This window comes from Sapajus apella, unplaced genomic scaffold (assembly GCF_009761245.1).
Source record: "Sapajus apella isolate SASKATOON/1434 unplaced genomic scaffold, GSC_monkey_1.0 scaffold2, whole genome shotgun sequence".
Taxonomy (NCBI): Eukaryota; Metazoa; Chordata; class Mammalia; order Primates; family Cebidae; genus Sapajus; species Sapajus apella.
In genome coordinates, this window is record NW_022436942.1 from 55,423,996 (window position 1) to 55,496,084 (window position 72,089).

General features: G+C 35.4%; 1 protein-coding gene and 1 pseudogene across 4 annotated transcripts; one reads left to right on the plus strand and one right to left on the minus strand.

Annotated features, from left to right (window-relative positions):
* Window positions 1-1,995: 1,995 nt before the first annotated feature.
* LOC116565152 lies at window positions 1,996-4,434 on the minus strand (annotated as a pseudogene).
* A 3,677-nt stretch (window positions 4,435-8,111) lies between these two features.
* On the plus strand, window positions 8,112-54,404 carry NEDD1 (NEDD1 gamma-tubulin ring complex targeting factor). Of its 4 annotated transcripts, none has more exons than XM_032298653.1 (15): window positions 8,112-8,223; window positions 10,681-10,824; window positions 13,768-13,862; window positions 17,665-17,781; window positions 20,110-20,250; window positions 35,424-35,653; window positions 37,225-37,426; window positions 37,806-38,001; window positions 40,954-41,082; window positions 43,119-43,166; window positions 44,102-44,304; window positions 45,484-45,640; window positions 46,533-46,689; window positions 52,113-52,179; window positions 52,625-54,404. In XM_032298653.1, exons 2-15 carry the CDS (start codon window positions 10,689-10,691, stop codon window positions 52,727-52,729), a joined length of 1,983 nt encoding a protein of 660 aa, XP_032154544.1. In that variant the 5' UTR covers window positions 8,112-8,223; window positions 10,681-10,688; the 3' UTR covers window positions 52,730-54,404. The 4 variants fall into 4 exon arrangements, with proteins under 4 accessions (XP_032154544.1, XP_032154542.1, XP_032154533.1 ...); XM_032298651.1 differs by lacking the exon at window positions 8,112-8,223 and adding an exon at window positions 8,264-8,445; XM_032298642.1 differs by lacking the exon at window positions 8,112-8,223 and adding an exon at window positions 8,332-8,455.
* The last annotated feature ends 17,685 nt before the right edge of the window (window positions 54,405-72,089 follow it).

Here is a 72,089-nt window from a genome sequence, read left to right on the forward strand (position 1 = left end):
GGGATATTTTACATATCCCCCCAAGGTTGTCCATGGAAAAGCATCTTTCAAGAGGTGATATTTGAGCACAAACCTGAACAAAATGCCAGAGGGAGCCATATGAACGTTCAAGGGAAGAATATGCAAGGAAGAACCATGCGGGTCAGCAGGTTTCCTAAGCAATGGGTAGCAGAGGCTGTGGGAAAGAGGGAAGGGGAAAGGGATGCAGGTGTTCATATAACAGGACCTCTAACGGTACCTGTAAACCCTGATTTCTTGAGTGTATATCATCTTGCTTCCTCTTGAAGCCAACTCTAGTACTAATTCCTTCCTCCACCATTACTCCCCAGCCTCTGATAAATATCATAGCATTGGCAACTTCGTATCACTAGTATTACCTTGATATAATCTGAGCTTCTCCAAGATAGGGATGCTGTTCATCTTGGCCACTGCGATACTCAGCACAGTGTGTTAGGAGCCGGTTCACAAATGTGTGTTGATAGAACAATAATGACAAACAACAGGACATGATTAAGGTAGAACTGATGTCTAGGGGAGGGGTAAGTGGTTGGTGATAAGTAGGGTCAAGGGATTGCTTTGTTAAAAAACAACTTTAGGCCGGGCGTGGTGGCTCAAGCCTGTAATCCCAGCACTTTGGGAGGCCGAGGCGGGTGGATCACGAGGTCAAGAGATAGAGACCATCCTGGTCAACATGGTGAAACCCCGTCTCTACTAAAAATACAAAAAAATTAGCTGGGCACAGTGGTGCGTGCCTGTAATCCCAGCTACTCAGGAGGCTGAGGCAGGAGAATTGCCTGAACCCAGGCGGCGGAGGTTGCGGTGAGCCGAGATTGTGCCATTGCACTCCAGCCTGGGTAACATGAGTGAAACTCCGTCTCAAAAAACAAAAAACAAACAAAAAAAAACAACTTTATATTTTAAAGCCCTGTAGTTTTACATATTTCTCTTTGACATCTTTTGGTATTCATCTTCTATCTCTCTGAATAATAACTTAATTCGTGATTTTTTTTTTATTTTTAGGATTTACCTATTGACTTTCCATTATAGAAGATGAAGAATCAGTTCTCTCTGTACCCTCCTCTACCCCAACTACACACATATACACACTACCCATAACCCTACCAACCCATTATAGCTGTATCATGATTTTGGTTAAATTAACATTGCATGTTCACATTTTAATAACTATGTAAATAGTATTCATACCAGGTTATGTGACATATTATGGTTGTTATTACCACTTTTCCTTTCTTGTACAACTTTTTATTTCCCTGGTGGTGGTTTTTATTATTATTATTATTATTTGTCCCTTGGTTAATTGGTTGGTTTTCTAGTTTTCTGTGTCTAGTCATGAATTAATCTCCTAATCTACTCTTTCTGTAAGACTTCTGTAACCTCTTCTCAATACAATTTGACACGAGGGGTGTGTGTGTGTGTGTGTGTGTGTGTGTGTGTGTGTGTGTGTTACCCTTCCTGATGATAGCACTACTGGAATCTTTTGACCTGCTACCTGCCCTGCCTGGTTGCTCTTTGGGCCCAGTGCTCTCCTGTCATCCTGGCATTTTTCTTCACCTTTCTGAGGCTGGATGTCCTGTCTTCCTCTGTTTGGGTTTACTCCTTTATTTTGGTGTATCAATTCCTCAAGTAGCTTCTTTGCTTCTTTTCATTAGAGATGTGATGTCACCATGTTGCCCAGGCTGATCTCAAACTCCTGGGCTCCAGCAGTTCCCCCACCTCAGCCTTCAGAGCAGTGGGGAGTACAGGTATGAGCCACCGCTTCCGGCCTCAAGTAGCTCCTTGATAAGGTGCGCGGGAGGAAAATTTGTTGAGACTTTATGTGTTTGAAAATGTTTTTATTCCTCCTTGACACTTGAATTATAAGACAGCTAGATAATTTTAGAGTAGTAATCATTTTTGCTCAGAAATATGTATATTTTTCTACCATCTTGTAAATTCTAGTGTTACTGTTAAGAATGGAAGTCATTCTTTTTTTTCCTCATTAAACTTTGTTTTAATGGGTCTCAAAATTCTGTGACAGCTTTTTAGTCAAGTTGTTTCTATTAAAAAGTACTGATTTTAAAAACGAATGACTTAAAACTGCCACACGCAAAAAAATAGAAGAAAACAACAAAAACAACAAAAACACAGAAACCCAAACATGGTCCACAAAACATTCTCCTTTCCTTCTGAAGGTTTTGCAATGCATTGTTACCATCAACCAGTCTTTTACTATTAAATTTAAATGGCCAAATGAAACAAACAGTTCTGACACTGTTCTTCCACCACTGATTAAGACTAAATAATATTCATTAGGCTTCTGAGGTTTCTGGGCAGACTTGATGACCTTGCCAGCTCCAGCAGTCTTCTTGTCCACTGTTTTGATGACATCCACAGCAACTGTCTGTCTCATCTCACAAACAGCAAAACGACCCAGAGGAGGATAGTCCAAGACGTTCTCAACACACGTGGGTTTGCCAGGAACCATATCAACAATGGCAACATCATCAGACTTCAAGAATTTAGGGCTATCTTCCAGCTTATTACTGTAACAGCAATCAATCTTTCCCTTCAGCTCAGCAAACTTGCAAGCAATGTGAACTGTGTGACAGTTCAGTAGAGGGGCATGGTCAGCACCAGTATGGCCTAGAAGGTTCAGGATAATCACCTGAGCAATGAAGCCAGCTGTCGCCATTGGCGGGTCATTTTTCCTGTCACTAGCAACTCTGCCACAACAAACATCTTTGAGAGACACATTCTTCACATTGAAGCCCACATTGTCTCCAGGAAGAGCTTCAATCAAACCTTCATGGTACATTTCTTTTTTTCTTTTTTCTTTTATTGAGATGGAGTCTTGCTCTGTCACCCAGGCTGGAGTGCAGTGGTGTGATCTCGGCTCACTGCAACCTCCACTTCCCGGGTTTAAGTGATCTTCCCACTTCAGCCTCCCAAGTAGCTGGGATTACAGGCATGCATCACCATGTCTGGATAATTTTTGTATTTTTAGTAGAGACAGGATTTCACCATGTTGGCCACGCTGGTCTCAAACTTCTGGCCTCATGTGATCTGCCTGTCTCTGCCTCCCAAGTGCTGGGATAGCAGGCATGAGTCACCACGCCCAGCCCATGGTACATTTCAACAGACTTTACTTCAGTTATAATATTGACCGGAGCAAAGGTGACCTGCATATTGGGTTTGAGAACAGCAGTCTCCACTTGGCCCAGAAGTACAGTACCACTACCATCAGTTTTGTAGACATCCTGGAGAGGCAGACACAGGGGCTTTTTAGTTACATGAGTTGGTGGTATGATGCAGTCCAGAGTTTCTAGCAGCGTGTTTCCACTGGAGCCATCTTTATGGGTGACTTTCCATCCCTTGAACCAAGGCATGTTAGCATGTGGCTCCAGCATGATGTCACTATTCCAACCAGAAATGGCACAAATGCTACTGTGTCTAGGTTGTAGCCAATTTGCTTAATATAAGTGCTGTCGTTCTTAGCAATTTCCTCTTCTGGCCGTAGGGTGGCTCAGTGAAATTCATTTTGTTAACACCAACAATTGGTTGCTTCATACCCAGTGTATAAGCTAGAACACCATGCTCATGGGTTTGCCCATTCTTGGAGATGCCACCTTCAAATTCGCCAACATCAGCAGCGACGATCAGAACAGCAGAGTTAGCCTGAGATATGCTGGACTCATGTTTATGATAAAATCTCTGTGTTCTGAGACATCAAATTTCCATGGGGAGATATCAATGGTCATACCACGTTCAAGCTCAGCTTTCATTTTATCCAAGACCCAGACATGGGAAGGAACACTTTTCCATCTCAGCAGCTTCCTTCTCAGATTTTTTGATGTTTTTTTCTGTTGCTGCCACCACATTTGTTGATCAGATGACCAGTGGTGGTAGATTTGGCAAATCTTTGTGTCCAATGATGACGATGTTAATATGAGTCTTTTCCTTTCCCATTTTAGCCTTTAGGAGTGGTTTTCATGACACCTGTATTCTGGCAGGAAACCCATTGTGAAAAAGCCATTCTGATTCTTGAAACTTGTTTAGTAACTTTTTTTTTTTTTTTAAGACTATTTAAGGCCTTTCAAGCCAGGGTTCTTAAATTCAACAGTTATGTATTTTGTTGTGTTTTCTTTTTCTCTTACAAGTGAAGACCCATCACTATAATTAGGAACTCTGTTCCTGAGATCTTTTTAAAAATAAAGTTATTGGTGCATAATATACGAACAACAAATTACATTATTTAAACCCGATATCTTAATAATATTGAATCATTTAACTCATGAATATGATATAGCTCTTCATTATTTAGGTCTTTAACTTCTCTCAGCAATGTTTTGCAGTTTTCAATGTACAATTATTGAACATATTTTAGTACATTTATGTGTAAATATTTCATACTTTTAGATATTGTTGGAAATGAAATTGTAATTTTTACTTTTCTGATTGTTTATTGCTAATACATAAAATTCTATTTTTGTATATTGATCTTGCATAGGCATTATTGAATTCACACAGCTCTAGTTTTTTTTCTGGATTCCTTATGATTTTACAGTACACAGTCATTCTCTTTGCAATAAAGAGAGTTTTACTTCTTCCCTTCTATTCTGTATAGTTGTTTTCTTCTTCTCCTCTCCCTCCTCCTTCTTCTTTTTCCTCTTCCTATTTTCTTTTCTCTTTCTTTTCTTCTTCTTGTCTTATTGCACTGCCAATGGCCTCTAGAAGAATGTTGAATAGCAGTACTAGTAAGACTGGGTATTCTTGTGCTAATCTTAGGAGAAGACATTCAGTCTTTCATCATTAACTAAGGTGCTCTCTGTAGGCTTTTTGTAGAGGACCTTGAACTACTTGAGGATGTTTCCTTCCTTTTGTTTTTTCAGTTTGTCAAGCATTTTAAATCATGGATGTTAAAATTTTTAAAAATGTGTTTGTTTCATCTGTTGATATAATTATATGGGCTTTCTCCCTTATTTTGTTAATTTTGTGAATTATGTTAATTGATTTTTGAGTGTTAAACCAATCTTGTCTTTCTGGAATAAATCTCACTTGATCATCATTCTTTTTATAAATTACTGGATTTAATGTGTGTGTGTGTGTGTGTGTGTGTATAATTTTGTCTCCATACATAAGGGCTATGAGTTATGGTTATTTCTTCCAATGTCTTTTTCTGGTTTAGTTTTAGAGTAATACTGCCCCTAAAAAATGGGTTTAGCAAATATTCTCTCTTGTTCTGTTTTCCTAAAATGTTGTATTATTTCTTCATGTGTTTTATAGAATTCATCAATAAAGCCATCTGATCCTGGGGTTCCTTTGTAAGATGGCTTTCTCAATTTTGAATTCAATTTCTATGGTACATATTGATACTCATATTATCTATTTCTTCTTGTGTCAGTTTTAATATTTGTCTTTCAAGGTATTCATTTATTTTAGTTGTGACCAAATTTATTGACATGGAGTTGTTTATTCCATTCCCTTATCTTTGCAAATGTCCTTTGGATTTATATTGATGGTTTCTCTTTCAATTTTGTATTGCTAATTTGTGTTTTCTCTTTCTTATTGATAAGTCTAGCTAGAGATTTATCAATTTTATTAATCATTTCAAAAATCAGCTTTTGGTTTCATTGATTTTTCTCTGTTCATCTTTTTTCAATTTCATTGTTCGGTACTCTAATCTTTATTTTGTGTTTAATTTGTTCTCTTTCTAAGTTTCTTAAGAGAGAGCATAGATCAATGATTTTGGACCTTTTTTTTTTTCATAATATAAATATTTTAACCTATTATTTTCCCCTAAGAACTGCTTTAGCTGTCTCCATGAATTTTTACTGTTGCATTTTACTTATCAATCAGTTCAAATATTTTCTATTATTATTAATATTTGTGATTTGATTTCTTCCTTCACCTATGGGTTGTTGGAATTAAGATAGTTTTATTTCATGTTTGGGTCTTTTCTAGATGTGTTGTTTTATATTTATATTTAAGACTGTTGTGATCAGAGAGCATGCTCTGTAAGATTTATTCTGTTAAAAATCTATTGACTTGTTTTATAGCCCAATATATACTCCATCTTTATGTGTATTTGAAAAGAATGTTTATCCTGAAGTAGTTGGCTATAGTGTTCAAAAAATGTCAGTTAAAATAGTTGAGAGTGTACAGATTTTCCACAACTTTTCTAATTTTTTTCCTTATCTGGACGTTCTATGAATTATTGAGAAAATTCTGTCAATTTCCCCAATAATGACTAAGGGTATGCCTTTTTCCCCCTTTAGTTTTGATATTTATTCTTCTTATACTTCAAAATTATCCTCTGTTCACATAAACATTTAAAATTGATATGGCTTTTGGTTTCACTTACCCTTTTATCATTATGAAATATTTCTCTTTCTCTCTAGAAATATTATCTCGATGGCTACTTTTGGAAAGCTTTATATATTTATGTAATTCATATATTAGCAAATCTTCCAACATTTGGCATTTATTGTTTGTTAGACTATTATGCAGAACTGAGGAAACAGTATTTACATCAGCACAGAGGCAGGAACAAAAATGACAGGACTGTTCCAGGTCCAGTAAGATTTGATGAGGCTGTAGCATCAGTGGAGGACAGAGGAGTGGAGGTTTCCATTTGGCCCTTTACACTGTATTTTGGCTCTTGACTATACAGCATAATGGTGTGGGACAGTCTGTGCAGTCTTATGGTCCCAGGTTTAACTTCTGACTTTACCATTTTTTAACCTTGTGACCTTGGGCAAGTTACTTAACCTCCATTTCCTCATACGTAAAGTGGGGACAAATAATAGCATATCCTTCATGTGTTTTTAGAAAGATTAAATTATATATGTATTGCATACATACACATTATATCTATACATACAAATACAATGCTTAGTATTCAATAAATACTAGATAGACATATTTTCATATTATATCATGTATGTATATATTATATTACATGTATTATTATATATATTTTTTCATATAGTCTAGTCTCAATTTTCCTGCTGGCTTCAATTTTCAGAGATTTAATTAATTGTCCTTTTTGTTTGAAGCTTTCTGTTTTCCATTTGCTCCCATTCACCCTGCCCCCACTCCCTTACTCTACTTTCTTAGTTCCCAACTTTCTGGGCCTCCTCCCTGCCCAAGCTGGATTTTATAACCTCAATAACTGCCGACTCTACCATTAAGGCAGTTGCTGCTTGCTATCTTCCTCCTTTTGCCATTTCCCATGAACCTCAATAACTTGGCTACGATTTCAATTTCTGCTCTGAAAAAAATGCACTTATTAGAACTTTCCAATTATCTGCAATATGAATACAGATAGCTGGGGCCTAGTTGAGAAACACACCTCATGTAGTTGTGATGAAACAATAACACTGCAGAAGAAATGCCCTAGAATTATGATAAATATTCTCAGCAAAAATTGTCAGTAGGGCTAGAAAAGGCCCTTTGGAAGGGGCATTTGAAAACTCGGCTCAGCAACTTCCTTTTCCACCTTGAAGCATCCCCTTCAAAAGAATTCCCAACCAGAGGATGTTTGATGTTCTTGACCTCGCAGCATGATGAGAAAGAAAGATCATAGGTTTTGAAGTCGGTTAGTGCAGACGCTTACTGTTCGGGTTATTTCTCAGTCTGAGTGCATTTCCTGGCTGGTAAATTGCAGGTAGGCATCCTTTCCTAAATCCACATCTACAATAGTTTCCCTTATTATGGGTCTTCGTGCAACTTATACCTTTCATTATCATAGTTTCATTTTCCATTTAATTATCTAATAACGTCAGCCTCCTATAGTGGATTGTAAGCTCCACGAGGCCAAGCACCATGAGAATTCACTGTACTCCTGTGTCCCCAGGCTAAACACATCACTGTATACCCAAGAGTCTAGCATAGTGCCTGGCACACAGTAGAGAGCAAGTGAATGACAAAAGAGCAGCTGCCAGTGGCCAGAACTCCGTCGCTGGGGCGTAGAGAGAGCTGCCCTGGCCCGCTGTTCCTGCCCTGGCACTGGGATAACTTTCCCCGTGAAGCCCCAGCGTTGCCCCTGCCAGAGCCTCTATGCCCCTTTCCCGTCCGGCCAGGAGCCACAGCTGCAGGCAGCGCCTTGCTGCGTGACGTCACCCGGGGGCGGGACTTCCGGCCGCCGAAGTTTAACCGTCCAAGCGGGAGCCGGAAGCCCATTGCTGAACGGGCCGCGGCCCCCTGTTGTGTTGCCGCAGAGAGGTGAGGTTCCGGAGGTGCTGGGATCTGCGGGGCGCCGCCCGCCGCGTCCGTGCACCTTCCGGATCCCAGGGGCCCCCGTGTCCCCCTCAGAGGGCGGGGCGGAGGTCCTTGGGCTTTGCGCGCCACGAGCAGTTGCCTGGCAGGGGCGAAGCGGCGCGCTAGGCGCGGAAGCGTCCCGGGAGCAGCGGGCCGAGGTCGCGCACCTCCCGAGAGGCGGCCCAGGTCAGCTGGGGTAAGGTTGGTGTTGGCCCTGGGGGATGTGCTGCCTCCGAAAAGTTTGCCTCGTTTCCACAAGTCCGTCTCTTTCTCTCTTTTTTTTTTGTAATTGTCAACCTCAAGTACTTCTCTTTTGCCATGTACTCGGATGCATTTTACAGGGTAGCCCCAATTGAGCGGTTGTCCTGCAAATAAAGTGCATTTTTGGTGACTGAAAGTTGGAGAACTTGCATTTCAGCTGAGTGGGGTAGCTGAATTGGTTCCCGTAGCCGCTGTCCCTAAACCCAGGCCGACGTTACCGCCTGTGTCCTGACTGCTCGCTTTCCATGGGACCCTCTTTGAGGGACTGATGTAAAGCCACTCCCTTAAATGTGCTCAGTTCTCAGAAGACCGAGGTAGTTGGGCAGATGGTCCTCTTCCCCGCTCCGCTTTAAGAGTGAAAAACAGTAAATCACTCGGTGAGTTTTGTCTCCTTCATTGGAGCAGATCGTTCGAATCCAGGTTTTCTGAGCCCTGGCCTGAGTGATCTCCCCACTACACCCCGCAGCTCAACAGGCCTGGTGTAGGATTCGGGTAGACACAGCTTGCAGTTGTGTTTACAAGGCTTAGAGATCGCTTTTCCAGCAATTCATTCATTCTTCCTTGACTTGTGAACCAAGAGGGCACGTGTTACACAGGTTTAAGGCACCAAATCCAAACACTATGTTAACATTTCAGCAGGTAACTTTAAAGTTAGTAGCACTGTATCGGATGAATGGAACATAAGGAAGCAAATGACTGAATCACATTAACATTTTGCCTCGAGAGTGAAAAGTTTCTATAATGATGCCTTTAACTTGTCCTCTGAAATGGTTTAAACTAGACATAAGTGTGATGTTCTGTTAATGACTCGGGGACCTATCTGTGACATCACTAATGCTGTGCAGTAGTCTTGTACTTTCCATACTAGGGCTATGTGGGAGGTATAATTCTGTGCCCTCTCCCTTTACCTTTCTCCCATGTATTTTTGATCATTTTTTTCCTCACCTATTGTTCATTAGTACCTGTCACTCTTTAAAGTGCCTGCCTAGAGCAATTTCCTTGCCTTCTGTTTTCTAAACTTCCTTGGTTTGTGAAATCACCTTATTAGAATTACGTGTTACAACTGTATACTCTGAATAAATGAGTGAAGACATTGTAGTTCAAGTATTGGTATAGGGACTTAGTGGCATCTTATTTGACCATATTGCTAATTTTACAGTTATTTGGGAAAACTGGTGTGACTAGATTCTGACCTGGACAAATGTTAGTTTATCATCATACATTTCTTAAAAAATTAGGAAGTTACTTATTAACAATTATTTGTTGAAAAGCTGTGGTGTGCCAGAAGTGTTTCAAGACTCTGGTATGGAGAGATAGACATTATTATGAAAACAAATAAAAATTTAAGATAGTGACCGGGCGTGGTGGCTCACGCCTGTGGTTCCAGCACTTCGGGAGGCTGATCACCTGAGGTCGGAAGTTCGAGACGAGCCTGACCAACATGGAGAAACCCCATCTCTGCTAAAAATACAAAATTAGCCGGATGTGGTGGTGCATGCCTGTAATCCCAGTTACTCGGGAGGCAGAGGCAGGAGAATCTCTTGAACCCAGGAGACGGAGGTTGTGGTGATCCGAGATCGCACGGAGCTAAGATCGTGCCATTGCCCTCCAAATTTCAGATAGTAGGAAGTGCTATGAAAAAAATGAAATCAGGTAGTGGGATGTAGGGTAACCTGGTAAGCCCCTTACCGGGTAAGGGGCTGCTTTAGCCGGGGTGGTCAGGAAAGGCCTTTCATAGGAGGAAACATTTGAGCTAAGACCTGAATGATGAGTAGGAGATGACAATGGGAATCTGGGGAAAACATTTTAGGCAAAGGGAGCAGCAAAATGAAGAGACACTGAGGTGAGAATAACCTTGCTTTTGTATGAGGCAGACAGAAGGCCAGTGAAAAGAGGAGAGTTACATGGGGCCCAGGACATGTAAGGCAGGCTAAGGAGGCTGGATTTCATTATAATTACCGTGAGCAGCCATTGGAAGGGTCAGCTAAGATAATGTGATCTGGCTTATGTTTTAGGAAGATCACTTCAACTACTTTGGTGAGTGCACTGTTTGGAACAAAAATGGCCGAGTTAGAGCCACTTGTTTTAGATTAGGTTTTGACCTTTTTTGAATATGTGTATTAAATGTTTTTAAAATACATTGTTTTAAACTATTTGTAGGCGCAGTCATGCAGGAAAACCTCAGATTTGCTTCATCAGGAGATGATATTAAAATATGGGATGCTTCATCTATGACATTGGTGGATAAATTCAACCCACACACGTCACCATGTGGAATCAGCTCAATATGTTGGAGCAGCAATAGTATCCTTTAAAAAACAAGCAAACAGACAAAAACCAAAATCACAAACCACTTATTAGGTTAAACAACCACTGTCAATGAAACTTTTTCTCATATTGTGCCTCATACTGAGATATATATTTTGCATTTCTATGAAGGATAGAAAACGTAAAATAGTAGTCTACAAAACAGTATATCATATGAATGCACTCTGATTTTATCTGTTGGGTTCATTTAAAAATTTAGTTACAAATCACTTCATTGGAAAACACTGCTATTAAAAAAAATGTGTACTATGACTACATCATAGAATTAGTTATCAAAAGTTTCTTATTGAACCAAATGGAATAAGGTGGGTAATTATGGAAATAATTCTAAAAGGTTTTGGAATGAGTTTTTGCATCTGCATTTGGGTATTTGTGAATCTGAACTGAAAATTAAAGACAGAACTTGAAGGCAGAAGCAAGTTGGGGAGGAGATAAAAAATTGTCCATTATCTCCATCTTACTGATGTACTCTCCATATTTCTCTCTCTCTCTCTCTCTCTCTCTCTCTCTCTCTCTCTGTGTGTGTGCGTGTGATGAAAATTACATTATTTCCTAAACAGACATAGTAAAATTATCTAGATTGAATTTTTCTAAGCTTTTTATGTTTCTTATTAACGCCTTCCCTGTCTTGGTGAGCTTCTCAATGTGAATACAATAAAATGAGGGAGTGACGACTGTAAACTAGGGTTTTTGAACTCCGCGCTATTGACATTTGGGGGCAGAAAATTTGTTTTGGGCCTTCCCTGTACATTGTACCATGTTGAGAAGGTTTGTTGGCCTTCTCCCATCAGGTACCAATAGCCTCTAGTTGTGACAACCAAAAAGGTTTCCAGAATTGCCTGAATCACTCCCAGTTGAGAAACACTGCTGTAACCATACTACTCTTATCACCTTTTATATGAAAATGTTTTATATAATTGGTGTGTTAGAAATTTTCTTTTGTGAAACTCCTACGCTATTTCTTAACGAATTAAATTTTAACATTTGTCTGATTTTTATCAACACCAAAGTACTAAATTCTACTTTCTGATGAAAAAAAGCTTTAAAATATGACTCAGGAACAAAAATATTGAAAGTTTTTTAGGAACCTAACTATTCTTGCATGTCTATAACAAAAAGGACACATTTTCTTACTGAATTAAATTTACCTCCTTATCATTCCTTGATTTTGTATTAAAGCAGTAAAATAAATTGCTTTGGTACTCTGTTAATCAAACTGATGGTAAAGTGAGTGCATTTTTGAAGGACTCTCCAGATGTGTAGTAGGGAAAATGTTTTAAAGAGAGTGACAAGTATATGAAGTTGCTGTTCTCTATTTTTAGATTTTCATTATCTTTAGAGCTTAATTTTCCCTCTTACTGTATAAGAGAAAAGTAGCAATTCGTAGTAAGATTATTTTTTGGTTGACTTTTGTTTCAAGGAGTTTTACTAGGAGTTGATATTTACTGATGTGCTACTTAACAGTCTAGCAACAAAACTGATGTGACTATGAAATAGTGTTGTATGACTTTTGGAAATTGGTCTTATAGTTTTCTTGTATGAGCAGATGTGCACTGAAAGCTTTCCTACAGTCTTATTCTTAATAAGGCTTTGATCACTTCCAGAGAGTTTAATTACTGAAAAACAAAAATTCCCAGCCTTAGCAACTTGGGGTCCACATAGCATAGATTTCAAGAATGGGGTTAATGTGAAGTGCCAGATAGATTACAGGTTTGTTTTTTTGTCCTTTAGCTTATGTTCCTCACTTTTTCATGATTTCTAAAACTACAAGAGAAATAAAAAAGTAACTAGATTAGCCACCCACATTGTATTTCAGTCCTTTTCTATATTCTAAGAAGAGTAGTGGTAAACAGAGGAAGAAGCCAAGGAAAGGGAAATGATTTTTCTCACTATTGTGATATCTAGGTAGAAATGATTTTGTTTGCATCATATATCATAATAAAATTACAACCTGTGCTCTGTCTACAAAATACTTGAAAGTTATCCAAAACATTCAAAAGTAAATGCAGTTAGGGATTCTGAGTGTCTAACCTTTCTCCATTGCTTTTACTCACAGATTTTAATTGCTAAAAAGCACAGATTTAAACTTCTGATATTTTAATTTGTTATGGCTCTCAAAATTAGGCTCTTACTCTTGGTTATATTGTTATGTTTAATTGTTTTAGTTTTAAAATACTTATTGTTTGTGTTTACTGATTGTTGTACTTATAATTCATGTAAAATAAGGTAAATACAATTTTAAATTAAGATTAAATTAAATTTTATATAAAAATTAAAACTCATTCATAACAAACAATTCCTATTTAACCATACATGTTTATTAAATATTTGTAAGTTACAATATTCATTCTTAATTTAAGAAGTATTAATTCTTAATTTAAGTAGTATTCATTCTTAATTTAAGATTAATTCTTTAAGATCAAAACATTCTATCACAAAAATTCATGTTCTGGGAAAAAAATCAGTCTTTTTTTTTTTTTTTTTAAATAGAAAAATAGGAGACTAGTATGGATGTTTGCTTCCTACTTTAGATTGGTACCAAGCACTGGGTTAGTATCTTGAACAATTTCTGCAGATGAAAAGGTTGATTGATATTTGCTGGTGCTGCTTTTATCATGCTCTCATTCTTGAAGGATAAAATTAGCCCTCCGGCCTACTCTTTGAAAACAGAGTAGTATTTCACATGGGTTAAATAGCTCTTGAGTGATAGTAGAGCCAGAAAGAAGGATAGCTCTTCCCTGCAGTAGTAACAAAGAATTAGTCTTAGTAATTATTAATAGTAACATGAGCCATTTTTGAAAGCTAATATATAAGCTGTACTCATTGTCTTCCTAGTGTGTTTGCTTTTATAATTGCAGTTCTTAGTCTAGTGCTATAGATGTTCATGGATTGTTTGATGCTCCATAACTCTTCATTTAGATAATTTTTTAGTAACAGCATCTTCTAGTGGCGACAAAATAGTTGTTTCAAGTTGCAAATGTCAACCTTTTCCACTTTTAGAGCTTGCTGAAGGGGTAAGTGATTTTTTTGTTTAAACTTTTAAAAATCTTAGTTTTGTTTGCCTGGCAATTGCTTATTTATTATGGTGCTTGTGACTAAATATAAAGGTGTTTAAAAGCATCATTTTTAACTTAAGCTCAAAATAATATGGTAATACTTAAAAACAAGATATGTATACTTATTGAAGCGAAGCGTTTTTAGGTAAAATAGTATTGAATATTAGGGGAACAACTGAAGACTTGAATTTGGTTAACTAGGCACTTCATTTCTCTATTTTCCTTCAGTTGGAGAGGATCCCTGTTGCTGCTCTGATGTCCCACATAGGTTACTAGGTTGACCTGAGCATATGAACTCTAATGACACAGACTGCTTTACTGATCTTGGGCTTAGGACCATCAGGAAAAGACCCAAAGCTGATGGTAGCCCTCTGCTTCAGATTCTGTCCACCTGTACTGAGGGGCCTGTTTGAGCTCCCCCACACTCTCCTTTCACAGGTTGGCTTTGTCATAATGAGTTTAGGTCCCAGGGCATTTAAATGGAGCTCTCATTGCATGTTGTTGCCTTATCCTTTTGTTTTATAAGTTAATCCCTCTGATTGAGGATAATGCTGGCTTCTTCATTTCCAGTCACATACTACTTGACAGCTGTTTCTTTTTTAAATAGGATAGGATTTAAATAAAAAAGTATGAGTAGTTGATAGCTTTTCTTTTTTTTTTTCATTTCAAAGTTTTTATAGCAGATTCTAAATTGTTATGAATCGTCATAATTTTACATACTGGGATAGGTAAGGTAGCCCAATTAGAAAACAGCCGGACAACTGAATAAAAGCTCAACTAATTTAAAGAGGACTCATGATTTTTATCAGTCCTCTCCTAAAGGTATCCGGTGGGATTGACCTGAACTTCAGTTCTAAACCACAGATGTTGGAGACTGAGACAGGGAGAACATCTGCTAACAGTAGAAATGGAGTTTGAGGCACTGTGTTTAACCTGTCTTAAGCAAAATCAAGGCACAGAATGTCCCTGGTTGATAAAAGGAAAACTCAAGTCTTCAAGAGCAGGCAAAACATCTTAGCCATCTTTGGATCTTTATATCCTGAGAAGTTCAAAAAACATTTGTTAATGTCAACATGAAAACAGTTTTGACTGCTACCTCTACCACTATATATACATTATGCCTTAGAATTAGTGAACCAGTATTTGGGAGCTTTTTTTGTTTGTTTGTTTAAGTATAAAAATAACAGATGGTATTCACAAGTGTGACAATAATTCTAAGAGTTTTGTGAATATTCCAAATTAGTTGCTATGATTCTTAGCCCTATTTCCCATAGTTAACAAATCATATCATAATGCTGATGGATAAAAGATTAGTTGAATTCAAATTTTGAATCCATTTTAATTTAGTTATAAAAATATTTGCAAACTGATTTTTTAGGTTTTACTAGTAATTTTTAAAGTAACATATTAATGTGCTAATAACCACTTTGTTAGTTCTAAGTCCCCTTACTTGTGTACTGTTTGAGGCATTAGACCTTTTTTACTTGAGAAAATGAGTTATGATTCTACTCATTTTAAAATTTTAGAGAACTTTTTCATATTTATTTTCTTTGATTTTATATTTTATCTGTTTATAGTAGAATTGTACCTTTTGCCTTGAATCTTGAGAGGTACAGGATTCCTGTAATGACTATACAATTTCCATTAATTATTTAAGTTCATTAGCTGCATTAATAATACTTTATCATAAAAAAGACAGGGTTAGCCAGCTCTAAACATAAGTTTTGTTCTGGGCCCTTAAGCATAGTTATAGTTGGGGATGATTAGAATCCCAATATATTGATCCTCGATGGACACCTTTTCTATTTTCTTTAAAGGCTGTTTTGATAGTACTTAGCAAACTGTCCTAATTTGCAGTAACAACCAGATTCTAAATCTTACTAGTCTCCTTCAACCAAAGTCAATTCCTAGAATGGGATCTGCAGGAGAATTACAGCAACTATACTGAAACATTGATGTTGTGTGCATCGTGCTATTTTTATATTAGTTGATACTCTTGGTCAAAATTTCAGAGCTAGAAGAAACCTTAGGGACTGTAGTCGGGGGAGGGAAGGGACTATCTGCACCCTTTAAAGAATCTCTTTTGAGCAGAGGATATTTCTGAGAAGCATGGACTCTCAAGATAAGGACAGTAGATCTAGTCTTCACCTTTGGTTTCTCAAATGCAGAAACACAGGCTCAGAAAGGTGAGATGATTTGCCTAAACCTACATAACTTGCCTTTTAACTTTTAATGAAGTCATAAAATGTCCCCTTTGGATTTGAAGAATCCAAGGATGCACTGTGGAAGTTACAACTAATGTAACTTCATAGTGCATCTGAAGGTTACATAGGAAAAAAAATGCAACATTGTGTTTTGTGTAGCATAGTTACTGATGGCACCACCAGATTGGTGGCACTCAAAGATACTCATTGAGAACTTGACAACCTCTGTATTTTAGCCATTTATTCTATAAATATAGAGCATGGATATGGGCTTTGTGCTAGTGAAACTGACATTCTGGCAGGGGACAGGCAGTAAACCAGTAAACAAAAAATACCCAGATATTGATAAGTTATCATGCAGAAAACTAAAATAAGATACTGTGATAGCAAGTTAGATTAGGTAGCCAGTGGAGGTCCCCTGAAGTGGTGACACTTAAGTTGGTATTTATTGGCCGGAAAGTCTTCCAACCAAGGTTCAGAGAATTTAGCTTTCTAGCCAAGGAGAATAGCTGTGTAGAAGCCTTGGGGCAAACATAGGGTTGTAAGTTTAAGGAATGGAAGGTCAGTATGGCTGGAGAATTAATTAGTGGATGAGGAAGAAAATGGTAAAAGATGAGATAAGGCCAGTTAAATAGGACTTCAAAAGCCAGGTAAATGGTTTTATTCTTGGTGTTATTGGAATCGATTGAAGATTTTTAAACAGGAAGGAGACATAATCTGATTTACATTTTTAAAGCCCACCCTACTTATGAAGGATGGAATATAGGAAAGCAGGAGTGGGAACAGGGAAACCAGTTAGGAAGCTGCTGTCATGGTTTGGCAAGGTTTGGGTTATTGTTAGTAGTAGTGATAGATAAAGGGGAGCCATGTGGGATTTATTTTTGGGTTGGAGTTAGACAGTTTACTGATAGATTGGAGGGGAGGGAGAACAAGAAATCTAGGGTTATTCCAGATTTTTATCTTGAGAAACTGGATGGTGTCTTTACAGAGATGGGGAACAATTGAGGTCAGGCTTTGATGACCTGATGTCTGAGACTTGGTCTTCTTAACAGGGAGATTTGTTGGGAGACTTAGGGCAAGTATCTTGACGTCTTTAAAAAAAAAACTTACCCCATCGGTAAAATGAGGGCTCTACACTTGGAAATTCTTTAAAGTCTCTTCTATTTTTAGCATTTTTTGAGCTGGGGATTGATTTTAATTTAGGATATTCTGTGCAAATACAAGAGCAGACTTTATCAAGGGGAGTTGGGATGGGCAAAAAAGCCCTGATGGGAGACCAGGACTGCTGGTGTTTTCTAAGCTTCCTGTATCTTCACTGGGTCTCCGGAAGTGAATACAAATCTGTCTGATTTCCTTGAAGCATTTTTGACCCCCTTAAAAGCTGTTGGATCCATGTGAAAGACAGTGATGGTGGCTCTTTAGTACAATATTAGCATGTTTATGGTATTTAATTTAGCAAATATTTATCACATGCTTACTAAGTGTTGGATGAGACCTGACAGTCAGCTCTGGGCTCTGTTCAATTAAGGTAACTTTTTTTTTCTTTTTTTAAATAGCAAAAGCAGACATGTGTCAGTTTAAATTCTACATCTATGTATTTGGTAAGCGGAGGCCTAAATAACACTGTTAATATTTGGGATTTAAAATCAAAAAGACTTCATCGATCTCTTAAGGTAAGCAATTTTAAAAAGTCTTCACAAAATAATGGATATCTTACAATGCATTTAGTCTACTTACTAAACTTTTATTTTTGAGCTTTTATGATAAAAATAAGGGGCTTCAGAATTGAACTAAGATTTGTTAGGGAAAATAAAGGTGCTATTTAGCCAAAAACTTGTGGTTTTTTTTTTTTTTTTTTTTGTCTTTTCCATGTATAGCATTAATGCATATGATCAATGTTTAAAGCTTTTTTCTTAATTTTTCTTTTAGTTCTGCTTTTGTTTGAATGAACCACTTCACTCATTTTTGTAAACTATGGTTTTTGGTCATCAGGGATCTTGTTTTAGGGCACACTGGAAAAAATGAGAGTTGTTTGGGGATGATAGTATTCAATTTAGTAATCAGAGTTGGGGAGGTCAGCTTCTTAGTTATGCAATATATTTGGCTGCTCTTGTGTGTGTGTGTGTGTGTGTGTGTGTGTGTGTGTGTTTGTATTTTTAACTTGGTAATGAAATATTTTATAAACTAATTTACTATTTTTAATTATTGTTTCTTTACTAATTAGCTTTTTGCAGTTTCAGAAAATAAATATTCAGCATAAGAAAGTCTGGTTATGATTTTTTTGAATTCTAGTTTTCATTATATTGTCTTTTTAATATTTAGAAGTTGATCTTAAAATTAATTTTTGTCTTTTAAAAATTTAATGTGAAAAATGTAATCATATCTGCATGTATACACAGAGGAACAACTTTCTTTAACCCATGTAAACTTCATTTGCCCCATCCTGCATGGCCATATTTGATTCATTTTTCTATCTTCAGCTTTCGCGATTTCTCTGGATGGTTTTCTCTTTCTTTGGTGTAAAATTCTTAGTGCTTAGCGCCTTCATTCATTCTGTTAATGAATATTTTAACTCATTGTGATAGTGGGAAATCTAATCTTTTACCTCTGGATCTCTTCTCTGCAGTCCTCTCCCTGGTGATTAACACAGTTTCTGGCACTTGATAGGTTCTTAGTAAATGTTTGCTTAATGACTTATTTTCCACAGTTGAAGTTAGGCAGAAACTTGCCTCTTTATAGAGTCACAGAAATTATATTGGACCCCATGTTCTTAATTTCCCAAATGGGAACAATACACAAAATGTCTGCTCTTCCTTTTTTCTTCTCATCAAACATTTTTTCCTCAGGATAGCAAGTGTTTCTTGGTTTTAGGAAAGGAATAAAAGGTAAAGAAATCTCTGAAAATACTTGACAGACTACTTGATAAAGTTGTAATGTAGGTGGACTGTCATAGCTATTATTCTTGCTATTACATAGATATACATAAATATAAATAAAAATATAATTTTAATATGAATAAAAATATAAATAATTACATAATTATTAGATATGAGGATTATTAGTTGGTATTATTAAGATATGGCATCAAACTGTTAAAAACTCTTCTCCCAGTTTTGATCACTTTTACCTGCTCCTGCTAGACATCTCTAATTTGATGTTGAAAAACATAGTCCTTGTGAACTCAGTTTGTTTAAAACCCAACAGTTTTATTCCTCAATGTGAATTCTCATTTGGATTTGAGAGGCAGCCTGGTATCATGGAAGGAACAGAGGCTTTGGAGTTTGACATGGAATTGAATCCTGGCTGTGTCACTTAGCAGTTACATGAGCTTGCACAGGTTTCTTAAGTTCTCCGTGTCTCCTGTACCTCATTTATAAAATGGGCAAAATGACCTTGACTCTCAGGCTTTTCTAAGCATTAAATAATATATGAAACTCTCAGCACTATTAGATACTCTGCAAATGGAAGCAGCTGCTGTTATCTCACACGTGCCTTGCTCATTTGTTTTTTCCACTCTTACGTTGTGTAACATCTGGTTTCTTTCCCCTTCCCATGATTTTTCTCTTTTCTTTAAGGTTGAACTCCAGCTTTATGTCTTCCATAAAGTTTCCTCTGTCAACTTCGTTCACAGTAGCTCTTTCTCTGTCCTCTGACACTTTGCCTCCATCATTTATTTAGCATATTTTCTGCCATTTTCATGTTAAAGCAGGAACTCAACAATAGTCAACTTGCAATACCTGTTATTTGTCAGAGGAGTGAATTCTTTAAGGTAGACATAATGCCATGTAGAAAATTACCTTTCCATAATGTCTCTCTCTTTTTCTTTTCAAGAGTACCTGGACCATTTTTATGGTTATGAAAAATAATTCTCTGTTTATTTGAGGAAAAGTTTAAAGCAAATATCAGATTGGCAAATACATAATATATGGTATTTACAGAAACATGAAAATGGGCTGTGGGGGTTATGGGGCAGTGTACTTACTTTCATTTCTCTCTTTCAGGATCATAAAGATGAAGTAACTTGTGTAACATACAATTGGAATGATTGCTACATTGCTTCTGGTTCTCTTAGTGGTGAAATTATTTTGCACAGTGTAACCACTAATTTATCTAGTACTCCTTTTGGCCATGGTAGTAACCAGGTACAGTATGAGTTTATTCAGAGTAAAGTTGGTAATACAGATTTTGAATTATATCTTACGTAAAGCTTTGAATGTAAGTTTTTACAATGCTTGATTGAAAAACTTACTGGTAGCTGTTTTATAATGGTAGTGTTTTAAAATACTCAGATAGTAAGCTAATTTATACTAGATTATGGTGCTTATATAAATTTGATTATGTAATCAAATAGTGACATCCTCCTAGATTATAACTATATACAGTATAATAAAATACAAAATAGTTGTTAATAGGTTAAATGTAAAAAATGGCTATCAATCTTTCTACAGCATTACTGTAGTAGCAGTGTGTTACATAGCTCTGACTTTGTCAGCTGCAAGACAGATACCCTCATAAATACTGTTTTGTGGACATGGAATGATTGTTTAGGCAGAGGGTAAATTTTGTATTTTTGTTTTTGTAGGTATATTATAAAATATCAAGGCTTATATATTTCAGGTTAATATAAGAATGTTTTAGGAAACTTTCTGAAAGGAAAGTAAGTCACTTTTTTTCCTTTATAAAAATATTTAAAAGAATACATTCAGTTTTTCAAGGAACCTAACTCTTGGTTAACTTTCCATAAAATTCTCCATAGAAATTTTCAATGAGGTGCAAGTTCTTTTAATTTTTACTTAATTTAATTGTAATCTCTTTGACTATAACTATTATCAGATAAAATAGGGGAGATCTTCACTTTTGGAAAGTAGTTTTTAAAATTATTATTTGAATAGTATTTCTTTAGTGCTTAAAAAATTTAGCACCATCCTGGTCAACATGGTGAAACCCCGTCTCTACTAAAAGTACAAAAAATTAGCTGGGCATGGTGGCGCGTGCCTGTAATCCCAGCTACTCAGGAGGCTGAGGCAGGAGAATTGCCTAAACCCAGGAGGCAGAGGTTGCGGTGAGCCGAGATCGCACCATTGCACTCCAGCCTGGGTAACATGAGTGAAACTCCGTCTCAAAAAAAAAAAAAAAAAATTTAGTACATATGAAAAGCATACAGGAAAATGTCTTTTTGAAGTTTCATATGTATTGGGGGAATAATACAGATATGTAAATGGTGTTATGAGTAAGTGATATAAAACAGTCTGATGGTGATTCAGAACAATTGAGAGAAGACTATCTGGGAATAAAATAGGGAAAATTGACAGGGTAGGGGAGTTTCACCTAGGTCTAAGGCTTATGGATTTTGTCTTACTATGACAATATAAACTGGCCTCTTTGCCAGTTACTTGATTCTAACTTGTATTAGGGTTAGCCTTTTTTGTTGTTTGGTTTTTTTTTTTTTGAGGTAGAGTCTAGCCGCCCAGGCTAGAGTGCAATGGCACAATCTTGGCACACTGCAACCACCATCTCTCAGGTTCAAGCGATTCTCCAATCAGCCTCCTGAGTAGCTGGGATTACAGGCACCTGCCATTGTGCCTGGCTAATTTTTATATTTTAGTAGAGATGGGGTTTCACCATGTTGGCCAGGCTGATCTTGAACTCCTCACCTCGGGTGATCTGCCCACCTTGGCCTGCCAAAGTGCTAGGATTACAGGCGTGAGCCACCCCACCAGGCCAGGGTTAGTCTTTTTTACATGTCCACATTATTGGTGGAATCATGGCTTGTTTCTTTGTCCTCAGTTTATTGTCTAGTTTCCTGCCTTATGTGGAGAAGATGCTTAATAAATATTTGAATGTATGAATATATTTAGAGATGACAAAGATTTTATTAGGTAAACATAAAGCTTTAGAAGAGGGATTTTTTTCTTTCTTTCTTAGAGACAGAGTCTCACTCTCACTCTGTGGCTTACATTGGCATGCAGGGAAATGATCGTGGCTCACTGCAGCCCCAACTCCTGGGCTCAAGTGGGAGCCTGGCTAAATTACTATTTTTTTTTAATATTAGAGACAGGGTCTCACTATGTTGTCCAGGCAGGTCTTTAACTCCTGGCCTCAAGTGATCCTCCTGCCTTGACCTCCCAGAGTGCTGGGATTATAGGCATAAGCCATTACACCCAGCTGGGAGAGGAAAGTTTTATATAGGGGAAATCACATTAACAAAAATAACAAGAAAGGAAAGTGCATGGGCTTTACATAAGGCCAATGTGAGAAAATATTGGGAAAGGGTAAATATGAATACAGTATTGACGTAAGACTGAATGTCACACAAAGTACTTCTGTTTTGGAAGGTATTCAGGGAAACTAATCAGAGTTTTAATTAGTTGAATGTCAGAAACGTAGAATCCTTGAACATTAAAAATAGCCTTTAGAGGTAATCTGCTTTCTGTATTTTATGGATGAAGGTAAATGATTTGCCCTAGGATTGCTCTTTAGAGTGTACAAATATTGTCATAAAAGCAGGAACTGATATTTTGTTTTGGTGATTTCTTTTTTTTTTGTTTGTTTGTTTTTTGTATTTTGATATTGGACTGACTTTTCAGTAACATAAAAATTAGACCAGATACTACTATGTATATTCTTATGCTCCAGTTTTTATTTTTATTGTATCTTGGTAGAGAGTTTTCTTATTAAAATTAGACATGAAGGACTATTCCTGAAAACATTAGGTTTGACTATACTTTTTGACCCAATTATGTTTAAAAGATTTAAATTTTTGAAAACAATTGAGGTGTAACTTAACATGTAATAAAGTGCAGTGTACATATCTTAAGTGTACAGCTTGTTGAATTTTTATGTATATAGCCATACATTAGCGCAACTACTAACAAAATCAAGATATAGAACATTGCCAGCACACCAGAGGACCTGCTTTTGCCTTTTCCGGTCACTACCTCATATATTATAAAAGGAATCATGTGGGCCAGATGTGGTGGCTCACACCTGTAATCTGAGCACTTTGGGAGGCTGAGGCAGGCAGATTGCATGAGCCCAAAAGTTCAAGACTAGTCTGGGCAACATGGCGAAACCTTGTCTCTATTAAAAATATAAAGAAATTTCCAGGTGTGGTGGTGCATGCCAGTAGTCCCAGCCCCTTGGGAGGCTGAGGCAAGATGATCACTTGAGACTGGGAGTTTGAGGCTGCAGTGAATTCTGATTGTGCCACTGCACTGCAGCCTGAGTGACAAAGTGAGACCATATCTCAGAAGGGAAAAAAAAGGAATCATGTGTCTGGTTTATTTTAGGCATCATTATGTTTGCTTTGTTGCATGGAATAGTAGTTCATACTGTATTAATACTGTTTAGTGTTTCCTTACATGAATTGGCCACCTTTTATCCATTCTGTTGTTGAAGAGCAATGAATTGTCTCCAGTTTTAGCTATTACAAGATAGCTACTGTGAATATTTTTGTATAAATCTTTTCTTATTTGAGACAGAGTCTCGCCCTGTCACCAGGCGCCAGGCTGGAGTGCAGTGGCGCGATTTTGGCTCACTGCAATCTCTGCCTCCCGGGTTCAAGCAATTCTCCTGCCTCAGCCTCCCGAGTAGCTGGGACAACAGGCGCATGCCACCATGCCCAACTAATTTTGTATTTTTAATAAAGACGGTTTCACTATGTTGGCCAGGATGGTCTCGATCTCTTGACCTCGTGATCTGCCCACCTCAGCCTCCCAAAGTGCTGGGATTACAAGCGTGAGCCACCGCGCCTGGCCTAAATCTTTTCTTTTAAAGATATGTTTTTATTTCTTTCAAGTAAATACATAGTAGTGGAATTGCTGGATTGTAGCATAGGCATATAGTTTTACTTTGTGAAAAGTTTTCTAAAGTGCTTGTGCCATTTTGCACTTCTATTGACAATTTTATGAGAGATCCAGTTGCTCCACATTTTTGCTAATAGTTGGCATTATCTGTCTTATTTTTGTCACTTTGATGGTTGTGTAGTGCTGTCTCATGGTGGTTTCAATTTGCGTTTGTCCGTGTTGAATGATGTTAAGCATATTTTTATATGTCGTCTTTTGTGAAGTGACTGTTCAGGTCTGTTGCCCATTTTTACATTGGGTTGTGTTTTTAAAATTTATTTATAGTTTCTTATGTATTTTAGGTAGATTCATTTTGGGATGTGCATGTTGTGTATATCTTTTTTCAGCCATGACTTGCCTTTTTACTCCTTAATAACTTTTGTGTGTGTGTGTTTAATGAACAGAAGTTCTTAAAATTTAAGGAAGTCAAGTCTCACATGTCAGTCTTGTCTTTTATGTTTGCTGCTTTTTGTGTTCTTTTGAAGAATCTTGCCTGCTTCAAGGTTTTGAAGATACTATTCTGTGTTTTCTTTTAGAAGCTTCGTTGTTTTGTCTTTCTTGTTTATGTTTTTTTATGACCCATTTCAAGTTAATTTTTGTGTATTTTGTGAGAGGGTTCTACATTCCTTATAGATACTAATTACATCAGCATTATTTATTACAAAGACCAACCTATCCCCAGTGAATTACAGTAATGCCTTCTTGCAAAACTGGCAACTGTATATGTTAGTTTCTAGTCATTCTATTTTGTTCCATTGGTCTAGTTTGAGTTACTAGTTTTGATTATTGTAGTTTTATGATAGGTCTTGATATTTTTAACTTTGCTTTGACTACTCTGGGCCTTTTGCATTTCCAGCTGAATTTTAGAATCAGCTTGCCTGTTTCTACCAAAAAATCTGCTTCATTTTGATTGAGATGATATTGGATCTCTGGACCAATTTAAGAAGAACTATTTTAACAATATTGATTCTTCCATGAACATGGTATATTTGTATTTTGATACAGTTGATATTTGTATTTTGTCCTTTTATCCAGAAATTCTGCTAAATTCACTTAATAGTTTTGACAGTCTTGATTCTTTTGAAAGAATGTGTAGATTTTTTTTTGCATTTACATTTTATACACTATCATGTCTGTCATCTGTGAATAATGTTTTTATTTCTTATTTCCTAATCTTTACATATTTTATTACTTTTTCTTTATTGCATTGATTGGGATCTCCAGTCCAGTGTTGAATAGAAGTGGTGATAGTGGACATCTTTATATTGTCCCCAAATTCAGGAAGAAGCAAGCATTCACTGTTTACTACCAAGCATGATATAGTAATTGTAAGGTTTGTTTTGTAGATATCCTTTATCTTATTAGGGTGCTGTATATTGTGGGCAAATTTTACTATTTATGTGGAAGTTTTACATCATTTAGCCTTTATAATTCATAGTTATCCATCCTAGATGAAAGTAGCAATAAGCAAGTAGATATATAGTTAACCAAACAAAATATTGAGTACTATGAAAGCAATAAGCTGCAGAATTCCAAGGGAACATAAAGGAGAAACACCTAAGCCATTTGGGAAAAATGGAAAAGCATTTTAAAGGAAATGATGTCTCAGTGGCAACCTGAGGAAAAGTCTGTTATTCAGACCTGTGGTGTTGGGGAGGGACCAGAAAAGGTGGTGAGAGGATTTGGAGAGCATTGTAAGCAGAGGTTATCACTGCATAGAATGCTTACCACCATTTATTGTGTTTCTGCACTCTGATCATTGCATTATATTACATTCTCTCATTTAATCTTTGCTACTAACTTGTGAGGTATATGTTCTGTTTTACAAATGAGAAAACAGATTCCAGGACTTTCAGATCATACAACTCAACTCTTCAGAAGTGGTAGGATTGTTTTCTTTTGTTTCTCTCGCCCAGGAGCAGCTGAATCTGTAAGGATTTGAGGATGAATAGCTTCTGGAAACTTTACACTATTTTCTTGTCTCTTTGTGCAGGAGTCCAACATGTCCTCATACTTCTTGCTCACACAAATATCTTTTAAAATTCTAGGTGATAGGTTGCTGTATTATTGATTTTCAAATGATTTTCATTGATTACTTTTCACAGGGAACTGAAATATATTTTCTAGTTTAGGAAAACAGTAATGCTCAAAGCTTATCTCTTATCTAAGATCAGATAAACTAGAACTTGAGATCTTCATGGGCCTGCTGCCTCCTGTTTGGGCATTCTGCATCTCTGTAGGATCTTTTGGTGTAGCTTTACATGGTAAGTCCCACATTTATTTGGAGATCACTAGGAGTAAAGCACGTTAGCTAGCTGAGTGAGCTTGAACAAGTTACTTAACTCTCAAGCTTCCTTTTCCTTATCTGTCAAGTGAGAATAATATACATTTTTTTTTTTTTTTTAAGACAGAGTCTTGCTCTGTCGCCAGGCGCCAGACTGGAGTGCAGTGGTGCAGTCTCGGCTCACTGCAACCTCCGCCTCCCGGGTTCAAGCACTTCTCCTGCCTCAGGCTCCCAGGTAGCTGGGACTACAGACGCCCGTCACCACGCCCAGCTAATTTTTATATTTTAGTAACAACGGGGTTTCACTATGTTGACCAGGACGATCTCTATCTCTTGACCTTGTGATCTGCCCGCCTCGGCCTCTCAACGTGCTGGGATTACAAGCGTGAACCACTGCACCAGGCCGAGAATAATATACTTTTTTTTTTTTTTGAGACGGAGTTTCGCTCTTGTTACCCAGGCTGGAGTGCAATGGCGCGATCTCGGCTCACCGCAACCTCTGCCTCCTGGGTTCAGGCAATTCTCCTGCCTCAACCTCCCGAGTAGCTGGGATTACAGGCACGCGCCACCATGCCCAGCTAATGTTTTTTGTATTTTTAGTAGAGACGGGGTTTCACCATGTTGACCAGGATGGCCTCGATCTCTTGACCTCGTGATCCACCCGCCTCGGCCTCCCAAAGTGCTGGGATTACAGGCTTGAGCCACCGCGCCAGGCCGAGAATAATATACTTTTAAGGAGATTTTTTTGTTGTTGTTGTTGGCTAAATGAGATTATGAGTGTCTTTATCACATTGCCTACCATTTGGTAAGAGGTCAATGAATGTTAGCCGCTATTGTGAGCTTTTAATGAATACCAATCCATTAAAATACCTTTAGTGATTTACTTTTCTAAAATGGTTTGAACATATTTAGATTTAATACGTTCCCTCCAAACCAAGTTGCAACTTGACCCCAGTAATCATATTATGTGTTTTAGACTGATTTAAAAATGAGAGCATTAAAGATGGTGAAAAATTTGACTAGAGTCTGTTGTTTTTTTCCCCCTTTCCCTGGAACAAATGGTTACGTTTGTTTTGTATACCATTTTGGCCTCCATTGGTAAGGATGCAGTCTCTGTTTTCTTAGGAAGATAGTCTTCATGATTTTACTACTTATTTTTCCCTTTTATGGGCAGCATAATGTAAATCTTTGGAATGTCTTTCTTTTTTTCAAATTATTATTTTTTCTATAAGCAGTAATGGCTGTTTTATCTGGTTGTGGCCAAAAACATTGAATTGCTACTTAAACATTCATTAAGAAAACTTTTATTAAGATTTCTCAAAATTCAGTTCAGTTTAAAAATATTGTGGCCAGGCATAGTGGTTCATGCCTATAATCCCAGCACTTTGGGAAACTAAGGCAGGTAAATCACTTGAGTACAGGAGACCAGCCTGAGCAACAAGGTTATACCCCATCTCTACAAAAAATACAAAAGTTAGCTAGGTGAGGTGGTACATACCTGTAGTCCTAGCTACTGGGGAGGCTGAGGCAAGAGGATGGATTGAGTTTGGGAGGTCGAGGCTGCAGTGAGCCATGATCATGCTGCTGCACTCCAGCCTGGGCAACAGAGCAAGACCCTGTATCCAAAAGAAAAAAGAAAGTGTGTGTGTGTATGTGTGTGTTTATAATATGTGTAATATTCATTTAAGTTTAAACAATGTTCATAGAAATTTCAAATCTGTCAAAAAGTTGACATAATTGAATTCAAACAGTCTGTTACTTAAGCCCAAATTCTGTGTTGATCAGTTTTACTTATTGAGAAAAATGGTAGATGGGGCACATTTATGATTAAATTAAATTTTTTTCTATTTTTGTTTCTATGAACAATCAAGAATTTGAAATCTTTAAAAATTATCAAATTGTGTCTTAGTGAAAGTGACAGTAATGTGGAATCTCACAGAATCTGCATCATGCTGAATTTTATATTAGAAATAAGATTTTCTGAATATATTTAGAGTCCAACTTCGAAATGTCTGAGCTGAATTAAAGTTATTAGCTTTATGGCAATCACATTGTCTTTCTACAGGGGGAAAAAGAGCTTTGCTGCTTCTGCAGAACTGCTGGACTGACAGACTGCTTAGGTTATAATTGCATGTCACTATTTGGCAAGTTCAGCATCTTAAGCTCACAAATAGGTTAAGTTGTCTTACCTTTCTCAAACTGCAGCCTTTTCCAAAGCAATTACAAATGTCAATCTATTGTATGGATTCCTTAGATTAAAAAATGATTATTAAATGTAGGTTTTCTGTGATATTTTAAGTTTAACATATTTCAGTGTATGTTAAATCCATTTACTTTTCCTAAATGAAATGTTTTATGTGTAGATTTTGTAAGTATTAATAGTCTGCTTGAGTACAGAGACGTGGTGGTAAATGTAAATATTAATAACATTTTTAGAAATAACACCTTTCTCAAGAATGACACTAATTCTAAATTGGTTTATTTCATTGACTGGTTATGTTTATACCAGAATTGTAGCACTCAAAAAGTTTGACTACAAAGATATTTTATCTAGAAGTTGTCTTTTTTATGTTATATAGGAGCATTGGCATAAAATGTTTATATGATAACATTTCTTTGATTCTCTATATATTTCTGTAGTATTTGTATACACTTGAGTAACCTGTGTATTATGTTCTTGAGCAGTTTTATAATTGACTTGTAGGCATATAATAAATAGATAATCTGTATATTTCTTCTTAAAAATTAACTTTTTTCCTTCTATTTTTCTCTTCCAAATTTTATTTAATGGAAAGCTATTTGAAAGATATTTTCTTATAGTGTTTCTTAGTATAGCTCTGTCTTCCATCCATATAGTTATACTCATTCTGTTTGTCCAATCTTGTTTTCTGCATGTTCTCATTAGTGATCTACCCTGGGTATCCTGATATTATTAGTCTTTATAACCATAATTTTTAATGACTGCGTGCATTTCATTATTCAGTGCCATCATTTACCAAAATAGTTCTTTATTATTTTATTTTCCAAATTTTTATAATAAAAATAAGCACAGTGTTAATATTATTTTCCTAAGTATGTATCTTCTGCTTTTTGACTTTTTTCTTTGAGAGTTCAAGTTCTCTTTCAATGTAATTTAGTAGCAGGCTTACATTTTCTTTGAGGAGCTTAAGTGTTACTCTATTATCTTTGGTCTCAAATGTGTTATGTTATTTCATAGCTTTTTTTCCCCTTTTAAGTCACTAGTTTTTTATTTCTAGGTATTCAAAGGAATTTTTTTCTTTAAAGCCATATAATTTTTCTAGAATATATCTTGATGTTGGTCATTATGTATTGCTATTGTTAGGTACATTGTGTGTTACTTCATATGTAGTTTCAAATCTTTTTTTATTTTTGGAAATTTTTCTTAAATTATAATTTTTAGTATTTGTTCTTTTTCTCTCTTTGGATTGTTTGTTGTTGCATTTTCTTTGCTTATCTTCAGTGGTTTATCATTTTTCTCAAGTGCTTTTAAGCTTTTCTCTTATTTCTTTTTGATTTTTAAAAATTTATTTTTAACCGGTCTTTAAGGTATTATCTGTTGTGTTTATTCATTTTTTAATTTCTTCTTAATAAGCCTTCATTTTTTAAGAGATTTTAAACGTTTCTAATTCTTTCCCAAGTTCTGACATCTCATTTCTGAGTTTTAAATTTATGTTTTTTTAACATCCTATATATTTTTTTGTCTTGTCATCTGTTGTGAACATTTTTCTCCTTGTTCTCTTTGTTTTCATAAGTTTGTGTGGGATATATCTGTGAAATTCATTTTAATTTCCCTTAACTTCTAGACAGAGATAGGGGGTCAAAGTGGCTTTTCTAACTTCACAGAGCTCCCTATTGTTTTAATAATCTTTTTAAAATAATGGTTGCCTGCTTTCTGGGGTTCCTTGGCTCTGATCTACTTTTCATCCTATCTGTGAAACTTTGTTTCCTTCAGCACTGTTGTCTCCATACTGTTCAGGGTTGCTTCCACTCCAATGTGGGGCCCTGATGTGGGAGGGACACACTTCGGCTGGTCAGTTTTGGAATTCTCTGGCTAAACTGCCCTTGTCCTTTAGACTTTTCTTCAAGCTTGTAGCACAGCCTTATTAGTACAGTGAATGTTCTGGGTTTCAGCTGAGGTTGTAAAATTGGCCACCATGGTTTTCTGTGAATACCTTTTGGCTGTTATGGGCTTCTTCTGTTCTCAGGTCTGTTTCAGATTCCTTGTTATTTCCTCTGCTTTCTTCTGCACAAACACCAGTACCATGAAGGACTTATGGCTGTTAATTGTTTGACCTATCATCATGTATTTGGGGGTTCATGGGAATACCTGATCATCTAGTTTGTTGTAAATGTTGTCTATGAGATTTTAGTTTTTGGCCATCTAGTTTATTATCTGTTGTAAAACACACACACAGAACTCTGTCTCTCTCTGTCTCTGTCTCTCTTTCTCTCTCACTCTCTCACTCTGCTAGGGATTTCCAAGACCAGATTTGATCATTCTCTAGGAGGACTCACAGGATCTGTGTATAGTCGTACTTATGGCTATGATTTATTTTATAGTGAAAGAACACAAAGTAAAACCAGCAAAGAGAAAAGTGCATGGGGTGAATGACATAGGAAACCAGATGTGAGCTTCCAGAAGTCTTCTCCTAGAGCAGATGTGCTTAACCCCTCCCAAGATCAAATTGTGACAGCATGTACGAAATACCTACCAGGGAAGCTTGTTAGAGCCTCAGTGCCCAGGGTTTTTACTGGGGGGCTGGTTATATCTGATAGCCCTGTGCCTAGCACATACCAAAATTCCAAACTCCCGGAAGGAAATTAGACGTTCAGCTGTGGTTCAGCCTTAAACCATATCTGTCATAAATAAGTTTAGACACGGTGAGTGAGCCACTTTTATTAGTTAAGGCAGTGGGAACCTTTCCAAAATCCAAGTTCACAGATGCTAGCCAAGGGCCAACTCTGAGAGTAGGACTTTTTAAAGATAGGCAGTCTCGGGCCTGGTTTTCTACACACACACACATACACACACGCGCACACACACACACACACACACGGTATTAATGGACATTCAGAAACTCTGTTTTCTACACACACACACACACACACACACACACACACACGGTATTAATGGACATTCAGAAACTCTGTCACCACTGTAACCAGTAACTTATCAGCGACCTCCCATTGAAAGGATTTTAAGCAAGAGACCAGTATGTTGAGATTTTCAGGTTTGAAGTTGTTACTTGTTGTAACATAGTGGAGGATGGATAGTAAGCCACTGAGAATGGAAATAGGATAACTATGTAGTGGCTTAGATGAAAGATGATTTGTGCTTGAAATAAGGCCCTGGAAATCAAGAAGTTGGAAAGGATGGAGTCAAAGGAACACTATGTGTATTTATGGACATATATTTGTGTTTATGTACATATGCATGTTAAGACATTTGTATTAATTTCTTATTGCTTTATAGTGCCTAGTAAGAAAATCATGTGAATGCATGTTCTTATCTGTGCAAAGGGAAGGCTTTCCTAAGCATAAATATAAAGAAGTATAAAGTTATAAGTCGTTGGCAGCAAGCTTGATAAGTTGAAATATATAAAACTTTAAAACTTCTGACAAAAAGCAAGACAAAAATTCAACAAAATTTAAATGAAATGGGGAAGGTATTTACGATGTATGAGAGCATTAATGTTCTTACTATATTAAGAGCAGTTGCAAATTAGTATTTTAAAATTTTTCATAGCCCAACAGAAAATAGGCAAAGTAGAATAATGAGAAATTTGCAAAAGAAGGAATACAAATGGTCATTTCATATTTTCAAGCAAAAACCTTTAAGGCATGAACAACAATAATTTTTTTTCATAAATTAACAATTAAAAAAATGGATAGTAATCAGAGTATTTGCAAATCAGAAGTAACCTAAATGTCTGACATATCATTTAGATAAATTGGTATATTCATGCATTCATATCTTACCACAGCCATTAATAGCATGTAGAAAACATTGACATGGCTGTTTATAATAAAGTATGATTTCAGGTTTTCTGTTGATACTGTACTGCGTACATAGAAACATACATACACACAGAGAAATACTTAAAGGATATTCCCTGAAAATATCAACCAGTTTTTCTCTGGGTGGTGGGATTATGGATGATTTTTCTTTTTCTTTGTGATCAAAAAAAAAGTTTTTTTCTGTTAAATAATTATCTTAGAGACTGACAAACAATAACCTATGGTCCAGCCACTTAGTTTTGTAAAGTTTTATTGGAACAGAGCCATGCTTTTCATTTATATATTGTCTGTAACTACTTTTCAGTACAACAGCATAAAATATTTACTGTCTGGCTCTTTAGGAATAGTTTTCCAAACCTTCCCCTCAAATGTAGCAAGCAGTATATTTTTTATATTTAGAAACAATCTCCCTCCTCAACAAACATGCAGCATTCTTGCACATTAATGTGTTATGAGAAAAAAACAGCATTGCTACTCATAGTGCTGGGATTTTTGTTTTCCCCTCCATAAGCTTCTTGATTTACTTCTTTTCGTAGAAATAGTTTAGCCTGGAACAAGACAGGGACTTAATGATTTAAGTGCTGCTGATACTGAAATAAGTTAATAATTTATTTTAAATATAATTTGGAGGCCAGGCGTGGTGGGTCATGCCTGTAATCCCAGCACTTTGGGAAGCTGAGGCAGGTGGACTGCTTGAGTCCAGGAGTTTGGGAGACCTGGACAAAATGGCAAAACCCTGTCTCTTAAAAAACAAAAAAAATACCCCTCTCAAAAAATATGTATATATAAACACACATTAAATTTGTTTATATATAAATTATACATACAATTTAATATATAATTACATATATAATTTAGGAAATCAATGTTTTGTTTATCCAGGATTCTTAGCTAATATCTTAATGATATTCTAAAGAGAAGATTTAATAGATTTAGAGAGTTAAGAAGTGAAATTGTTAGTATTATCAAATAAATAATTGGAGGCATTTAAAGAATTCAGTGTGATTACTTAAGGGTCTTTTTAAAAAATATGTAAAAGTTGGTTGAATGGTGGGTACATAAGCAATGATGAGCAAGAAAATTGTGAGCCTCTGAAAATGGTGGTGACAGCTACCATGTACCTGATTCTGTGCAGAAATGCTATTGAATTCTCAAAATAATTGTGTTATTTAATCCTCAAAATAATTGTGACAGGTAAACAAGAGTATTTTCTATTATGTAAATGAGAACTCTGAGTTTTGGAGAGTTTAAGCAATTCACCTAAATCATAAAAAGGGTTGCTGAGCGTTCACTGAACTTAGGTTTATCTGAAAGGAACATTTATCATTATCTTTAGCCTTTTTTTTTTTTTTTTTTTTAATGGGCTGCCATGTAGGTCCCAAGAAATGAAGTAAGGTACAGAATTTAGGTTTTGTCTTAAGAATACATTTTTAACTGTTTATAAAGTTGTATTATAGACAGTGGTAAGCTCTCGTTCCTTGCTACATGCAAGCAGATTCTGGATAACCATGTTTGAAGGCTGTCTTAGTAAAACTCCCGCTGTGGCTAAGAGGTCAAGCTTTATGAACTTTGAGAATCTACCAGGTTTGCAATTTTATGGTGTTTTTAAAAATTCTACTTGTGTATTTATCCAAATTTAGATATGTGAAGGACCATAACTATATGAGCTCCTAAAATGCTGTAGAAATCTTTTTAGAAATAATGTTTCGCCTTATATTTTGATAGTCATATTTGTATGACTCTGTAATCATTAACATAATGCACTAAGGAGCTCTTTGTTTTTTATATAGTTAACATTTATGTAGTTTATTTTTTCTTGAATACAGACGAGAGAAAAGATTTGTGTATTCAAGTGGATATACTTTTTCCCAACAAAAATAAAAACTGTGTAAACTTTTTCTCTTTGTACTTTAGCTATATGAAAATGAGCCAAATTTAATGGATTAACATATTAATTATCTTAACGTAGGTGCCAGGTAACTAATATTCCTTTTTTTTTCCCTTAGAATTTGGTTTCTGTAATTCCTAAACATTTTTTGTTGTTGAGAGCTAATTCATATTATTTGAAACATTTTAGAATTAAGTAGAATATACTTTTATAGGGAAAAATCAGCTTAAATGTAAAGTACTTAATTCTCAGCCTAGTAGATGACAACATCAGGGATTTGTGTTTAGAGAAAGAAAGGCCAGCATTGCCCTCACGCTGATGCTTTTGAAACAATGGATATAGTCTATCCCCAGTCTAGAATGTTGCCAGTTTTTCCTTTGTGGTTTAATTTTTTTAAAAATTATGCTTCAAGTGTTGCATTGTCAGTGCATCAGATGCTCCGATTTAAACAAATGTATCAAAATGTCTAAAATATAGAAAACAAATACAAAATATTATTGCTTTTTTTCTCCCAGCATTCCCTTATACTCGTTCGTGATTTGGCTATTACTAATAGGCCTTTTATATATGATGGATGTTCTAATTCTGATGAATTAACGTAGATAATCTCAATGTATTAAATTTCTCCTCTGAAAGGGGAGATTGAGGTAGCTATACTCCAAGATAATAAAATGACAAGTACTTTATTAATAGACTATTGGTATACTTCAGGTATTGGTACATCATCTTATGGTCCATGTAATGACACTGTGGTTGTCATGATTGAAACCCGTGACTCTTTTGTTTTGTTTTGTTTTTTACTTTCTGGGTTTTTTTTTTGTTTGTTTGTTTTTTGTTTTTGAGACAGAATTGTGCTCTGTCGCCCAGGCTGGAATGCAATGGCAGGATCTTGTTTCACTGCAGTCTCCACCTCCCAGGTTCAAGTGATTCCCCTGCTTCAGCCTCCTGAGTAACTGGGATTACAGGCACCCACCACCACGCCCAGCTAGTTTTTGTATTTGTAGTAGAGACAGGGTTTCACCAGGTTGGCCAAGCTGGTCTCGAACTCCTGACCTCAAGTGATCCACCCACCTCAGCCTCCCAAAGTCCTGGGATTACAGGCGTGAGTCACCACACCTGGCCGAAACCTGTCACTCGCAGACATCCGAGAAATCCTAAACCCCATGTGAATAGTGTGATTGGCTGTAATGTATATGGCTTACATAAAATGTCCTTATGAATGCTTATAATTACATAAAATTTATTCTTTCATTTTTATAGTCTGTTCGGCATTTGAAGTACTCCTTGTTTAAGAAATTGCTACTGGGCAGTGTTTCAGACAATGGAATAGTAACTCTCTGGGATGTAAATAGTCAGAGCCCATACCATAACTTTGACAGTGCACACAAAGCTCCAGCTTCAGGCATCTGTTTTTCTCCTGTCAATGAATTGCTCTTTGTAACCATAGGCTTGGATAAAAGAATCATCCTCTATGACACTTCAAGTAAGAAGTAAGTATGACATGCTTGTTTTTTAATTTAGTAACAACTATTATTCCATTAACAGGCATATTTGTGATTTGTATAGACCACTGATTAATGTCCAGGGGTTCTAAGGTTTGTACAATTGATGAATCTAGTAAGATAGAATTTTCTTCTCACGCAGAAAAAAAAATAGATGGTGTGTAGGTAGTATTTAGAGTTCTGAAACATGAACAATGGTGCAGTCCCGGCTCACCGCAACCTCCGCCTCCCGGGTTCAAGCGATTCTCCTGCCTTGGCCTCCCAAGGAGCTGGGATTACAGGCGCTCACCACCACACCCTGCTAATTTTTTGTATTTTTAGTAGAGATGGAGTTTCGCCATGTTGGCCAGGCTGATTTCGAACTCCTGACCTCAGGCGATGCACCTGCCTTGGTCTCCAAAGTGCTGGGATTACGGGCATGAGCAACCGCGCCGTCCTTGATTTCACATTTCAATTTTAGCATCTTTTTCAAAATATGAAATGTATATGTTTTTAACACAGATGATTAATTTGCTTTAAAATTGATTCATTATCTAGAGGAAGGTTTAGAAATGATTGCCATTTTGGGCTTTGTAATTCTTTGTTGTGAGGGACTGTCCTGGATATTGTAGGATACTCAGCATCCCTGGCCTCTGCTCACTAAACACCAATAGCCTAAATGGTGTCCAGACATTGCCATATGTCTTCTGGTTGCTCCCACTTGAGAAATACTGGTAGGTGTGCATAATCTTCTAAGCATTTGGGCGCATTGTACCCTTCTCATGTTAAAGGTATGTTCAGTTAGCTAAAACAAAACAAAACAAAAGAACGGCAAGAGTGCGACAGTTGTATTCAAGATGCTTAGCACTGAAGATCATGTGGAGTATGAATGTTACTACAAAGGAAGGGCTTACTGTCAACCTTTGTTATGATGCTAGAATTTTTTCTGTTACTTATTTGCTGTCTTCTTTTATGGAACAATTTACTGAGAGCCTGGTAAGCCATTCTTCTTTTATACTAGACAGACCAGTAAAGAGCTCAGCTTGAGCAGATCAGCATCCATATTTCTTTATTAGCTGCCTAAGGATCAAGCTTGTGAACTATGTTCCTCTCAGCTTTTTGGTCAAGACTGCACAACTAAGAACAGAATAACAGCTGCTCCCCTGTGAAAGGTCATAATCCTCCTGAGGCCTAAGTGGGTCAATAAATGGAAAGGAAATACTTAGGGCCTCCTTAGCCCTGAGGCTAGAGCCTCTGTTTGTGGTATAACAGACGGTAGTTCTGCTACATTCACTGCCAGAGTAATAAAGAAATAGGTTCTGTTTCTATAAGATGTGGAATGTACCTATTGAAAGTGAATAGAAAAGATGGAATTTTTGGCAGTTCTTGACATGCCATTTTATTAGAAATGTCTCTAAGTCAAATTCTAAAATGATGCTTCAAACAAATATTTGGGATATATGTGCTCTTTGCTAGTTTGAAGTATTAATAACTCTGGTTTTGGTTTATAGTTACTTATGTAAGCTTATATACCTGTACACACTACCATATCTACACATACTTTGTTCTCCTTTCCAAAGGCTGGTGAAAACTTTAGTGGCTGACACTCCTCTCACCGCGGTGGATTTCATGCCTGATGGAGCCACTTTGGCTATTGGATCTTCCCGGGGGAAAATATATCAATATGATTTAAGAATGTTGAAATCACCAGTTAAAACCATCAGTGCTCACAAGACATCTGTGCAATGTATAGCATTTCAGTACTCCACTGCTCTTACTAAGGTAAGACATTTTCTTTTCAGCATTTTTGATTTTATTAAATAAATCTAACTCAGAATATGGAAATTATGTTATCAATTAAATACAGTATAGTTTTATTTCATAATTACATAAAAATGATTTTACATGTAATATATAATAATTTTAGTACAAAGCCATTTAATAATTAGTTTTAAAACTTTGTACTTAATTCTCATATCTCTCTTTCTCTAAAAGTCTTTTAAAAGATGTTTTGGTTTAGAGAGAAACTGAGATCCACCAGCAAGCTTAAGATTTGCAAGGAAAAAATATATTTTTTAATCTAACAGAGAATTTATAAAATATTAATGTATAGTATGAAACATTAGTAACCTGAGCTTTTAAATATTCCATTACATTTCAGTCAAGTTTAAATAAAGGCTGTTCAAATAAGCCCACAGCAGTGAACAAACGAAGTGTTAATGTGAATGCTGCTAGTGGAGGAGTTCAGAATTCCGGAATTGTCAGAGAAGCACCCGCCATATCCGTTGCCACGGTTCTACCACAACCTGTGACATCAGTTGTGGGGAAAGGAACGGTTGCTATTCAAGAAAAAGCAGGTAAATGTTGCTTATATATTTTTGGAAGGTTTTTTTTTTTTTTTTTGGTCTGCATATGATTAGCACATTCTTCAAGAACCTAGAATTCAAATTTAGTTGAGTATTTAGCCAAAATTAGTAGAAGTGAAAATCACTGAAGATGTGAAATAGTAACTTTAGCTATTAATTTCAAAAATGTTAAAAGGCCCTACTGTTTAGCTAAACTTCTGTTGTGAGAAATATTATCTTAAAAATAGAAGGAGGCTAACTGAGAAATTATTATTCCCTAATACTACTGCAGACTGAATGGATTTTCCATTGTGTCTTCAGATTAACCAGTAGAGAATATGAAACTTTGACGCTGTCAGTGATTTGATCTCCTTGTTAAAAAAAAGAAGAGCTATTATAATGTCTCTTTTTATTTCACATTTTATAATGAAAAGTAAGTCAAGTGCTGAAATGAGTATTTTAAAGTGCTAAATAGTGCCTGGCACATATTAAGCAGTATGTTAATAATTTGTTAAAAATAAATGAGAATGTTTGCAATTTTTAATGATTTCTTCTCTGATGTTATTGATGAAACAGTTCTGAAACAGGATTCATTTAGACTTTATTGAGGTGTTATAAGCTTTCCCATACTTATTGTAGAAAGTATTCCTTGTTCACAATAAAGAAAATATTCTATAAATTCCTGAAAACTTTTTATTTTAAGAAGTTATGCTCTACTGTCAACTTGCAACAAATACTTTAAAAATCTACATGGTATACTAGTATGTTTCCAAAATATTGTGCTCATTAGAAATACATCTATCTATGTTTTTAAAATTTTTCAGGATAAATACTTGGGCAAAAATATTGGTGTTTTTTTAGTATGATTTTATTTCCAAGTAGAAGCAAAACTTTAATTTGTTGATCTTGATAGTGTGGAATAGTATTTTAAAGTAAGTATATTCACTATAAATTTCCTTTGAATAGTTATATCATCCTTATGTAAGGGTCATTATATATTAGAAAAATAATTAGATTCTTATTTAGGAACTCCTGGAGACAAAGACGATTGATATCTACTTAAAGAAGAAATTATTGTTGAAATATAACTTTGAGTAACATCTGCCAACATGTTAACTATATTATGAAAATTGCCTTTATCTTACATAATATCTTCTTCATAATTTTCAAAAATTAATCAAAATAAAGATTCTCTCATTCACTGTAAACTCTCTGAAGTCTCACCATTAATTCATTTAGTTTTATAATAAGGAGGCTCTTGTTTAACAAAAACAGCATTAATTTGGAAATCAAAGACTTGGGTCTTACAGGGTCACAGATTAATGATAACTTTTGATAGATTCCCAACATTTCTAGCAAAGTGTATGAGTGCCTTACCCCCACAAAGTTAACCATGCTTGTGTATTAATTGTATTTTGAAATGACTGTCATCTTACAGAAAAGTTTTAAGGATAGTACAGGCAACTCTGAGCATTAACCTTTAGATGTACTTTATAAATTTTGCCACATTTGCTTCTAGTCTCAGATCTGTCACTTCTGGCCAGGATGCCTTTAGGCAATTTTCTTAACCTTTCTGGGTGTCATTTTTTTCCTGTACACACTAAGATGTTATTTAATTTTTAGTTATTGTGAAAATCAGAGAAAATGTATTGGAAATACCTGGCACATGGTAGGCACTCAGTATATCGTGGTGTTGATACTATCATTGTGGTCATGATCATCATTATTACTAAGTTTGTATAAAATTAAAGTTTAGAAAAAAAATTCTATTGCTTCTATTGAAGTTGTCCCGATTTAGTTATTCCAGCAGACTTCTCTAAACTTGTTGCTAGTACTCAGTTTTAGAAGGAAATCACTATTTAAGAAGAAAAGAATAAGACTTTAGCACTTTTTTCATATGATACCAACTTCTGTTTCCTCAAGTTTCAGAGGCTGGAGTTAATGCATTCAAACATTTTAAGGACTAGAAAATAGGAGAGGAAATTACTTCTTTGTAACAACTGATCTCTTGCTATAGACACTCTTCAACAATAGTGCAAATGATTTGGTAATATTTTAACTTTATAGCAGGTATTACTAGACAAGTTTATTTTATTAGCCAGTCTTGGGCATTTTTGGATATGCAGGCTGTTCTTTGTTTTCATCTCAGACTTTTCAGTTCTCATTTGGGCCTGAGATGCCAAATAAAGCACTTTTAAAAAAAAATGTAATACAATATCGTGTTACCAATCCTGATGCCAGACTTTAATCAAAATTTTCGAACCTCTATAACTTTATCCTTACTCCAATAATGAGCCAGAAGCTACTGAGCCTCCTGAGTTCCTCTTAGAAAGTCCTTACCCTAAAGCCATGCATTTATATACTGTCTCTTTATTGTGGTCTACCATACTGTTCTTTATGAGTTTGGTGTTCTGGTTTGCTTCCTCTTTGTAAACTATGGAGGTTAGTGAAGTCATTTGAGATCTGTAATGCTGAAGGCAATGTTACGCTCCCACTGTTAGTAAAAGAAAAGACAGAAAACCCCTTCACTGCAAGTTGGGGAAGAAAAGTAACATTAATTGAGTCCTTCTAAATGTTAGGCATGCTCTATATGCCTTACAGACTGAAAAGAAAGTTACATTTGTAGATGATCGTAAGGGTCAGTCAATAGCAAAAGTAAGTTGTGTGCAGTGTACTTTAAGAAAACAGAAAAATATATAAATTATTTTAGAAAAATTCCATCAAAATGGCTGAAATAAAGTTTTGCTCTTTGAACAAATAAGCTGTTTCCTTTTGAGGAACCTTTTGTTCCATGAAAATCCTGGTTAACTTTAGCTCTTGTCATATTCTGTTTTATTCTCCTTATGCTCACAGTTGTAATATCACCAACAATATGGGTAATGCATCAATTTTTACAACCTAGCTTCTGATGATAAAATTTATTTAGATGTAATAACATTGATTTTTATATCTAATTCCTGTAAGGTTTGCCTCGAAGCATAAACACAGACACTTTATCTAAGGAAACAGACAGTGGAAAAAATCAGGATTTCTCCAGCTTTGATGATACTGGGAAAAGTAGTTTAGGTGACATGTTCTCACCTATCAGAGATGGTAAGTCTGTTCTCTTGCTGGTAGTCAATATTTTTATTCGGCTAAAAGATGTGAATAATAGCTTTAGTCCAATTCTATTCATGGCAGTTTGCTAATTTTCTCCATCCCTGGAGTGGTATCTTTTTCTTTGCCCTGATATTTCAGATGTTATCATTCTAAAATATATGCTAGTAATTTTCACTTGGGAATTATGCAAATAGCTCTCAAGTTAGCATTTTAATTTCCACAAAAGTTTCTTGAAGGAAGTTTTTACCTTCATAGGTAATCTTTCCCTTGTATCTACTTCTAAATGAATGTTCCTAAAATTTTAGATATTTTGATATGCAAAAAAGTCTTCCTAATTTAAAAATTTGCTTTGTATATGTGTACACCTCCCCTACCCCATATAAACAGTTGCCATAATAAAAAACAAATTTTGCCAGCTTGATAAATAGAAGCATTATATGTCATTGTTCATAGTATATGAACTAAGTACATTGTTTAAGTGTGCCTTTTTGGTACTGACATTCATAATGGTTTTCTTAGTGTAATGGAATTATCTCATTGCTAATAGCAATATTATCAATAACATGGATAAATTTCTAGAGGGTAATTTGGCAGAGTTAATATATTCATACTTTTTGGCCTTGTAATTCCATTTCTACAAATTTATCTCAGAAAATACTCAGAGACGCCCACAAAGATTTGTGTATTTGCCATTATAAGTGTACTGTGTCAACAGCAGGATGTCAGAGTTGTTTCATCCACTCATTATTTTGTACAATTTCATTTTTTACTTTAAAATTGTCTCTTTTCCAAATTTTATATAATTTTATAGTCAGAAGGAATAAATACATATGTGACAGTACAGAATTATTAAGTATCTTCTATCTTACCCTTGTCAGCAAATTTCTATTTAAATTGCTAAGTCAAACTGAAAGAGGAAGGATTCTTTTCTTCAAGTTGAAGAGAAGTCAAACTACATAAATAGTAAAGAGAAATCAAACTACATAGTAAAGAGTAAAGTCAGGACGGATGTGGGTGGAGAGAGAAGTGACTAGTGCTGGAGTTGAGACAAGTTTCTGGGGTTAGTGCTGAGTTGGGAGTTTCGGCCATTGAGACTCCTCTGGAGCAACTTTTGCATTGAAGAATGTACAAAGGGGTTTTTTGGAAGTGTTTGAGTTACAAATTAAATTCTCTTTCATAGTTTTTAAGACAAAGTTTTTCTTTAATTACTTTTGCTATGTTTAAAAATGTGATTAGTATTTGAGTCATACGATCTTCAGATACATCATGGTTCCACATTATTGATGAAGAAAACTAATAATTTCTAAAATTATTGCATGTACATGCTGTGCCATTACTGGGTACATATATGCACATGCACATAGATGATATTTTTCCTGATATAATTGTGTGTTTATTGGCCACTTGAATTTCTGGTGAATTTGTTAATGATTTTTGCGCATGCTTTTTATTTACCTGTTAAATTTGAGTTTTATAATTTTTGTTATGGACTAGCAAATGAATATTACAGGATTAAAATAGTCTTATACATATTCTACCATTGAAATAAACACTAATAAAACTTTTATAACATTGTATTGCTTTGCAAAATTTTTTTATATTACTTCAGTTGATCCTCTCAAAGCAATTTTGTGAGTTTATCAGGACATGATCCCCATTTTATAGATGCAGAAACTGAAATTTAATTGCATTTGAGACTTGTCTGAGGTCACAAAGCTATTAAGTGGTATAGGCAGAACTGGATTATAGCTCTCCAAACCTACCCCAGGGTTTATTATACTATACCTGGCTCCCTTATTACATGACTCTGTACTATAGGATTATCTGTTCATATTTGCTGCTGAAGTATGAATGAAACTAAGAGAATGTAAAAGAAAAATTTAAATGAGTACTCCTGCATTTAACCTCACTCATATTTAGCTTTTTAAGATTGTTAGTCTCTGAACTCTTTGGAGAATGAATAGGAAGACTAAATTGATATGGCTTCTTTTTCGCTATTTTTAAAATATGATTTTCTGATTTTGTTATAGATGCTGTAGTTAACAAGGGAGGTGATGAATCCATAGGCAGAAAAGATGGTAAGAATTACTTAGGAGTGTTTTTTCATGAAAATGAAAAGTGATATGGTGTTAAATCTATGCAGTGTAACAAATCTTTCCAACACTTTGAGGCTTAAAAAAACAAACATTTATCATCTCATAATTTCTGTGGGTCAAGAACTGAGCATAACTTGATTGAGCACCTTTGCCTTCAAGTTTCTCTTCTTGCTTCGATCAGGATGTCAACCACAGCTGCATTCAACTTAAGGCTCAACTGGGCAAGGAACTGTTTCCAAGCTCATGCCCTTGCCTGTTGGCTGGAGATACCAGTTCCATGCCAAAGAGCTTCTCTATACATGGGGCAGCTGAAAGCATGGCAGCTGGTTTCCCTCAGAGCCGGTGAGCAAGATAATCTGAGAGGGCATCCAAAATGGAAGCCCTCTCTTAAGACTATGTTGATAACCTTAATCTTGGAAGTGGTATCTCACCAGTTTTTCATACTACTTTTGTTAGAAGCAAGTTACTAGGTCCAAGCCACATTCAAAGGGAGGAGACTACCCAAGGATGGGGATGCCAAAGGCAGGGGTCATTAGAAGCCATTTCAGAGATTGCCTTCCAAGATACATACCACAAATATATACTAAATGAACCATTTTAAGTTATCAAAAATTAATACTGACTAAAACATTGTGTTTTGCTGTTTTCAAAGTATTTTTACAAATAATACCTTTTAAGCCTTACTGGGTGATGGATATTATCATTCACATTTGCAGATCAGAAAATAGTTACAGAAAGTTTAAGACTTTTGCCTAAGAATACATATCAATTATAGGGTATATCTGAGAAACAAACCAGTCTTTAGAATGTAGATCCATATCTTCTTCCATGTTAATCTGCCTATCATATTAAGTGCTTTTCTTCAGTGTCCAAGATTGGAGGGCATCATGTGCAGTTTTTTTCCTCTTCATTTCCAGGCTTTGACTTTCTACCGCAGTTGAACTCAGTGTTTCCTCCAAGAAAAAACACAGTAACTTCAAGTACTTCGGTATTGCATTCAAGTCCTCTTAATGTCTTTATGGAATCTCCAGGGAAAGAGGAAAATGAAAATCATGATCTGACAGCTGAGTCTAAGAAAATATATATGGGAAAACAGGAATCTAAAGACTCCTTCAAACAGGTATTTGCCTAAAAGTGATACTGAACTCACTGTATGTGTTTATCACTAGAAGGCGGGTGCTGCCAGTGTATGTATCCTACTTATTAACAGTGCTATGCACTTATTCATAAGTCTTGATGTCAGTTTTGAATAACTACAGAATACTTTGAAATCTCGCTTTGGATATGTTGAAGGTTACAGCAGATGGAAAGACACTATTTTTCTAAGATGAGAAACTTGATATATCTATCTGTACAGGAACACTTTTTTTTTTTTTTTTTTTTTTAGACGGAGTTTCACTCTTGTTACCCAGGCTGGAGTGCAATGGCGCGATCTCGGCTCACCGCAACCTCCGCCTCCTGGGTTCAGGCAATTCTCCTGCCTCAGCCTCCTGAGTAGCTGGGATTACAGGCACGCGCCACCATGCCCAGCTAATTTTTTGTATTTTTAGTAGAGATGGGGTTTCACCATGTTGACCAGGATGGTCTCGATCTCTTGACCTCGTGATCCACCCGCCTCGGCCTCCCAAAGTGCTGGGATTACAGGCGTGAGCCACCGTGCCCGGCCAGGAACACTTTTATCCCTAAATCCTTTTAAAGTGTATTTCCATTGCAGTTGGTGGTTAAGTCATTAGAGCAAACTGATTGTGTTAAGAATGGAATTTAGCATTGTTACTGTCTGCTAAAATAAAGTGTATAATATAGAATTTAATTTCTCATGTGAGGGTTCAAAATGATCAAAAATTACCAGGAATGCCAAGCCAGTTAGGTGTATAATATGTCCGTATTTTCATGTTTATTGTTTAGAATGATATTGAAAAGATACCATACAAGAAATATAAAAACATCTTTTATTTTACACATATTATTGACTAGTTACCACATGCATGTGTGTGTGGTTTTTTTTTGTTTTTGTTTTTTGCCAGTTTTCTCTATTTTAAATGGTATTCAACAGCAGGTGCTTAGTATATGAATGTTTCCTCATCATGTTATTGCTGAGATTGTTTTTGATTAGTAATATTTACTTTATTTTGCCTCTAGTTCTCATCTGTTTTTTCTTCTTCTATACCCCTTCTTATTTTCCTTCATTTTCCTGAACCTACATACTGGGAAAAAAGGGAAAGTAGACAAAAATTATATGAGTAATATGAGTAAAACAAAAAATTGTATATTAAAGTCACTATTTATTTTAAATATAAAGTTATCAAAGTTGATCACGTCTGGTGCTGAAAGTGGAAATTTAAATACCTCTCCATCATCTAACCAAACAAGAAATTCTGAGAAATTTGAAAAGCCAGAGAATGAAATTGAAGCCCAGTTGATATGTGAACCCCCAATCAATGGGTCCTCAACTCCAAGTAAGTACATGAAACTTCTTGATGTTTTAAAGTGTTTAATGGAAAAATTATCCCAATTATTTAACTTGTAAAGGAGAAATAGAATAATTGTTAACTAAAAAAGTTCAAAGAGTTTAAAATTTATGGAGACTTCTATAGTGTGAGTCTTACTAGAAGACAATGAAATGGATATGAATGATTAAATTCAGATACATTAATCTTCTTTTGGTGTGAATTAGAGTTTCAGTGTACTATGTGTCTTTAATATGGTAGAGATAGAATTATTATGTCGGACCCTTTGAAAAGGGATGGTTAACTACCTGAAAATGTCTTTTTCTCATCATATTAAAGTCTTATTCTTAGAATTTGTGCTACAGACTTATAAAAACTTGATCACATTTAAAGGAATATTTGGTTTAACTGTAAGAGTTATCTACACAAAGCAACTCTCTGTTTAGAATCAACTCTTATATAAATATCTATATTTTACTTGAAGGTTTCTGTGGATATATATTGCGTTAGCTTAAACTCTAAGGCTTTTCCTGGAGCAGCACTTTACTCCTGTTTTCCTTCCGTTTGTTTTTAATAGTCTTGGTTTATCTAGTTTGTGGTGCAGCTTGTCACATTCATCTTTTATAAGAGGAAGTGGTTCATAGATTCTTCAAGATTAATCCCTCTGTCATGTGGTATTACATTAGACAGCTGGTGGTTTATATATTTAGATAAATGACTATTAGAAATAATGTTATAGAAATTTCTAAGGTTTGTATTCCAGACAGTGAATTTTTCCAGGTGTCACAGGAACTCATCTTTACCAGTTTTTCAAGTTTTCATATGCCAGATCTTATTTAGAAATGTCTGATGTCTCTCAATCCAGGTTGACTATTAATATCTTCTTCATTCTTTATTTTAGATCCAAAGATAGCATCTTCTGTCACTGCTGGAGTTGCCAGTTCACTCTCAGAAAAAATAGCCGATACCATCGGAAATAACCGGCAAAATGCACCCTTGACTTCCATTCAAATTCGTTTTATTCAGAACATGATACAGGAAACGCTGGATGACTTTAGGTAGTAATTGAGAAACTACTCCTTCTATCTAGACCTTACTTTTTTTTTCTAGGTGTAAAATCAGAGCTATAGATAATGTTGTTGGTTACTATTGTCTAGGTTCTGGTAACCGTAAAACCACAGAAAACATGATGAGTTTTGTTGATCTTTTAATACTGCATTTATTGATTATGAGCCAGAAAAAGGCACATTTACCTAGGGCAGTTATTAGATAACTCAGCAGGGCAGTCTAGCAGGCAGACTACCATTGTGAACTTTTTTTATTATTAAAATGCGGACAAGTTCTGGTAAGCTCAAATTGGGTTCTTACCTGCAATATGTTCAGAGATCAGCTATTAGGTGTGCTATGTGCAATAATGTAGTAAAGACATTTTAAAGAGCAGTTCTGAATATTTTCAAATAAAATGCAATACTTAATCTAAACAAAATACTTTCTCAGACTTACCCTTGTCTTTCTTATCCTTTGAATTGTGAACATTGTAAAAATGTGTTCTATAATGCTGCTTTATCATCTCCATATTTTTGGAAGCTATCTTCAATTATTAAAATCATTGGTGCCTTTTTTCCTTTCTAACCTATAGTTAATGTTCTAGCTGAGATTTGGATTACCATAAGCAAGAATGTCAGAGAAGATGTGTAGTGTTTTTGGTGCATGTTTCCTTTTAATGTTTAAAAATATTTTTAAAATATATTTTTAAATGTTGAAAAATACTTTTTAAAGAAAAATTATGATTTTGGCATTTACCCTGCCTAGTATATGTACCAGATAATAAGGATACAGAAACAAATGATCTGCCTACAATGGCCTTATGATTTAGTTGGGCTAGGTGCAGTGTGTTCTGCTATGTGTGTTTCTCTTAATGTGAATTAATTCATTTGAGATCGGTAAAATAGGACAATGTTGACAATATGATGGGGAAATTTTGTTTGTTCACGTAACAGCAGCCAAATAAGGTACATGTGAACACGAATGCACAAACCCCATTAGCATCCATCTCTTTATTCACTTCCTCTTGGCTTGGCTGTGTGCCCTGTGTTAGAAGTGCTTATTTTGTGATTATTTCCCATCTTTGGGCATTTTGCCCTTGCCTCTGTAACTTGATAGCCCCAATCCTTCTATCTTCTATCCCCTTCCATTAAGTGGCCATCGCTTCTTCACAGTAAGGGTATTATTCAATATTTATCTATTAGACGTTTACTGTGTCTTTTTAACTGTGTTAGTGTTTTTATTAGGATTTGTTTTTGTTGTACTTTGGTTACAAAGCTGCATAGGTTTTTGAGTGGTTTGCCCTAATCCTTTTTCCCTAAGTTCTGTTACCTTTAATACACAGTGTTAAAGAATATGTTTTTTTCAGGAATGCATAAATATTTATGGTGTAATAGCAGAACTGTCTAGATACAGCTGACTATAATACAATGTGAGGAAAGTGATGTTGAAATCACTGAAAGGGAGCAGTTCTTCTGCGGGGGCAGATTAGAAAGGTGCCACTGAAGAGATTTTATTTTATACTGAAGTGTGTGGGAACAGCATGAGCAGAGACATGATCATACATTCTAGGAATGTTTGCAGAGAGAAGGCACTGTGGTAAAAGATGAGGCCTGAGGGACAGTTGTGAAGGTCTTAACATGCAGGTAATGGAGAGCCTTCAGAGTTTTTAAGCGCAGGAGTAATGGGTGCTGTCTGTTTATTATCCATTTATTCAACAAGCATTTGGGTGTCAGTTCACCACTGGCTTCAGATGATTTGAGGACAGTGGGCTCAGGGCCTTTCCTTCAGCAGGCCTGGGGATCTGGGTGTTGGAGCAACTCTGAAATAGCTGTGCATTACTGCCCAGCTGCCAGCTTTAGGGGTGGCTGGAGGTTTTTTTAACTCTCATCTCTTCCTGGCTTTCTGTTCAAGAGAAGTGTGTTTGCCCCTTTTCCAGCCCTGGAGAGTTGCCGCAGCATGTGTGGTGAAGGCCTACAGTGCCTCTTGGTTCTGCTGCCCTGCCCTGTATGTCTGCACCTGGGGGTGGTGGGTAGGGACTTCTCTCAGCTCTTCTGCCCCTTGACCATAGGCAGCCTTTGCCTGGGACTCAGTGAGGACCCAGAATGGCCCAGAGGATTTCTGTAAATTCACTTGTTCTGCCATCAGCCCAGGTGTTCATCAGATTAGGTGTTCAGCTACACCTATCATTGACAGGACAGAGAAGGTATTAAGTCAACCATCCTCCCTGAGAAGTATGGGGTGGCTGCCATCTTCTCTGGGAGTGCCTTAGAGGGGTTACTCTCAGTTCTCCTCCCCTGCCCTAGGGCTTTACCGGGCTCTGTGCATCTGTGTCTTAGGGTGTCTTCCCTCAGCCCTCCCGTTATACTATCCCTACTTTTTTTTACATGAGTGTTGAATGAAGGCATGTGGGGAAAAGTTGGTGAGTAAATTCAGACTTTCTTTGTGGCTAAGACCCCTTGGAATTCTAAACTGTCAAGCCAGTGTTTACTTGGCCTTTAAAAATCTTGTTAAAATTTCAGTTCTTTTTACTCTGTCAAGGGCATGAAGATGATGAAAACAGTCATGGGTCTCTTTTCTCCTAGGAGGAACTCCTCATTTTCTGGGTTTTAGTTCATGTAGATTTCTTTCCATTTTAAGCTCTCAGTTGAATTTAAAATATTATGATTTTATAGGTTATCAGGTTTGTTTTCGTTGTTAGAGTTGAGAAATTATACTTTTGCACAAACCTAATACATCCTAAGTGGAAATCTGTGTGTCTGTTTCTGTTGTCTGTTAAGAAGATGTAAGTTTCTTTTGGTAAGCAGATCCCTTTGATCATGTAGTTACTAGGTTTCAGGTTTTCTTAGCAATAGTTTGTTTCTGATTTGCCTTTATTCCTAGTGTGTAGTCTTTGCTTTTCTAGGACATCAGCTGAATGTCTGGAGTATTCTTTTTATCTTGGTGGGTCCTAAACTTCAACTTCTGTTTTGCCAGCATCACAAGACTTCCAGAATACTTTCTCTGCTTTTGAGTTGCTTGTTTTATGGTTGGTTTTTGCCATCTAACCCAGGGCGAGCATTGCTTAGAAATCAACAGACATCTCGAGGGGAAATTGCAGTTTCAGGTTACTTTTCTGCAGGCCTCCCCTCTTCAAGATCTTGACTCTTACAGCCGTGGCTACCTTGGTAGTCCCAAACTCTTAATACTCCCTACCTAGTGAGACTATCTTAACCTCCATACCACTGCTTCAGCTCAGTTTCTTCTTCACACTGTGGAATCACGTACTCTAGAAGGAAAAACAGAGGTAAACGTAGGGCTTACCTAGTAGTCTTTCCTTCTTTGCAAGACCATGGCCCTTCAAGTCCTGGCTACCTTGGTGGTTCCCTGATACAGTGTTTTCGTTTTTAATGCAGTGTTTAATATCACTGAAAGTAGAAGAGGAAATTTTTAAGAATACCCTTGTAGTTACAACAGAAAAACAATAAGATATCTGGGAATAAATTACCAAAGTAGTGAAGATTTTTGTAGAAAAACATTTTTAAAATTTTTGTTCAAAAGCATTAACATTTAAATAAATGGAGAGATTTTATAAAGGTATCAGTTCACCTAAATAGTTCAGTAGATTGAATGCAATTCCAATTAAAATCCCAGCTGGGATTTGGAAGAAGATGATGGGGTGATTCCAAAATATGTATGGAAGAACAAAAATCTAGGAATAACCAAGACACTTCAGAGAAGAATAAGGCTGAAGGGGACTTGTCAGATGAATGTGCTTAATCATTAAAGTATAATTAAGATACATAGCATGGCACAGGGAGGACATATTGGCCAAAGGAATCATATAAGCTAGAAAGAAATCTATGCATATATGGAAATGATAGAGAAGTAGCATTGCAGATTTGCATGCAAAATATGAAATAATAAATTGTGTTGTGACATTGGATTTTTTGTATAAAGTTGACATAAAAGTTTATAACTTCATGGTAGGAAATCACTTAAAGTAAAATAATGCACTGCCTATCAAAATACATTGGTAAAGTTGACTGCATGATTAGGTTAGGATATTTGAGCACATTAATAAGAACTGTTCATCACAGAATGTCACAGAGTGAAGGGATAAGATACCTGCAGTTCTCATATAAATAACAAAAGATCAGATTATGTAAAGAATGATTATAAATGAATAAGAAAAGCATTTCAAGGAAGAGGAATAGTATATGAACACAAGAAATATATTCAACCTCATAATCAGAGAACTAAAAATGCAATGAGATACCATTTCCCATTCAATGGGAAAATATGAGAAATCTGGTAATACTCGGTCTTGATGATGATATAGAGCAAGAAGAACTCTGTTATACTGGTGATGAACATGTCCATTGATACTACCTTTGGAAAACAATTTGCATGATTTTGTAAAATGGAGTATACTCTTGAGTATATGTCATTGATGGACATTGGCCCATGTGAGTTGGGAGATAATACATGATTGATTATGACATTGTAATAATAAAAACTTGAAAACAATCAGAATATTAATAGGAATATGGATACACCAATACAAACCAATGAATTACAGATATATGGAACATGAATCTTCAAAACAATATTGAACTCTTCCTTGAAAATGAGCTATATGTTACCCTTTTTTGTAAAGCTTAAATGCTCAAAAACAGTGAAAACATTGACTACAGATTATATGTTATACAAGAATATTAAAAAAGAACATTTTTTTGTCCAGCAAAATTCAGGAGGGTAATAACTTCTTTCTTGGGCTTTCCCCCAAGAGTTAAGTGATAGAATCAGACAGGAACACACAGGAAGCTTCTATGATTTGGTAACATTCTAGTTCATAAGTTGTGTGGTGGGTGACTGAGTGTTCTTTTATCATTATATTTCGTAATTTTTATGTGTTCTTTTGTAGGAATGAATTAATTGCATTTTATTGAGTAAGCCATGCTATAACCACCCAAATTGCTGCTTGCTACTGAAAGTATATTTTTTCAATAGCTAAACTGATAATAAAATGCTCTTTCTAACCTAGTGAATTTTCTGTATTTCATTGTAATATGTTTGTGTCTTAATGACAATTTCTGTATAAAGGAATATAGTATGGGGGAATTCAGTAGGTAGACAGCCTGAGTTTACATCCTACCTTCATCATTTACTGGTTGCGTGATTTTGGACAAGTTATAACTGCTCTGTGGCTCAGTTATTTCTTCGGAAAAATGGAGGTAATAATTGCACCTACTTGTGAAGATGTTTTAAATGAGTTCTCACATTTACAGTAAAACAGTACCTAGCATGTAGTAAATAAATGCTCAGTGCATTGGTATTTTTATAAGAATTATTAACATTCAGTAATTTGGCAAATGAAAAAGCTTTTTAGTTTCTTTAATGATTTAGAATTGGTTAAACTATTGTAATTCTAAAAAGTATTTTACATTCTTCCTAGAGAAGCATGCCATAGGGACATTGTGAATTTGCAAGTGGAGATGATTAAACAGTTTCATATGCAACTGGTATGTATGGCAAATTTTATTTTAAATGAAAGTAGAGTTGTGTGAATTTTAAAAAATCCATTAAAGGTGATCTATTTTAGTTGTTTTATTTAATTTCTAAAATAAATAAATAGGATGTTTTAGGCATTAAATAAGTAAAATAGTTTTTAACTGGTCACCTCCTTTTTGACCTATGAGATAGTTAAAACTTCTTTTTTCCATGGCTTTCTTCCTGATAAGTAAGCAAAAAGCATCTTAAATGTGCAAATATAAATTTTCCAAATATATTAATTTCACCAGTGATCTTCCATTTATGTTAACAAAGTAGTAAGAGTTAAGTACAAGAAATATCATTCACTTAGTTAATTGAACATGAGCGAAATGATAGCTGAAAGTATATAAAACATAGCCTGCCAAATAAGTGTGAAATATCAGTAATTTAAAAAGCATTTTCCCCTTTTTCTAGAATGAAATGCATTCTTTGCTGGAAAGATACTCAGTGAATGAAGGTTTAGTGGCTGAAATTGAAAGACTGCGAGAAGAAAACAAAAGACTACGGGCCCACTTTTGAAATTTCAGTGAATACCTTAATGTTCTGTAATTTGGGAAGTTTCTGGGAACACAGAACTGCATAGACTCAGTGTTGTTTTCATGGCCTCCAGGGAAAAGATTTTTTTTCAGGTAAAAGTAAAAGGGTGATGGGATTTTACACCAACCACTGTTTTCACCTTTAAAATATGTATATTTTTATAATAAAAATTGTAGAGTATGTTATCTACCCAATAGGAAAGTCAACAGGATCTTTATTTTTTGAAAGCTTTAGCCATCCACTAAGTGCCCTTTTTCATAAGAGAAGAAAATTGTTCATCAGAATTGGTTATGTTTGTGTTTTAGTCATCTTTTTTTAAACATATATTTTTGATTGACAGATGGCCTTTCAAATTTTTTGGGCTAGTTGAGATTTAAAGTGTTTGATATGCCTTCTATTTTTATGGAGAAAGTAATTTAAAAATGGCAGCTCGTGTTTCTAAGCGATTACTAATAAAGCATAGGGTTGGCTAATAATTATTTTCTTAACTTGATGAAGTCAAGTATGACTATTATTTATTGTACATTTAATAAGACATTTTTGGAATTTTGAATTGCACAAATTACATGATATCTTTTGCATTTATGTTACTATATTGTACATCTGACAAATCTTTACTCCTGGGTGGTATTTTTCTTTTTAGATATCTTTACCTATGAAAATTGTTTAAGGGTTCATAGGACTTGACAAGAGCTATCTATCTGCTGATTATCTCATTAGCATGAAACATTGTACTGTAAAATTTCAATCAACATGACAACTTATAATGAGTGGAGATTCCATATTAGATACTAAATATTACAGTACTATTGCTTTAATTCTTTGTGTACTGTGTATAATATTTTTATATTATTGGCCTTACTATAAAATTATTCAGAAAGGTTGTCAAAATAATTTGTACCTCTTTGGCAGTAGTTAGATGTATACATCTACCTACTGTAATCAACAATTTTAGGTTAAATGCAAGCTTGGGAGGGCTATTGACTTGTTCACCTTCTTGTTGTCTCTTGTCCCAAAGATTTAAACTATGTACCTTTGTATAGTTCTCCTCTCCCATTTTGACTTCTGCGATGAAAGTATTTACCAGAATTAAAAAAAAAAACAAAACCTCTAGCTTAGCTTACTAACTTTATTGGTTTCTGAAGTGATAGAAGTTTTTAAGCATATTTAATAAGCATAAACTTACTAATAATTACTTCTAAACATAAAAACAGGATTATTACTTTTTCCCAGTGTGGTTTATAGAATACATTTGTACTGAAGCATATAGGGATGTTAATGTGATCTTTTCCTGACAGATTATGAAAGCATTATGACTTGTAACAAGTTTCCTTGTATATTACTATCTAACAGGTTCAGAAGACATAAATATTAGTGTGTTTTGCCTACATAATGTATTTAAATCTATTAATATTTTCTTACTGCCTTTTTAAAAAATAAATGCACATAATGTGTATTAAAAGAGGTGGGATAAAACACTTTTGGTAATTATATGTATAGATGAAAAATTTTTGTCATGGAATTTAAAAGCTAAGTAAGTATAAAAAATAAAATTTTATATGCAAAAAATAGGAAACCTGAAATTGAAATTTTATCATTGGCCAAAATCATGAGAGATTTACTTTGCCACCTGAAATAAAAGAAAGAAAATATGTGAAATGGTTGTCAGATGTTGATCCTTGAGACAAACAAATGAGACCTAAGACATTCAGTGAACCCCAAACACAAGAAGTAAGAAAACTATGCTAAGCCCATCATAATCAAATTCCTTAAAACAAGCAACAAGGAGAACTTCTTAAAAGCAGCTGGAGAGAAAAGACATAGAAGGACAGAGATAAGAATGTCAGACACTGGAGCAACATCTTTAAAGTACTGAAAGAAAAGCCCAATTTAGAATTCTATAGCTAGCGAAATGGACCTAGAAAAGCTAAAAAAAGAGTTTATCACAAGCAGACTGGCACCATAGGAAATGATAAAGAATGCCTTTAAAAAGAAATTACACCAAACAGAAATCTGCAACTATACAAAGGAATGAAGAACATTAAAAGTGGTAAATATGTGAGTAAATATAAAAGCTATTTTTCTATTTTAAATTTCTTTAAAACACTAGAATATTTAAAGCAAAATAATAATCATAGGGTACTGGATGGTTAATATATACAAAGTGAAATATATGACAATACCAACATTGGGATGATGGAAACAAAATTATACTTCTCTAAGATTCTTATACTGACTATGAAGCGGTACAACATTCCCTGAAACAAAATTGATAAGAATGTGTATTATAAGACCTAAAGCAACCACAAAAAGAAAAACAGTGAATAAATAACTAGAAAGCCAGTAAAAGGTGATAAAATGTGATTTTAAAAATCCAAAAGAAACAGAAACAAAGAGTCAATGGGACAGATAGAAAGTAAACACTAAAATGGTAGATTTAAATAGCTATATGGATAATTAAATGTAAATTTATGATCAGTTGAATCTTGGCTTTTTTTAATCCATCTGTTTTGAATACAAGAAACCTGCTTTATACTGAACAGAATGCAAATGAAAACAGATGATGTCAAAATTTGTAGGAATCAGCTAGAGCAGTACTTACAGCGGAATTTATAGCATTAAATGTATAGATTAGAAAAGGAAAGATCTCAAGTCAGTGATGTCAGCTTCCACCTTTTTCTTTTTTCTTTTAAAGACACAGGGATTTCACTCTGTTGTCTAGGTTGAAGTGATCATGTCATAGCTCACTTTAGCCTTGAACTCCTAGGTTCAAGTGAATCCTTCCACCCCAGCCTCCCAAGTAGCTGGAACTATAGGCACATGACGCTATGCCCAGCACAGGATCCACCTTAAGAAATTAGAAAAATAACAGCAGATGAATCTCAAAATAAGAAAGAATAAAGAGATCAGTGCAAGAGAAAACAAAATCAGTTGAGGAAATCAATGCAATTTAAAACTTTTTTTTTGTAGAGACAGCATCTCACTATGCTGTCCAGGCTAGTCTTGAAAACTGAGTGATCCACCTCAACCTCCCAAAGTGCTGGTATTACAGGTATGAACCACTCTGCTTCTCCTCTGTTTCCTTAACATCAACAAAAATGATAAACCTTTAGCCAGACTAATGAGAAAAAGAGACAAAATTACCAATATCAGGGATGAGAAAAGTGACATAACCACAATTTCTGTAGACATTTTGATAAGATGCCAAACCTAAATAGTTACACTGGTGAATTCTTTCAAAGATTAAAAGAAGACAATATCCCAAATTTTGACAAAAGTTTCCAGGAAATAGGAGAGGATTTCTAACTCATTATTTGAGACCAGCATTACCCTTATACCAAAATAAGGCAGCATCATGACAAGAAGATTACACTAGAAAATTTGTCATAAAGACAGATGTAAACATTCTAAATGAGACTTTTTTTTTTTTTTTTTTAAGCAATTTGAATCTAGTGATGGTTAAAAGAGACCAAGTGAGGTTTATCTCAAGCATGCAAATTTGGGCTAACATTAAAAATCAACTGTAATTTGCCATATTAAACAGACTAACAGGAAAATTATGTGATCACCTCAATAAATGCAGAAAGAGCATTTGATTAAACTCAACATTCATTCCTGATAAAAACTCATCAAAGGAAGAATAAAAGAGAACTTCCTCAACCAGATAACGGGCATCCAAAAGACCCCAGCTAACATTAAATTTAATGCTGAAAAACTGAATGTTTTTTATTCCCTAAAATCAGAAGCAAAGTAAATGTATATAATGTTCTCTTCTATTAAACATTCTATTAGAGTTTCTAGCCGAGGCAATTAAGAAAAAGAAAGAAGCAACATCCAGATTACAAAGGAATAAGTTTTTAAAAGCCTCCACTCACAGATGACATATTTGACTATAGAAAATCCAATGGAATACATGGAAAAACTAATAATGATGTTAAAGGATACAGCATCTGTCTGCAAAACTCAATTGCATTTCTATATACTTGCAACAATCAGAAAATGGAATTAAAAATATAGTAGCATAAAAATGAGATCATTAAGTGTAAATTTGGTAAAATATATTCAAGACCTGTACACTGAATTCTACATAACAGTGCTGCGAAAGTAAACTTGAGAGATACCATGTTCATGAATTAGAAGGCTCACTATTGTTAAGTGTCAGTTTCCCTCACAATGGTTTGTAGATTCAGCAAAATTCCAATAAGAATTTTAGTAGGCTTTTTTTTTTTTTTTTGTAGAACTTGTTAACCTGATACTAAAATTTGGAAATATATAAAGGATCTAGAATAACCAAAGCAACTTTGGGAAAATAAAGCAGCACAATAGAGGTCTTACACTTCATAATTTCTAGACTTGTTATAAAGCTATTAAGATAATGCGAAAGTGCATAAATGTAGTCAAATAGATCACTGTAGCACAATGTAGTCCAGAAATACACCCACACATGTGTAGTCAAATGATTTTGACTAACGTGTAAAGGTAATTCAATAGACAAAGGATAAACTTTTCAAAAAACTGTGCTGGAATGCACATGCAAAAACAAAAACCCTGATGCATACTTCCTACCGTCTACAAAAATGAACTCAAAGTGGATCATAGATCTAAATGTAAAACCTAAAACTATAAAAAAATATTCTGCAAGATAAGACAAAGATCTTTGCGAGCTTGGGGTAGATTTTTTACATGTGACACCAAATTAATCTCCAAAAGTACAAACTGATAAATTGGATTTTCAAAGACTAAGGTATAGTCTTAGAAAGGTACTGTTAAGATAATTAAAAGACAAATCACTGACTCTGAGAAAATGTTTGCCAATCATACATCTAATAAAGATCTTGTATTCAGAATATATAAAGGCATCGCAAGACAAGAGAATAACCTGATTTTTTTACATAGGCAATGATTGAGATAGACACTTAACCACATAAGTTATGAAGCTGAGTATCGTGGTGTGGTCTCAATTTCTCAGGAGGCTGAGGCAGGAGGATTGCTTGAGCCCAGGGGTTTAAGGCTGAAGTGAGCTATAATCATGCCACTGCATTCTAGCCTGGGTGGCAGAGTGAGACCATCTCTAAAAGTTAAAAAAGATATGGAGATGGCAAATGCACATGAAAAGATGCTTGTAATCATTGTCATTTAGGGAAATGGACACCAAACCATAAGGAGATACTCCTGAATATTTATTAAAATAACTAAAATTAAAAAGCCTGAGCATACCAACTGTTGGCTAGAGTTGAGAAATGCTAAGTATATGACTGCTGAGAAATGCTGAATGTATGATAGAATATATTGTTTGCTAGGAAGAATGATGGCAAGAAAAACCTAGCTTCCCCCCACTCCCCACCAAGTGGAAAACTATTTGGGGCATTCTAAAGTGGCAGGACAATATATAAATATCATACACCTGTTAAAACAATTCTTTAAGTGTGGGATATGTGACCCTGCCCCCGTAGCTCCCTTGTGGATAATACTTTCAAGTATCAGTGGTAAGCAGGCACCAGCTGCCTTCCTAGTTCATCTTGGTTCTATGAGAAAACACAGATTCCCTTTGTTAATAATAATCACCTGTTCAGAGAGAATAACTACGTGGGTCAGAATCTGTTCAAGGCCTTCAGCTGGGAATGCTGTCATCCCTCTGAGGCTCTCAGCTCGGAAGGCCGTTGCCCCCCCACCCCCTCGGGATAGTCCCACTTTGTTGTTCTATCTGGGTGTCTGCTTTTCAATGCCTTCAGCACCACCTCGGTGGGGGGACTCTACGGCTGAGCTGGTCTCAATAAGTGGTGCCCAGATGTGAGGCTCGAACCCAGGACAAAAGGTCACCTGAGGAAAAAGAAAGGAGAAGCTGAGCTGAAGGTATCCCGAGTACTCGAGAAAAAATCCCTAGGGTCAGCCCGGGGAGCTCAGAAGGAGCCCAGGAACTCTTGAAAGGATCTCCCAGGTAAGTTAGGGGGAACCTGGAAGTAGCCAAAGAACTCTTGATAAAATCTCCCAGGGTGAGCTGGGGGAGCTAGGTACGTACTATTAGGGTAACATGGGACAAATATCAAGCAAACTCGAGGCTTATTTAGTGTGGTCTGTTTGGGCTTTAGTGCGTTTTGCCTTAGAGCTGTTTCAGACGAATGATGAGGAAGAAGATTCACGAGAGGAAGGGGAGTATGATGAAGTATGCGAAGAAAGTATAGAGCAAAAGGATGAAAAGTCAAATGAGGAAAAGCTGTGCCCGTCATCCCTCACCTCAGTATCTTGCTGAGGGATGGCCAATCCTCCCAATATTTCTCCATTAAAGAAATTGGAAGCTACCTCGAAGATGAAACTGTTTCTGTTGCCATATGTACTCCTAGAACTACGGTAACGGGTTCCATTCAGGCAGAAATTCAACAGGCGAGAGAATAGGATTTAGAAGCATGGCAATTTCGGTTGCTTCCTATAGACTGGGATACTTTAACCCGAGCTTATCTTTCTCTCAATTTTTACAGTTTAGGACCTGGTGGACTGATGAGGCTAATATTCAAGCTATTATAAATGTTAATGTTCAACCTCTGATTAATATTGCCATAGGAGAGCTTACAGGAACTGGTGCATGGGCTCCTTTACAGGTAGAAGCTACTATGGCTGATTTAGTCATAGAGCAGATTAGGAAAATATGTTTAAGAGCTTGGGAGAAAATTACAACAGGAAGCGAAAAAAAATCCTTCTTTTGGAGCTGTTAAGCAGAGACCGAAAGAGCCATATGCCAACTTCATAGCTCGATTGCAGGAAGCCATAAGAAAGGCCATATCAGAAGCCGAGGCTCAGGTCATTGTACTGCGCTTGCTAGCATTGGACAATACTAATTCTGAATGCCAGGCTGTTTTACGGTCACTTAAGGCGAAAGCTCACTTGGTGGATTACATTAAGGCATGTGATGGAATAGGAGGAAAATTACGCAAAGCTACCTTATTGGCACAAGCAATGGCAGGTTTAAAAATAAACAGAAGTGGTCCTGGAGCCTGTTTTAATTGTGGAAGGAGATATTGAAATAGAACTCCACAAATTTAACTAAATTTAGCATGCTTAACTTTAAATGTTTTGAGTTTGCCTAGAGGAGGACAATTAACAGCACTGAACAACAGCTGAATAAATAAACCAAGGAAGAAACTGCAGGACAGTTAACCTGGTGGCGAGATCCACTAACAAAGAATTGGGGAAAAGGTAATATAATAACATGGGGCAGAGAATTTGCTTGTGTCTCTTCAGGTTCAAATCAGCAAGTGGTGTGGGTACCATCCAGACATTTAAAGCTTTATCATGAGCCAGATACCAAAAAAGAGATTTGCAGAGGACCCCCTAGTCGTGGAAACGGTGAGATTAACACTGAAAGTGCTGTTCTCAAAAGCATAGAACACACCAAACATCACCACTGACTTGGGGTCAAATCAAGATGCTTTCACAGATGGCTGAGGAAAACCTGAAGAAAGCAGGACAGCCTGTTACTATGAATAACTTGATGATTGCTATGATGGTGGTTATCACCATTGCAGTGAGTGTTCCTGAGTTGGATAGAAGTAAAAGGAAATTTCACCTATTGGGCATATGTTCCTTTCCCTCCTTTATTGACATATGATCTCTGGCCTTAATATTCTTTATAATAATTTAGGAAATAACAATTGTTTCATCCATCAAAACCTGAATGCAGGTAACATAAAGAATGGTTCCGTAAGGGGATACTTAGCATCGATTGCACCGGTCAATCCTCTTGTAGTGACATGGAACTCAGATGGCAAATAAAAAAACTGTAATTATTCAGAATCTATACATACTGAAACTAACAACGCTATTGTCTGGAGAAATGGGGGATTAGTAGGACCATGACCAAAAATGTTATGGCCGATGATAAGAGCTGAATAAAAAGAACTTTGGAAAATACCTATGGCCCCAAAACCAATAAAAGCCTGAGAAGGAAAATATAATAGAGGATCAGGCCCTAATTCTTACTCATTGGAGTTTATAAGTAATAAAAGCTCTTTAGATTCAGAGCTTTGTTAAAACTCCCCATATCTTGCCATGGTGGGAGAGTTACAGATTGACTTTATTAACTCTAAAAAGTGTAATGAGACTGAACATAATTAGGAAAGAATAAAACATCACCTAGAAGAACATGTTGGAAACTATCATTGGATATGAGAAAATTGAAAGAACAAGTTTTTCAAGCTTCTAAAGCACATCTAACTTTGATTTCAGAATCCAAGGTGCTTGAGGGAGGTGCTGCTGGATTGGCAGCCCTAAATCCAGTGACTTGGATGAAAACACTTGGAGGAACTATGATTGCTGTTGTAATTATGTTATCGATTTGTTTTGTTTCTCTGTATAGTCTGTAGGTGTGGATCCCAAATCCTTAGAGAGATAGATCACCAAGATGGAGCTGTGCTGGCTTACCTAGCTTTGTCACAACAACAAGGGGGAAAATGTTGAGAGATGCTAAGTGTATGATCGCTGAGAAATGCTAAGTGTATGATAGAATATATTGTTTGCTAGGAAGAATGATGGCAAGGAAAACCTAGTGTGTTTTCCACCACCACCAAGTGGAAAACTATTTGGGGCATTCTAAAGTGGCAGGACAATATATAAATATCATACACCAGTTAAAACAATTCTTTAAGCATGTTTTATGTGACCCTGCCCCTGTGGCTTCTTCATGGAAAATAGTTTCTAGTATCAGTGGTAAGCAGGCACCAGCTGCCTAGCTAGTTTATCTATGAGAAAATACAGAACGCCCTTTGTTAATAATAATCACCTGTTCAGAGAATAAATATGTGGGGCAGAATCTGTTCAAGGCCTTCAGCCAGGAATACTGTCATCCCCCTGAGGCTCTCAGCTTAGAAGGCTGTTGGCCCCCTGGATAGTCCCACTTTGCTGTTCTATCTGGGTGTCTGCTTCTCAATGCCTTCAGCACCACCTGGGTGGGGGTCTCTACTGCCAAGCTGGTCTCAGAGGGCTAGGATGTGGAGCAACTGGAATTTTCATACTCTGTGAATATAAAATGGTCAAACATTTTGGGAAACATTTTGACAGTTTCTTCAACCATTGAGCATATACCTACCATAGACACTAGGCATTCTATTCCATATATATGTACAATAAATAAAAGCACATATGCACACAAAGAGTTGTACATGAATGGTCATAGCAGATATGTTTGTAATAGCCCAAATCTGGAAATAAATACCTGTCAGCAGATGAATGGATAAAGAAATTGTAGTATGTTCAGTGTAATGTCACCTAGCTACATGAAAGGAATAAATTATAATTAAACAACATGAATGAATCTCAATTATATTGAGTAATAGAAGCCAGACAATAAAGAGTATATATCATGATTCTAGTTATATGCAATTTTAGAAAATGCAAACTTAACTGCAGAGATGGCCATTAGTTTGCCTGTAATTCACTTTTCATTACTACTCATACAAATATGGAGCATGTAAACAACTTCAACATTCCCAAATCTTTGATTATAAAGAAATGTGAAATGCAGTGAGATTACCTGGAAACATGAAACTGAACTATGATGAAAACCTTTTTTCTGGTTTCTAAAAATTTGAATAGCACTTTATATTAGAAGCCTCTGCTCACTTAAAATTTTATTTCGGAACATCTTATCTAGTAATAACTTCTATAGTTAATCAATTTTTAGTTTCTTTAAGTTCTTTTTGGAACTAACATGGTATATATTGATAAGTAAACAATAATGAGCTGAATATTTTGAATAGAGGAAATTACAATGTTCTATATGAAGTTGATTTATTTTCCTATGAAACTCAGATGCTTGATATTTATAAATAAGCAAATTTCTTTGCATAATTAAAGAGAAAAATAAACCTACCAAATATAGTTTTACATTTCTAAAGGCAGTATTTTCTCAAAAGGTAAAATCTAGATATGGTCTAAAGACACTGTCAGAGAAATAAAGGTAAGAAACTATAGTAGTGCCCTTAGTAAATCTTATTTTTTGTGTTTATTTAATACCTAGCACTGTAGATAATGATATTTGTCAGGAAGATAAGAGTATTATTTAGTGGAGATAATATTATTAAGTTTTGTTATCCAGTAAATTGTGGATTTTTACCATTCAAAATACATTTCAAGCAAAAAATAAAAACGAAAAAAAGGAATCACTTTGGACCAGACCTCCCTTGAGATTAAGAACAGTTTCAACCTAGCAACTTAAAAGTGACTAAAACACTTAAGAACCTATGTTACTGCTTATATTTTGGTCAGCTATTGAAATAAATTGTCTACATGTTAGTAAACATTTCCATTTCTGACAGATATGCTGAGGAAGATGTCTGAAGTTATCTAGACCAATGAAACATGAAATTTTGAACATGAAAATTCACATATTTGTTATTCATAACAATTTACAAGATCAAATTTCAGAAATAAACTAGATTTTCGTAAATAAAAGATCCTTTGCAAATACTAGTCAGGGCTGTAACACTCTCACTAACAGCTCCCTAATTTACATTTCATAGTGCAAAACTTTCCAAGCATTTATGAATTGGGTGGGGTGGGGAAAGAGTGTTGGTAACATTGGAGAAGTTACAGTTCATCACTATCATTACAGACTTCAATGATGCATGAAAAGAGAACACTTCAGAAAGTTACACAAAATGCAAGCATTATTGTCTATTTTATCTCCTGATGTCATCTGAATGATACCTGCATATATTATTCCCAGTAGTCTATCAAACTATATTTTATTCTGCTTCATGAAGTTGCCAAATAAATGTAGCTATAATTTTTTTAAAAATTGAAAGTACTGATCAATAGGCAGACTTTTTAATTTGACCTTGGATTGATAAAAGTCGTAAAATGTCTGAAACAAGATTTGATAAAAAGGTAAAGATAAGCCAAAATTGATTGCTTGTGTAAATGTGTTGATAAATTTAATGGTGTATTTACCCTGCCACTTTTCCATAAATTTTATGTTTATGTGAAAAATTAATTTAAATTGAAATCTACACCTCCCTGTGATCTAAAAATAAGTACAAATATACAGCCAAATTAAGAAGAATCATTCACCATTCTCCTTCTGGAGACTTTCTGCAGTAGTAATTCACATGAAATTTAGTACTTAATGAGGATTATGCAACATATTGACTAAAGTTTTGAAGGTAGAAATGCTCTATCTTAATAATAAGGTGCCAGAATAATGTCCTTTAAGCTAGGGAAAGTAATTCTACTCAGGAAACAAGTCTTTTCATTTTCACAAATGTATCACCTTGGTTTAGGACCTACTCTATACTCTATCTTTTACTTGAATTTTTGCTTTAGTCTCCTATTTGTTTTGTTTTAATGTTGCCAGAATAATGCGATTTGCCAGATATGCTGGAATCATCTGGCATTATTCTCTACTTACTGTCTTATTTTTTGTGTTTGTGTTTTTGTTTTTGTGTTTGTGTTTGTGTATATGAGGAATGCCTCAACTCCCTCCTCCCAAGTTACTGATCTCTTAACATGTTCTCTTTCTTACTTTTAAAAATCAGAAATTGCTGTATCTTATAGAATCAGATTGCTTGAATATCCTTCAAGCTAGTGGCCTCGAAACAAACTTTTTAATGAAGTGTAAAAGAGACCACCAGGAACATGCCTGTAGTCAAAATTATGGAGACCACACACTAAGAGTAACCATGGGCATCTAAATAACATGAGCTTCAGATAGGCTTGTTATAAGATTTTGTCTTGTGCTTGGTGATTTTTGGAGGGTTTAAGAAAGCAAGAGTTGGAGTGATGTTAGCCAGAAGGCAGAATAGGAAGCCCCAAATTCTCCTTTCCACACACATGTGGATTTAACAATAGTAAAGAGGCCAAATGCCTCTATAAGAAATTCAAAAACCCGTTAAAGTGTTCTTGCAACATGAAGCCAGCCACATCAAAGCCCAGTAGAAAAATTAATTGGCAACACTGTGACCAGAGCCCCTGCTTCCAGCATGGTACAGTATGATGGAGAGAAAGCCCTCAACTCCCATTCTCTCCCTGGAAGGAAAATTAGTAGACTGTATGTCCAGTATTCTGACTTTTATGGTGGCTATCCAAGGACTAGTTTCTATCTTGCCCAAATCCAAGTACTCACAAGAACCAGGCCTCATACCAAAGCTCTGAAAACAGACTATCAAAATGCATAGGAGTATGCACTACCAAAGAGATTCTCTAGATGAAGCTCCAGTGTCATGGCTCACTATGGCATTCAAGAAGCTGCGGTAGCTCAGATACATCTAGAGTGAACTTTGAAGAAACAAGCAACCCTCTTCAACTAGGGTATAACATATACAAACCCAGAAGAGAATGCATGCCCAGAAAGGCTTGAGAGGTCTCCAGAATCCCTATATGGGATGAGTGGAGAAAGTCTATCCTGTGTCAAAGCAGCCTGGGAGTTGAATAATTCTCCAGATGCCAAAAATCCCAACAAAAAATAATGACACAAAGAAATGGAAACACGGCACATTTAAAAGACCAAATGAAATCTTCAGACACTGACTCCTTAAAACAGTGATACTAAAACAGTGATACTCCCAGAAAAAGAATTCAAAATTGTCTTCATAAGGATTCTTAATAAATTAGAACATGGATAAACAACTAAACAGAATTAGGAAAACAATGCATAAAGAAAACAAGAATAGCAACACAGAAAAATGATGAAGAAAAACCAGACAAATTGTGTAAATGGAGAATACAATAACCAAATTGAGAAATTCACTGCAGGGATTCAACAGCAGACTTAACCAGGCAGAAAAAATGATCAATAAACTTGAAGGCAAACTTTTGAAATTACTGAGGCAGAAGAACCGAAAGAAAAAAGGAATAAAAATGAAGAGATTCTAAGGGATATATGGGATACCATAAAGTGAAAAAACATATGCATTATGGAAGTCTCAGGAGAAAGAGGAAGGGGAGAGAACCTATTTGAAGAAATAATGGTTGAAAATTTCCCAAATCTGAGAAGAGAAATGAACATAAAAATTCAAGAAGCTCAAAGAACTCCAACTAGGATAAATCTAAGGAGACTTACACCAAGGCACATTATAATCAGATTTTCAAAAGTCACAGACAAAGAATCTTGAAAGCAAAAGGAGAAAAGTAACTTATCATATGTAAGTGAGCTCCTATTAGATTATCAGCAGATTTCTCAGCAGAAACCTTGCAGGCTAAAAGGGAGTGGGATGATATATTAAAAGTACTGGAGGGAAAAAAAACCCCCAAACCCTGCTATCCAAAAATACTATTTCTGGCAAAACTGTCCCTCAAAAGCAAAGGAGAAATGAAGACTTTCCCAGATAAAAAGTTCATCGATACCAAGGGAGTTCATCATCACTAGACCTGCCCAACAAGAAATGCTGAAGAGCGTCTGACAAGTTGAAGCAAAGGACGATAAACAGCAACACAAAACCATATGAAAATTAAAACTTCCTGGTATAGGTAAATACATAGGCATATATAGAATTCTGTGGTATTTCAATGTAGGTATGTAAATCACTTAAATTTGGCATGGTATCCTTTTAAAAAATCATATAAATGGTTATAAAGTTTTAGTTAAAGCAGGATGAATAAGTTCTAGAGATCTGCTACACAACATTGTACCTATAGCAAACAATAATATATACTTGAAAGTTTGTCAATAGGGTATTGCATGTTAAATGTTTTACCACAATACAATTAAATTTTAAAATAAAAGTAATAATAAATTAATGTTATTGAATTTCCAATATAAAAAAGGAAATTTGTATCATCAATAACATAAAAGGCGATGCAGAGATATAAAGAAGCAGTTTATATATGATTGAAGTGATCAGTTTAAAATAAATTTTTATAACTTTAAGATGTTTTATGTAACAATTGTAATAATTAACAAAATATCAAATTTAAGTCTTCTGTTAGTAATTTAAATGTAAATGGATCAAACATATTAGTTAAAAAACATAGTTTGCAACTACTTGGGAGGCTGAGGCAGGTAGATCACTTGAGCCTAGGAGTTCAAGGCTACAGTGTGCCATCGTCTTGCCTGTGAATAACTGCTGCACCTCCCTCTGGGTGACATAGTGTGACTCCCCTCTCTCAAAAAAATCACCCCCAAAACAAAAAAATCCAAAACCATAGTTTGGTTGAATGCATGAACAAGATCTGTATACTGTCTCCAAGGGGCTCATTTTAGATCTAAGGACACGCGGGCCAAAAGTGAAAGGGTGAAAAGATATTCCATGCAAATGAGAATCTGAAGGAGAGCAGGGACAGCCGTATTTATATCAGACAAAACAGATTTTAAGACAAAAACTGCAACAGGAGACAAAAAAAGGACATTGTATAATAATAAAAGGTTAAATTCACTCAGATGATGTAACAATTTTCAATATATATGCACTTAACATTAGAACACCCAGATATATGAAGCAAACATTGATAGAACTGAAGGGGAAAATTAGACGCCCCGCACGAAAAAAAACCAAGAACAGGGAACTTTAATACTCCACTTTCAGTTATGAATAGAGCAATCAGACAAAAGATCAATAAAGGAACAGGACTTGAACAACACTATAGACCAATTGGATGTAACAGATATATACAGTATACTCCACCTAACAACAGAAGAATACATACTTTTCTCTAGTGCACATGAAACACTCTCCAAGATAGATCACATAAGTCTTAATACACTTAAGACTGAAATAATACAAAGTATCCTCTTTGCCAACAGTGAGGTAAAACTAGAAATCAATAGCAGAAGGAAAACATATATATATATGAAAATTTATATATATATATATATATATTTCACATATATGTGAAAATTGAACAACATTCTTAAACAATGGGTCAAAGAAAAAATGACAGGGGAATGGAAATATCTGGAGACAAATAAAAATGAAAACACACCAAAACTTACTGGAAGCAGCAAAGCAGTTCTAAGAGGGAAATTTATGGTGGTAGATGCTTACATTAAAAAAAAAAAAAATCTCAGATCAATAACCTAAACTTACAACCCACAGAACTAGAAAAACAAGAGCACACCAAACCCAGATTTAGCTGAAGAAAAGAAATGAAGAAGTCAGAGATAAATGAAATATCAAATAGAAAAAATCAACAAAACCAAGAGTTGGTTTTTATTCACTAATAAATTGAATAACCTAGAAGAAATGAATTCCTAGAAACATAAAATCTACAAAGACTGAGTCATAAAGAACAGAAAATTTGTATAAATCTTTAGTGAGAAAATTAAAGCAGTCATCAGAAACCTTTCCGCAAAGGAAAATCCAAGACCAGATGGATTCATTGGATAATTCTTCCAAACATTGAAAGAAAAATTAACATCACTTCTATTCAAACTTTTCTAAAAGAATTAAAAAAGAGGGAACACTTCTAAACTCATTCAATGAAGCTAAAATTACACTGATATCCCAATCAAAGACAAGAAAACTACAGACCAACCTCCCTGATTAATATTGATGAAAAATGCTAAACAAAATAATAGCAAACCAAATTTTAAAAAATAGTAGCAAGCCAAATTCAGCAATGCATTAAAAGTGTCACATATCATGATCAGGTGTAATTTATACGTGGCACAAGGGTGGTTCAGCATACAAAAATCAATGTGTAATATGCCACATAAAATGAAGAAAAAAAAATGTGTTCAATTGATACAGGAAAACTTTAGACAAAATTCAACATCCTTTCACAATAGACATACCCTACAAACTTGGAATGGAAGGAAACTACCTCAACATAATGAAAGCCTTCTATGAAAAGTCCATAACTAACATTATACTCGTTGATAAAAGACTGAATTTCCTTTAAATCAGAAACAAGGCAAGGATGCCCATCACACTATTACTGTTCAACACAGTATTGAAAGTTCTAGCCAGGGCTAATAGACAGGAAAAAGTAATAAAAGGCATCCAAATGGAAAAAGAAGTAAAATTATCTCTGTTTACAGATGACATTGTCTTATATGTAGAAAATCCTAAGGATCCCACAAAAAAAAACCCTAATAAACAATTCCAGCAAAATCGTAGGATATGAAGTCACCAAGCATATATCAGTTGCTTTTCTACACACCAACAACAACCAATCCACAAAGAAAATTAAGAAAACAATTGCACTTATGTAGCATCAAAAGGGATAAAATACTCAGGAATAACTTAACCAAGGAGGCAAAATACTTGTATACTGAAAGCTACAAAACATTGCTAGAAGACATGAAAGAGAATAGAAATAATTGGAAAGACATACAGTGCTCACAGATTGAAGACTTAATAATGTTAAAATGTCCATACTACCCAAAGCAATGTACAGGTTTGAGATATTTCCTATTAAAATCCCAATGGAACTTTTTGCAGAAATAGAAAAAAATAGCCTAAAATTCATATGGAATCTCAAAGGTTTGAATAGCAAAAAAAAAAAAAAAAAAAAAAAAAAAAAAAAAAAAAAAAAAAAAAAATCTTGAAAAAAGGAACAAAGTTGGAGGTATTATAGTTCCTGATTTCAAACATACCACAATGCAACAGTATTTAGTGTGTTACTGGCATAAAGATATATAAACCCGGGGAACAAAGTAGAAAGCCAATATATAAACTCTTGCATATACAGCCAAATGATTTTTAACAAAAATGCCAAGACTACAAAATGGGAAGGTGACAGTTTCTGCAACAAATGTTGTTGGGATAACTGAATATTCACATGCAAAACAATGAAGCTGGACCTTTACCTATACCATATTTAAGAATTAAAATGGATTAAAGGCCAAAATGTAAGGCATAAAACTGTTAAATTACCAGAATAAATTATTGAGGATAAACCTGGGGCCATTGGATTTGACAATGATTCCTTAGATATGACATCAAAAGCACAGGCAATAAAATTAAAAATACTACTATATCAAACTTAAAATATGTGTATCAGAGAAAACTGAAAAAAATAGAATGGGAGAAAATAATTGCAAATCACATGTCTGATAAAAATTAATATCCAAAATATATGTGAAACTTATAAAAGTCAACAAAAATAACCCAATTAAAAATGGACAAAGGAATTGAATAGACAGTTCTCCAAAGAAGACATGTAAGTGGTCAATCAGCACATGAAAATATGTTCAACATTATTGGTTATTATTAGAGGAATGCAAATCAAAATCTCAACCCAAAATCTCACATCCATCAGAATGTCTATTACCAAAAGAACAGAAAATAAGTATTGACGAGGATATGGAAAAACTGTAACCATTGTGCATTGTTGGTAAAATGGTTCAGCCATTATGGAAAACAGTATGGAGCTTTCTCAAAACATTAAAAGTAAGATTACCATAGGATCCAACAATCCCACTTCTGGGTATATGTCAAAAAGAATTCAAAGCAGGGTCTCAAAGAGGTATTTGCAACAGTATGTTCATTGCAGCATTATTTAAATAGTCAAAAGGTAAAAGCAACCCAAATGTTCATTGACAGATGAATGAATAAAGAAAATGTGGAATATACATACAATGGAATATTATGTAGTCTTCAAAAAGAAGGAAATTCTATCACATGCTACAATATGGATGAACTTTGAGGACATTATGCTAAGTGAAATAGACCAGTGACAAAAGGACAAATAATGTATGATTCTATTCATATGATGTGTCAATAGTAGTCTAAAACATATAAACAGAAAGCAGAACCCCCCTACCTCAAGGAAGTGAGGTGTTCTCACTTTGTGAAAATTTATTAAGATGTATCCCTATGATTGGTCCAGTTTTATTAATGTAGGTTAAATTACAATAAATACTTAAAAACAACAAAACAGGCCAGGCACAGTGGCTCATGCCTGTAATCCCAGCACTTTGGGAGGCTGAGATGGGCAGATCATCTAAGGTCAGGAGTTCGAGACCAGCCTGGCTAACATGATGAACCCGCATTACTACTAAAAATACAAAAAAATAGCCGGGTGTGGTGTTGCACACCTGTAATCCCAGCTACTTGGGAGGCTGAGGCAGAAGAATTGCTTGAACTTGGGAGACAGAGGCTGCAGTGAACTGAGATCACACCATTACACTCCAGCTTGGGCAACAAGAGCGAAACTTTGTCTCAAAAAACAAAACAAAACACACACACACAAAACAAAGGGTTGTATAAATAGGAAAAAATGGTAAGGTACTGTACTTAAATCTAATACATTAGTAATCGCATTACATATAAAAATGCACTCCAATTAAAAGAGAAAGGTCAGCAGGCTAGATTAAAAACAAAACAAAGCTAAGGGCTAATTATGAGACATATTTTGAAATATTAGGCTACAGAAAGAATGTAATTAAAATAATGGGAATAGGTATACCATGCAAAAGCTAACAAAAAGCTGGCACTAATAATAGAAAACTAAACTTTAAGTTAGGAAGTATTACTGGAGATAAAGAAGATATTTCATAATATAAGGTTCATTTCACCTGGAAGACATAAAAATTCTAATATTTCATGCACTTAATAATATAGCCTTGAAATATATAAAGCAGATTTTACAGCAATGAAAAAAGGACAAATTTCACAACAATTTTTGTGGAAGATTTTAAAACATCTAAGTAATTGATAGAAGAAAGACAGAATATTCAGTTTTCTTACCTTTTTACTTCACTAAGAGGTTTTTGGTGGTTTTTTGTTTTGATTTTTGTACTTGTTGTTTTTTGAGATGGAGTCTCAGTCTGTTGCCCAGGCTGGAGAGCAGTGGCTCCATGTCCGCTCATTGCAACCTCCATCTCCTGGGTTTAAGCAATTCTCCTGCCTCAGCCTCCTGAATAGCTGGGATTACAGGCGCCTACCTCCACATCTGGCTAACCAATTTTAAAATATTTTTAGTAGAGACGGGGTTTCACCACGTTGGCCAGGCTGGTCTCAAACTCCTGATGGCAGGTGATCCACCCTGTTGGCCTCTCAAAGTGCTGGGATTACAGGCGTGAGCCACCTTGCCTGTTTTTTTTCTTTTTTCTTCTTTTTTTTTTTTAATCGTGAGTGGGTGCTGAGTTTTATCAAATGCCTTTACAGCATCTATTGAGATATATTAAATTTATTAATGTGACATATCGATTTTTGAATGTTATATCATCCTTGCACTCTTTGAATAAACCTCATTATCTTGGATTTGCTTTGCTATCATTTCAGATTATGTCATCTATGTGTATAAAGAGATTAATCTTTTTTTAGAATATCTTATCAAATATGGGGTATCAAGGTTATGCTATTAGAAACAAAGATGCAATATGTATAATAAACTTAGAGCCTCGAGATGATTTATCCTTCTCAAGAGTGGATTTATCCTTTGTTCTAGGTGAGTCAAGCCTGAATTGTGG

What these genes read in the sequence shown, in the direction of transcription:
- NEDD1 (XM_032298653.1), top strand. Translation starts at nt 10,689, where the DNA reads ATGCAGGAAAACCTCAGATTTGCTTCATCAGGAGATGATATTAAAATA. An exon ending in GACTTCATCGATCTCTTAAG is followed by an intron (nt 17,782 to 20,109) that starts GTAAGCAATTTT and finishes TCTCTCTTTCAG; the next exon opens with GATCATAAAGATGAAGTAAC. An exon ending in CTAAAGACTCCTTCAAACAG is followed by an intron (nt 44,305 to 45,483) that starts GTATTTGCCTAA and finishes TTAAATATAAAG; the next exon opens with TTATCAAAGTTGATCACGTC.